General features: G+C 46.3%; 2 protein-coding genes across 2 annotated transcripts in view; one reads left to right on the top strand and one right to left on the bottom strand.

Annotated features, from left to right (window-relative positions):
* Positions 1-10,622: 10,622 nt before the first annotated feature.
* Positions 10,623-30,863, bottom strand: Adamts8 (ADAM metallopeptidase with thrombospondin type 1 motif 8). The gene is made up of 9 exons (XM_076924566.1): positions 29,596-30,863; positions 22,063-22,302; positions 20,829-20,964; positions 20,022-20,189; positions 18,791-19,095; positions 16,713-16,896; positions 14,288-14,460; positions 14,002-14,177; positions 10,623-11,844 (listed from the first exon to the last, which is right to left on the bottom strand). The coding sequence occupies exons 1-9, from the start codon at positions 30,358-30,360 to the stop codon at positions 11,274-11,276; spliced, it is 2,718 nt and encodes a 905-aa protein (XP_076780681.1). The 5' UTR covers positions 30,361-30,863; the 3' UTR covers positions 10,623-11,273.
* A 16,719-nt stretch (positions 30,864-47,582) lies between these two features.
* Adamts15 (ADAM metallopeptidase with thrombospondin type 1 motif 15) overlaps positions 47,583-60,948 on the top strand; it is a 23,599-nt gene continuing 10,233 nt past the window's right edge. The window contains exons 1-4 of the mRNA XM_076924565.1: positions 47,583-48,951; positions 58,938-59,070; positions 59,499-59,666; positions 59,895-60,178. Coding sequence (XP_076780680.1) covers positions 47,995-48,951; positions 58,938-59,070; positions 59,499-59,666; positions 59,895-60,178 — 1,542 coding nt within the window. The 5' untranslated portion in view covers positions 47,583-47,994. The remainder of the gene's footprint in view (positions 48,952-58,937; positions 59,071-59,498; positions 59,667-59,894; positions 60,179-60,948) is intronic.

The following is a 60,948-nucleotide window of genomic DNA, read 5'->3' as shown; positions in this document are numbered from 1 at the left end:
ATTAATTAGTCATACTCATAAGGGCATCAAGCTGTTTCTAACTGATATTATAAATAAAAAGTAACATCTAATGGTCCTTATAACTTATGTTTATTTTTCAAGCTTCCACTCTCCTAGTGGGGAGGACAGTGGTAGAGTTCTATATTTCTGCTAAGCCCAGCACTAAAATTAAAGTGCTACACACGGTTGGGTTGGATGTTGTGTATAGTTCCTACTTCCCTGCTTTAAGCTCTAGACAGACCACAATACCAGCCCCCACCTGGAGATTATTGGCTGTGCAGATGAAACACACAAACACACACACACATACACACACACACACACAATTTTAACTGTCTTATTAGCTCAATTTCAGGGTGCTTCTAATCTCCCACTGCTAGCGTGTCCTTCCCAATACTCTTAGAACCTTTTAATCTGCCCTTAGCTTAGTGTCTTGGTTACCTTCTTCTTGTTCAACATCCCCAAACTGCCTTCAGCTTAGTTGTGCTTCTAATCTCCTGGAAAAGTGGCCTATGGCTGCTTTGCCCAAGAACTCACATGTCTGGTCACCTATCCTCCCTCTGAAGCATGAATGGCAAAATTCCCTTTTCTCTTCCTGAGTCTCTTAGCCTTCCTGCAGGGACCCAGAAGTTCCGCCTCTTTCCTTCCACCCAGCAATTAGCCTCTGGCATCTTTATTGATTGATCAAGAGCCAACTGGGGAACAGGACCTTAGTATCAGAACCAACCCCTACAGTTGTACATGTGAAGCATCTTTTGTTTGTACTGTCTTTTTTCTTTTACTAAAAACCTTATTAACACATATTAATTGTGAGCATCATTAATAATGAATCTCATTATATCATTTCCATACATGTATATAATAATCATTATTAATGATTACCTTCCTCTTCCTCCTGTCACAATAGGCTGTGATACACAGCATTTATGTTACAGATCCTGCTGTTCACTGGGTTAAGTAACTCTACGCGTTGTTTCTCTTCCACTTCTTACATGCATGGTTTTGTTGTAGCTGAAATGCTGTTCCAACAAGTCACCTACATGAATTTTATATATTAATTCTATAATTTGCCACACATGTTCACATCCCATCTTTTTATTTATTTATTAAACATTTTAATAAATAATGTCAATGGGGGTATTAACTGGGTGAAGAAAGTAGGGTCCACAGAAGCTGAGTTTGCAGGTTGCCCAAAGTCATTCACTTGATTATGGCAGAGATAAAACTTGAAAACAGCCAACTTATCTTGTCTTCTTTCTTTCCTCTCTGTTTCTCTCTGTCATATCTGTGAAATCAAACTCTTGCTTTTGCTTTTGGAATATGGTAGGAGACAGGAACTCTAGCAAATTCTTCCCAAGATTTGTTTCAATCAATTACAATGAAGTATTCAAACAAAAGGAATTATGGATCAATTTATTAATTGATTACATCTATCTGCTAGGACAGTGCACAATACCATTTGTCTGGAGTAGAGGAACAGGCTGGAAACCTCTGACTGGAAGCTTGTATCTAATGAGGAAGTCAGGATGTGGGCCTGCAATTAGGGAACAAGGACAGAAGGAAAGAACATACACATGTGGAGGATACACATTGTGCATGCTTACCCATCCATCACTTGTAAAATTTGGAAAGGGCCTTTGCACTAGTTCATGCCAGGTCATACGATGCTCTACCCAGCAGATGGGGCAATTCTCAAAGGCAGGCAGAGGGCTCACAACTGATGGTGTCAAGGCAGAGTGTTAGGCTCTGTGCTCATCTCAGAATGACCTCATCTCTCAAAGACCCAAGCCCAGCTCAGTGTGTGACTCTTCACTCCCTAAGGATGGGGTTTCTCTCCAGCAGCTTCCAAGCTACTAGAGTACAGGCTCCTGGCAGGTTTGCCACTTGGGTTTACTGCACATGCTCAGAGCACTGTTCCTGTTGCTTATGCTGCTAAAGAAAACAGAGGGTAAATACCTGTAGAAGAAAGCTGCACTGTTTTAGGGGGTACTGCCAAGAGATCCTGAAGTGCAGAGGTAGTGGCTGGGGTGATTGTGGGCTCTACAACTGAATTGGAGACTTTAGAAGGGAGCAGGAGCTGCTGAGGAACTCTGAGAAAAGGTGACAGACCTCACACCATTTTGTTTATTTGCTAATTTATTGGATTTGTTAGGGTTTAAAGTTGTTTTAATTTTGTGAGTATGAGTGTTTTGCCTGCATGTGTATCTGTATACTACATTCATCCCAAGATCATGTCAAGCCTGCTTTCTAAGGAGGCCAGAAGAGAGTATCTGATATGCCTGGGACTGGAGTTACAGACAACTGAGCCACCACGTGGGAAATTGAGCCTGGGTCTTCTGCAAGGGCATCCAGTGCTCTTAACTGATGAGCCATCTCTCCAGCCCCCTTGTTCCTTATCTGTAGTTCATATACTTGTTCTCTGAATGACGATAATATATGTGAAGAACAGAAATAGCATTCATAGACTTACTTGTTGGAAAAGTCTTACTTGAAGGGGAAGAAACCAGGACTTTGTTCACATCTGAAAAGAAAAAAAAAAAAAAAAACTCTTATAGGGATTGGAGAAATGACTCAGTGGTTAAGAGCATTAATCTGCTCTTCCAGGGGTTCTGGGTTCAATCCCCAGTAACCACATGGTGGATCACAAGCATCTGTAATGCTATCTGATTCCATCTTCTCATGTGCACAAAGACAGAACACTCATACAGGAACTACATGAATAAACAAATCTTTTTTTTAAGTCACTGAGGTTGGTCATATGGACCAGGGTTAGGTAGCCATGCTGGGCCAAAGGATCTATAGTTTCCAAGAAGGTGACAGTGTTGAGAGATACAGAGGTATCTGTACTTGAGGGTCAGTGGACTGGGTGGCTAAGAAAGGAGAGGGAAACAGAAGAGAGCCCATAGGTGTAAGAGCTTGGAGGAAGAGTGTAGAGTCTGAGGGAAAAGATGGAGACATGCCTAGTTATGGCTGAAGGGTAGTGAATACAGCAGGTCTGACTGCTGTTCTCCACATCACTGGTTGCAAGACTGTCCTTAGGCCAATGTCTGGGAACTTGGCTTTCAGAATGGCTCCCAAATAGTTAACTGATAAGGTGGTTAGACTAAGGCAAGCAATATGAAAGTTTTGATAGTAGTAAGCAGAAGGAGCCAACATGAATGTTCAGCCTCAATTAAGCCCCATATCATCAAGTGTCTAATGGACTTCCTAACAGAAATATCACCCCTGTGCTGCTGGGTTTTTGAGGCCAGGGGAGAGTGAATGAATCCCACCCTTCACAGAAGGGAGCTCACATAGACAGGCCACATATGGATTTCCCCAGATTCTGCTTGTGTGTGAACTGCCATATCATCCAGCAGGGCATCTTTACTGAACCTCTACAACAAACCTTAGTCAGAGTTCAATTGCAGATTGGGTCTTGATTCCTGGAGAATCTAAGAGCTGGTGTGTTCTTAGGAGGTCCTTGGCTCAAAACTTTAGGATTTACATTTACAAATGAATCAGAACACAGAAGAAACCAAAACCCAGAGGAAATGACATCAGCCAGGATGGGTGAGGTAGAACCCCTAAGATTCTACAGCCAAGGGCTAAACAAAAGAAGACAACATACACAAGAGGACCAGAACTCAAGCATCGACTGAGGAATGTCTGCTGGAATCAGCACAAGGTCATTAATGACCTTGGCCAGACAGTTCCTGTGGGCAGCTATAGGGAGAACTAGCTTGTTAGGGGTTATGAGAGAGAAGCTGTCCTCTCAAGTGTGTGAGGGGCAGAGACACTTGAGGGAAGTGTACACATATTTTGAAAGATGGGAGAAAAAAAATGACAGTCTTGGAGCAAGATCTAGTAATTCGAATGATGTGAGATGGTACCATGTGGCTCGCAGAGCATGTGGTTCAGCATCAATAGCAGGAAGGAATCCAATGTCTTAGGGTATCAGGAAAGCAATGTGCTCGAAGAGTATTTAGCCCACCCAGAGGAGGATGACAGTGACCTTTAATTTGGGACTTGCTAATGAGCAGAAGATCATGGAGTGTAGGAAAGCAACATTTTAGAAGAGGGAAAACCATATGTGGATGTCTGGAAGGAGAGACAGTCTGTGCTTCTGAAGGGTGTGAGGAGCACAGGGCAGTAGGAAGAGATGGTTTCAAAATGACAGGAGTGAGTGGACTCAGCCCTGCAGACATTCTAGAACGTGGAATGATCGGGAGGGGGAGATGGGTAGGATGGGCTCAGGACCTTGAGGAGGTGGAAAGCTCCTCAAGGTGGGTATCTCCAAGGGATACGTTTTGACAGGAGAAACATATCCTTCCATGTAACAAGAACAGACTCCCCCCACCCCCCCAAAAAAGAGTTTTAGGATGACAAGATTGTGCACACCTTTAATTCCAGCACTTGGGAGATAGAGGCAGGCAAGTCCCTTTGAATGCAAGGCCAGCCTGGTTCACAGTGTGAGTTCTAGGACAGCCAGGGCCACATTATGAGACAAATATCCTTTTATGTTTTTCCCCTCACAGTGATTTTCTAAACACGAAGATCAGATCCTTTCAGTTTTCCGTTGTAACCCTTCAATGACTTTCCAATACACTAAGGATACAAGTCCAACTTCTTTTTTGTTGTTGTTGGTTTTTTTTTTTGTTTGTTTGTTTGTTTTTTGTTTTTCGAGACAGGGTTTCTCTTGTGTAGCCCTGGATGTCCTGGAACTCACTCTGTAGACCAGGCTGGCCACGAACTCAGAAATCCGCCTGCCTCTGCCTCCCAAGTGCTGGGATTAAAGGACTGCGCCACCACCACCCAACACAAGTCCAACTTCTTGACAGTTCCCATGGGACATGTCGCCAGCTTGCTACCAAACTCGGGTCTCATCACTCTTCCTCTGGTGACAGTTTCTCTTGTCAGCTTCTTCCCTAAGCTTTTCTCATCTAAGAGCTCCATGCATGGTGTTTGAAGCCTAAGAGCCTCTCTTAACCTGCTTATGATTGGTCTCCCCTCAAATTATCACTGTGAGGGGATGGGGGAGCGGTTTTGTTTGTTTGTTTGTTTTTTAAAGGGTGGTTTCAGCTATAGGTGCAGCTTCAGGATTAGTGTAAGAGATTGATGGAGTTCTATAACTTCTGTTTTCTGTGGATGAGGGTCCATTTTTTTTTCTACCATGAATGAGGGTATGAAATATTCCCTCAAACTGGCGTAACTGTATGCTAGGAAAACAGAAGGGGACTCTTAGAAGTAAGACTCAAAGTGGAGAAGGAGATGTTCTTTCAGCATTACAACACACTGGGGATAGGCTGGTAGAAATTCAAGACTGGCACTGAGGAAACTCAGTTGTCTTTATGTGTGCTGTGTTGGTTTTGTTCCATTGTGGGCCTTCCCCTTCCTTCCTCCATTGCTGGGATCTGAAGAGTCATCTCCACTCAACAGTGAGACGTTTTCATGGCTTGCAGATCATGGGCAACCAAGACATAGATCAAGTGGTGGGAAGCAGAGAGCTTGGTTGATGACAGGTACAAAGGCTGAGTCATGAGGAAGCGTGTGAGAACTGATTTGTGTCCCTCACAAGAGCTGAATCATTAACTGATAAAGTAGTAGAGTTAATTATTCTATCTTCATTATTTATACAAACTGACATAAATTGTAATATGCTTCTCTGGTCCAGAATAATGTAAAATCGTAATGTTCTTCTAGATTTGTCTCTGCTGGATCTGTTGACTGTGGCTGTTTCTTCCCTGTCTACTGTGATAAGAGATACACCGTTGGGTTCTGCTGAGTTCTAGAGTCTAATGCTTCTTATCACAGTGAAATGTGGCAGCATCATGAACTTGAGAATGGTGGAGAAACTACAAAATCATTTCCCTGGAGACCTAGAGCTGGAGCTGTCTGCCTGGGACATTGGAACAGTTTACAGTGGACACCATAGTTTTATAGTGGCACATAGTGCTCTGTCGTGTAATTTTACTAGTTGTGTGCATTCTACTTGATTCTGTAATGAATATGAGTATTGAGTTGAATGAGTCCAGAGTGGGCCTCTGCAGTGGAGGAAAAGGAAAAGTCATGAAGTAGGTGTCTTGAGAGAGGAGCCTGTGCCTTGGAAAGCTTTAGGGTTCCAGTCAGATTTTTATGCCCATGTTGGCCCTTGATGATCTGGAGTAGGTATAAATCTCATCATGGTTGTGCATATATCTGTGGCAGGCCTCTTGCACATTAGAAGAATGTATGTAAGGGAAGTTGGCAACCTCAGGAAGAGCTGGATCCACCAACCTGAGGCTGAGGTATTGGGAAGAAAGTCAGTGGGGCAAGGATGTTGAGATGTTTGTTCAACGACCTTAAGGTTCTCAAACATGGAGTTTAAATGGCCCAGGAAAAGATGTAGCAACATGGGAATAAAGGCAGATGAAGAAAGTACATACATGGGGGTGGTCAAGGACCTGGGAACCATAAGGATGAAGGATGTGTGGTGGGGCTAGTGAAAGATCTGGAAAGATGGCAAGTTGTGGTCAGGGAGCAGGATATTTGGATTTATGACTTCAGAAGTGGAGAAACTCTGAGTAATCCACAAGTCAGGAAGTGGTTGTGGGAGGGGCACTGTTGACCATTGTCATCGCTGGGACCCAGTCTTTGATCTGACACTGACAAGGCTCTTCTCTCCTTTTAGCCGCTGATGTACTTCTTCCCTTCCCAGCTCTGCCTTTCTCTTCTTTCTGGTATGGCAAGAGGAACTCAATAGCATCTCTTCTTATTTCCGGGGAAATTTATTCCACATGTGTCTGATTCACTTGGGTTTACAGAAACTTGAAAACTCTAATGTCCAAATATCCTTTCAACTCTTTTTTTTCTCCTTCCCTTTCTTAGAAACAGGAAGTTGTGTTTGGCTGAGGACAACTCTTTCAGTGCTCCTGAGACTTACAAGATGTTTGGAATGAGGAACAGTGAGGTCTGGGGAAGGCTTCTTTACTTTCTCCTTTGCTGGGGCAATTGTACATCACCTGCCAGGGGAGAGAAGGGGGAACACTAGAATGTTCTGATTGCTTCTCTGAGCCAAGGCTAGAAGGAAAGTGTGTTCTGAACGAGGTAGGTGTCTTTCTCCCTCTCTGCCTTAGCTTGGAGTTTCAGAACATGTTTGCATACATGTGTTGGCATTTTCTCTCTCTCTTCCCAGCAATTTCTGAGAGGAGCCCCTTTCTCTCTTCTGTGGTGTTTCTGGGCTAGTCTGTAACCTTAAGAAAGGATGGCTACTTCTTTAGTGGAATGTCAGAGAATCTTTCCATTTGGAGAGCAAACCAGGGAAACATGTAGTCCGGAAATGCAGACAGGTGCCTGGGAAGAGTCCTAATCTTTCTGAGGTAGAATAGGAGTCTCAGCTCACTCATAGTTTCCTGTTAGTTCCTTCAGTGTGTTAGATAATATTGTTTAGACTATTATCTCTCACTCTTCTCCAGCCTCCAGTTTTCTCCTTCTCCATTTTTTCCTGTGCTGGGGAATCAAAACCCAGGGTTTCACTAACATCAGCCATTCATTCAACCACAGAGCTACACTCCCAGACCTTCTACAATATTTTCTCATGCTAAGCACATACATAGTGTTTGCTCCTTTAATGGTTGCCCACATCAAGCCAGAAGAAATGTCAGCTTCCATGGGTGACTTCTCTTTTATGTTTCATGCACAGAGATTTCCTCATAAAGTCATGTTGTCCTCCTGCCATAGGCCACCAAAGCACAGTGAATCGCAGTTCTTCTTCAGCAATTGCTGAAGGGAGGGTTGTTTCCTACAAATCTGCCTTTTGTCCACTCATTCTGAATGATCTTGAGGTGGCTAAGGATCTGAATGATGATGATGAAACTTGGGATGTGGATTGCTGGCAGGGGTGTACCCCTTTTCACTTTGGGAACTCCCTTCCCAAACTTTCAGTCTCTGGTCAGGTATTTGGGAATAACAGGCACAGAAGAAACCCCAAAGAAGAATTCACTTAATCTTTTATTTTTATGACAGGTTCTCATCATGTAGCCTAGACTAGCATTGAATTTAAGATCCTCTAGTCTTCGCTTCCTGAGTGTTGGGGCTGCATAGTTAGTTGTGCCACCATGACTGATTTTGGATTTACTTAAGGATGAAAAATTGGGAAAGAAAGAAAACAAACAAACAAACTAAAAAATCTAGATGCTAATGTACTACCTTTGGAATACTTTGGCCAGGTGCTTGGAGTGTCCAGATTAATGGCTGAGTTACCTGCTGAGTCAGGGCCTTAGGGCCTCCAGTGAGAAAGCACGGGTACCACTTTCCAGGAGCAAGGGGTAGAAAACACAACGGCTCAGCAGAGGAAATACAGTCTTTCCCTCTATGAGCTAAAGGGGTAGCTGTGGTTGGCTAGGGCCTCAACGGTGTGGTCTCCCTCTGTAGCTCCGTTTGCTGAGTGCTGAGCTGCAGCTGTTGAATTTCCAGACACAAACAAGTATGTATTCTGTGAGCCATGCTGAGCCCACACAGCAAGGGAGAGCCAAGTCGGATTCCATTCTGCTTTGCACATAAGCAGCTCTGCTGCCAGCTGAACTCCAGGGCAAAAGCTGTGTCTGGTAATGATACAGGCAGGCGGATGGCACAGCTGGCCTGACATGGGCAGTTAGTGAGGACACACTTGTCTTTGATTATTTGGGGGACAGTGAGAAACTGAAGGGCATAAAGACTTGCAGAAACACACATCAGTCTTAGCAAACCGGGGCACACCAAAGGGGGAAAGTCCCTGCGTTTATCACTCAGCAACAACATGCCTGTGTGTACATGCTTGTTTATATTTGGGTAAGCCATGCCTCCTACTCACTAAAAAACTAGACAGACATGAAAAGGGCACCAAGTAGACGAGTAGATGTCAACTGTGTAGAGACCATTTGAGAAGGATAATAGTGGCTGCAATGCTACTGACTTTATCTTGTGCCCCAAGGGTCTAAGTTCTTATTTATACTGGGACTCCATTTAGCATTGTGTCTGTCCCTGTGTCTTGAGAGAAACTTGGAAGCAAGGAAAAAGGTTAATGAAAACCAGGAAGATGTAAATTGAGGTATTTCCTTCCTTCCTTCCTTCCTTCCTTCCTTCCTTCCTTCCTTCCTTCCTTTACATGTATATGTTTTGTGGTTGGTGTATGTTTATTTATGCATGTAGAAGTCAGAGGTTGGTATCAGCTGCCTTTCTTGATTGCCGTCCAGTTTTTGTTTGTTTGTTTGTTTTGTTTTTTTTTTTTTTTTGTTTTGTTTTTATGAGACAGGGTTTCTCTGTGTAGCCCCGGCTGTCCTGGAACTCACTCTGTAGACCAGGCTGGCCTCGAACTCAGAAATCCGCCTGCCTCTGCCTCCCAAGTGCTGGGATTAAAGGCGTGCGCCACCACTGCCCGACAACCCTCCAATTTCTTTATTGAGGCAAGATGTCTTGCTGAACCCTGAAACTCTATGACGGTTACTCTAGCTAGTCAGTCTGCCTATAGCTCCCTGTCGCGCCTCTTGAGCTTTGGAATTACAGGTGGGCCCAGGCCACTTGGCTTTTTGCATGGGTACAGGAGATTTGGACTCCTGGCCGCACACTTGTACACCAAGCACTTTATTCATGGAACCATCTCCTCAGCTTCCAGGACTTTTTTTTTTTTTTTTTTTTAATGTCCATTCCATCTCATCCATTTGTGACCGAGGACTGAATCCTTATATGGAAGACTGAGTCAGGGAACTCTTCTGAATCTTGAGAGAGATGAGGTAGGAAGACAGGATTTTAGAGGCTCTCGGGGAGTTCCCAGTGGGTAATAGTAGGGACTGTTCCAGGTTAATAGTGCTCATTGGGAAGCTGGAGTATAGGGGTTTCAAGATAAGGATAAAATGTGGTGGGGGTCAGGTGTTGAGCAGGAAGGGATGTCTTTGGAGTGATGGTCCCTAGGCCAAGGGTGTGGAATTCTGGAATCTTAAAAGGCTCTTTTTTTTTTTCCTTTTTGTTTTGCTTAAATTAGGCAGGTCAGCACATAAATTAGGCAGTTTGCTGAGTAGAGCGATACTATTTCTCCAGAATAACAAGTCCCTACCTCCAAAACAAACAATCAGGTATGATGGTACATAGCTGCAATTTCAGCACTTGGGAGGTGGAGATAGGAGGATCAGAAGTTCAAGACCACCCTTGGCTACATGGAGAGTTTGAGGTTAGCCTAGACTACATGAGACCCTCTCTCAAAATCAGAAAACATAATGAACATCAATGAAAAAAATAGGGATCCCAGACCACTAAACACTGTAACCTACAAGTTGGAATTTTCTCAAATTCGGGGTTCTTGGAATGCAGTCTCTAAAACCTCAGCCTTCATATCACCTGGTGGTTGTTGGGAATGTAGATCCATGGTCTGCTCACCCATCATGTAGGACTGAGGCCCTGTACAAGGCACTGGGGTTTGAGAACCACACTGATGTACATCACACAGATGAACAGCTGCTTGCATGAGCTGGATTTAGCAGGCCTTTTAGAACCTAAGGCATCACCTTTTTACTGAAAGCTGAAGATACCCAGGGAAGATAGCAGCTGCCTTGTGTGTACTCTAGGTAAACTATGTTTAATGTTTGTCTTGGATGCTGGGTCTCTGCCTCTTCCAAAAGAAGTAATGAACCAGACTAGACAATTTCATTGGCGAAAGATCACACTTTAGTTCAGAGACATACTTGCATAAATACTTGAAATGGGTCCGCCCCAGCAGGTGGCAGCCTGAGACAAGTGGCTTTCTATAACCCTTTGATGGACACTGCCGCCCTTTTAGACAACAGATTTTAATACTGAAAGCAGCCACGGTCATTTCTGAAGATCACTCAGATAAATATGGAGCTTGCTTTGGCATTCACTACAAACACCTGGTTTTAGACCTCTTATATACCGATTTTCCCCCCGCTGTGAGGTAGATTGATTATTGGGAAAACCAAATAGAAAATAATTTCTTCTTTCTCATTTAGCTTTGCTAGTCCTTTGCGAAGAGGCTGGCTCTGAAATCTCCCATTTGGATCAGTAAGTGCACTTTTACCTTTTAACCTATCCCGTCTTCTTGGTCATAAGCAAGGTCCAGTCCACTAGACAGTCAACTTTACAATCTGTTACCCTTATACCCTCTTCTCTCTTCCTTATGAATTAGGCAGTACCCAAAGGGTTGTAGTAATAGAAGGCCTGGAATGGCCATGCCATCTTGATGTGTAGTATCACCTCAGAGGGGACCTTTGTCTGTTACGCCAGTAGCCCAAATCCATAAGCCTAAGACATTTCCACCAAGGGGATCAGAGGGGACATGGCTGGCTTCCACAGGGCTTGGCATCCTCAGGTTTCAGAGCCTCATCACAAGTGTCAGAGGCCTGACCTGAGGGGGCCCTGCATTCCACAGTCCGTCGCTGCCAGTTACCTCCACATGTGCTAGGACATTCAGACCAGTCCCCCAGCACCCACTCTGCATAGGGCAGTGACTGAATGATGTTGGTGGTTGCTCTTTCCTTGCTGTTCTGCATGTTGAAGTCCATGTCATTGGGGACAAAGAAGGTATATCTGACTTTTGGAGGGAAGACCTCACCAGACACAGTCAGGAGCTGTACTGTAAGAGGCTCAGGTAGGGCCTGGAAGCTCTGCAGCCGTTCCAGGGTAGCCATGGAACCACTGTACTTTAGGATGGTCCCCTTCATCAAGATGTCTTGCTCTATGGCAGAGATGGCCAGGTTGCCATTGAGCAGGTACTGCCCATTGGCTGTCTTCAGTGCCAGGTAGCTGCCGTCGTTCCGGACCCCTGGGTGACTCCGTTGTTTCACATCAATATTTGTGGCACCAGCTGGGATGGTGACAATGTCATTGTAGCCATAACTATGATAGAGACAGAAAAACTTGTTAGTTTTTCTAAAAACTTGGTGGCTTCCCAGCCTGGAAACTGAAATGGATCCCCCAGGCAAAACAGACAAAAACAACTAGCAAATAAGTGATTGCCTCAAAATTCAAAATAAATTTGATGCCAAGGCAGATAGAATTGTCATGGGCATTGGGCTTTCTATGGGTTTCTGCTTCATCTGGTAATCTACTGTAGCAATTGAGGCAGTTAGATGTATTGATCTTTACAGAAACACAGGAGAGCCTAGGAGAAAAGGGCAGGGAACATGGCCCCTCCTTGGCTTGAATCATAATACCTTTGCTACTTTGCAGTGGTAAAAGTGGGTGTGGCTTCCTCCAGACCTCGAGCTCAAACTTTTGTGGAAAAATATGAGCTCTTTCCTCATGCCAGAACCTAGCCAGGATAGAGGACTGATACTGTCTCTTTGAGTCAACCTGCATCTAGTATTGATTATTATGGACTTGGGACGAATGGGAGATAAAGCTTGCTTCTTTGAAGCCACTTCTTGTGTCCAAACACCAGGAGCATCATGGTTTTTAGTGATGGGATGGTAATGGGGGAAATGCTTCAAGTACATTATAAACACAGGGCTTTATGTAGGATGTCAAAACCTAGTTTCTTGTTCTCCTATGGGAATCTGGGTTACACAGAATTGGAATAAACTATTAAGAAAGGCCTTCAGGTGGCTTCTTTGCTATTCTTTCTGTGTGTCTAGTCTAAGGTTAGGGGAATTATCCAAGGCCATATGTCTAGGACCTACTAGGAAGTAGCTAAGGAACCCATGATCAGAATAGCTTATGCCTTTTTCCCCTACTTATTTGAGCTTAACTTTGAAAAACGCTCCCATTTTTTCTGGTTCTATTTTTTTGAGATATGTAGTAGGTAACATATATAAAGAAGGTAAAAGAGGGGGGAGAGAATGAAGGAGAGAGAAAGGAAGGGAGAGAGAGAAGGGATATAGGGAAGGACCGAGCAAGCTTCACTAGGTACAGAGCTAGTCAGTAAAGAAACAAAAACTCTGAGGTGCTGGATCTGGCTAGAAGGCTTGGATGCTAGAAAGCTATATGAATGCACTTGAGACTAGAGAGACCAAGAAAATACTTGGCCTTAACCTTACTCTCCAGGAGGTGCAAGGGACAGTAGAGAACAAACAATTACCTGGTACTTAAAGAACCTGGCCTGCCGTCCAGAAATGTCCTAGGTTTAATCTCCAGCATAGTAGTAAGAAGGAAAAAAGAAGAAAGAGGAGGAGGAGGAAGAGAAGAAGAAGAAGAAGAAGAAGAAGAAGGAGAAGGAGAAGGAGCAGGAGCAGGAGCAGGAGCAGGAGCAGGAGCAGGAGCAGGAGCAGGAGCAGGAGCAGGAGCAGGAGCAGGAGCAGGAGCAGGAGCAGGAGCAGGAGCAGAAGCAGAAGCAGAAGCAGAAGAAGAAGAAGAAGAAGAAGAAGAAGAAGAAGAAGAAGAAATCCAAGTTTTCTTTCTTTCTATCACTAACTCTCAGTGTGACCTTAGAAGAGTCAGTTAATCTTTTCCTGTTTCAATCCCTCAATTCTAAGGTAGTCAGTAACAGTTTTGTCCTTGCACTTTGAAGTAACTCATGTGGAGTGCTCTAACACGTGTGGGGTGCTTGGGTGTGAGATTCTCTCTGAGCCCTTAGATTCACAAGGCTGCTGCTGAGCCACTGGTTTGCATCCTCTTCGCTGATGGAGATCTAGTCACGGAAAGACAGGGCTAACTGGCCTTAGGGTTAGCTGTCCCCTCCATAACAGGCTCATGGGAAATGTTTTGTGGCTGAGTCCTGTGTTACTCAGTGTTGCTCTCCTGTTAATTGACTCAGAGCTAACATATTCCCATCCATGTGGCCTCCAGCTTTAATAAAACAATGGCTGCCCCACCCCATTCTCTTCATAGCCAGATCCTATTCTGAGTGTTCCATACCTCCCACCTTAGTAAATCCTGATAACTACAGAGAAGAGGTGATCACTGACATTCTGTGCAGAAATGGAGTCTTGAAGTCTTTATAAGACCTCCCACCCATCTATACAACTATTAACTAGCAGCTGCTATTTAAGCTTGAGGCCATCAGTGTCCAAAGCCCTTTATGTTCCTCTGCCTGAGGACAACCTCTAGGAGACTCACCTGAATGGGGTGAAAGAACCGGAGACTTTCCTACAGGCAGTGCCTTTCCCCCCACACACCCCACATTTGTCCAGCTTCTTAGGTGAGTTCACCACATGGTCACAGCCAGCCTTAACACATTGCCCCCGGACGCAGATGGACAGAGTATCCGGTCCACATAGAGTGCCATCGATCACCTGGGAGAGGAAGGTAAGAGGGGGCATGTAGCACACAAAAGTCATCTGTAGGTGGGGGAGGCAACACATGCCTGTTCGCCCATCCCTGTCAGAATCCAGGGGATTCTTACCTTAGCTTCAAACACTTTGAACTCACTCCTCCCACGGGCTCTGCAAAACAGCTTGCATCGGTCTCGGGGGGACACTCCTGAATATTTGGGGACCCACTGCAGGAAGTTCCCATCCAGGTCAGTGTGGTTGTAGGCATTATATTTCTCACATTGCTGCTCCCTGAAGCTTTTTCCTGAGAAGAGTAAGGAACAGCACGGAGTAACATACCTGCTGAAGGACTCTGGTAGAGAAAGATCCACATCTGGGCCTCCTTTCTCTCTAGGCTTTGGGCTCAACCCAAGGACACAGGCACAAGGCCAGTGTTTCTAGACATACCTGGATGGGGGAGGTAGGCATGACCTTTTCTCAAAGGTCCATGAAAAGGAGCCATCCAGCCTCACAATGGGATTTCTGGTACAAATATCCCTTCTCTGAGGATATATGATTGATACAGAGTTATATTTTCGGGACTCTGTTGTTTATACTTTATGCTGATTTCCCTAGTAACAATGGACATGTGGCAAAGGCCTACTGGCACTTCTAGCCCTGGTTTTGCCTCTGCAACTCACTTTCTGTAATTTTGAATATCTATGGGAGAGCTCCATCTGTAGGTACTACAATTACCCACCCCCCACCTCCACCCCCACCAGAATTATCTTATTCTTTCGATAACTGGTTTGGTATTCATTATAATGAGACTGGTACCCCAGCATCCTGGACATTCAAGCATCTCTCTGTGCTATTTCTAATCTTCCATGACATCATCTGCTAAATTCAGGAAAAATTGTCATTTCAGATGATTGCATATAACTTTCATAATCCCAAGCCCAGGCCCCATGCCATCCCTTGGGGACCCAGTATTGAGCTTCCAGTGAGCCTCTCCAGTGCTCATACATGAAGGTCTACGTGCACAGCCTTCATTCAGACCAATCCATCCTTCAGATGTGAGTGTTTTCCTTGCACAATCCTGAATGAAGCCTGCTCTTCCTGCCATGCGTCTCTACCCTCGCTGTGCATCTGAATGGCCCATGGAGACGTCTAAACACAGATGCACAGTGCTGAGCTTGTGAGCTCATACTGCTGAAGGGGTTCTGGCTATACCTGGAGAAGTGTTAGGGTGACCTGATGAGATAGTTGTCATGGACAACCCACACATGCTGTTTCAGGCTTTAAGGACCTTTGTGGTCTGGCTTTGACATGCTGCCACTTCTGTTTGGCTCCTCCCGAGTGATTGATAGGGTTTGTCATACCTGCCTCATCCTGGCATATAACTTCCGGTCTCACCAGCACATCATCATCTAGCCCTTCCGTGGCTTAAACTCTCTGAGATTCCTTCCCTGATTCCCCATACGCTCAGGGTTGCTACTTTACAGAGTGAGCCATGATTACTGTGCAAGAGAGCTCATCATTAAGCTCTGTCATCAAGCAAAGTCTTTGAGGACAGAGACCATGCCATGTGCATTTATACCTTCTGTATCTATTATAGTTACGGACACAGAGGCACTGATGGGTACTTGATAGAAATGGCTGATCTCAGTGCATGCGAAGTTATAACGTCACCTATCATTCCTGTCTACCTTGAAAACTCTCATTAGCACCAGAGAGAAATTTCTGTTCTCTCTGGTGCTAATTCTCCCTGTTTAGCAAAACTGCAGAGCCTACAGATTTCCCTTAGACACTCAGCCCAATGCCAGAGCATCTATCTTGGCAGCTGTGAGAATTTCTCCTAAAGCTTCCCTTGCCTTTTTGTGCTGCCAACGCTTCCTGGAGCTGCCCAAACTGGCACTGGAGGAGATGGTGGCCAAAAAATTTTTTCTGATTCCCTTTCCTAAGTTGGCTACTCTCCGCTTTTCCACTTTGAGTTCTTGTGTATGCTTTCTAGCATGACCTAGGGGGTAGGAGTAGGCAAGGGGAGGCAGAGATGGTGCTCCTTCTGGGGAAGGCTCTGTCAGGTAGTTGCTATGGCTCCAAGGGAAGATGGGCAGCTCTTCTCAGAAGGAATGTACTCAGGAATCAATCACACCCAGAAACCCTCCCTCCTGCCTGGGCTGAATGCTGGCTGGAGAGACCTTGGAGGTTTGGCTCTGACATTTGCTTTGCAAAAGGCTGCCATCTGCATAGAGAAGGGTTCAGTTGCTTCTGAGAGGATTATTACCCTACACTGAATCCTGCTTCAAAGGTCCCTCTCAGATTTGGTTGGGAGTGACATGCTTTGTCACTCAACAGCTCAGAAGACCAAGACAAGAATAATGCCTTCTTTGATATCACCATACTCTCCTTAAAGTAAGAACAGTCCTGGGTGTCTGAGGACTGTTCCCAAGATTGACATCTTGTAGAGTCCATGAATATCTGGATGAGGGCTCAGCTCTGTACCTGGGGAGACACCCTCTCCTCCTCTTGAGACCCATTGCACCTATATCATCACCTATTCTGGAAGGTAATTACCATTTGGTAGGCATTCCTCTGTGTTGCACGATTGGTACTTGACTCTTTCACCCAGGCAAAATCTTCCTCCATTCTGAGGTGCTGGATTATCACACTCACGCTTCGAAAACTGTATCCCTCCACCACAGGTACGAGAACATTGTCCCCAAGGTCCCCAGGGACCCCAGTCTCCATCTACCACAGCCTGTAACACACAATACCACCGAATCAGGAACAAAGGGGAGCAGGTTTCAGTCCTATATGCCACCTGGTGGCTTGGGCCTGACTTCCTCATCTGAATGTATGGAGTTCTGTAAATGGTTTTAATTGCTTGGTTAATAATAGCATTGCTTGCTTGGGTGTGGCTTTGTGACCATAGAGGCTGTGTTAGGTTTGTTTGCTGTGACTTCGTAGTGTATATAAACAACACCTTACCATACCCAGGTGCCCAACACAATAGCTGCTGAATGAGTACGAGAGACTCTTCTATGGGTAAGTTTGGGTCTGGTGCAGTGGGTTTCCATTGGTGCCCATGCTGTCCTCAATGAGAGGAGTCTGAAGTCAATGTAGCTGCCTCATACTCATATGTCACGAATAGTGGATCAAGACAATGATTCTTGGAAATAACCAACAGTGCACAACACCCTCAAAGCCTTTCCCAGTTCCAGTGTCACAAGTGCCAAGGCTGAGAACCCTTGGTCTAAAGAAATGGCTGCTGAGAGGTTTTGCCTCAATTCTATCAGCTACTGGTTCCAGTGGTAGGCCAGTGCTGGGCAACACACAGAATCATTTCCAAGTTTACAACTGACTTACAAGAACAAAGCCTTTCCTTTGACAGCTCCGCCAAGGGTTCTAAATTATTATTTTTTCCGTTATTACAGCAACATTTTGCTCATATAAAAATGAAAGCAGAAGACTGTAAAAATAAATATGGGAGAAAGAACCCTGAGCTTTAGAAATGCACCACTGTCCAGAAAAAAAAAAGCCACTCCTGTGATTGTCACAGTATCCTGTCATTTTTCTGCTCCAAACATAAAATCCTACAGCAGCAATGCATTCATTTGACAGAGGCATGATACTGCAGACAAAGAGTAGTTTCCAATCCTGCCCTTTTTGCTTTAAGGATAGATGATCCTGTGACTGTTTTATGTCACTCTCAAAGTTCTGCCTCTGAGGTAGGTGGTTGGACTCTTCTCTTCTTTCAACACCATGAGAGGAGAATGAATGGGGAGACCTGGAGGTGGCTGACCTGGAATCCATAAACACTGCACCAGCCCAGGCTTTGGGTGAGAATGTGTGGCTTCCACACAGCCCAGGGAGGCTCCCAAATCAGCACAAGAGCATGCCACCAAGGACAGCCCTTGGAACGTGCTCGGGCCACCGTGGCGATTCAGTGCTGGGCAGGACCCAAACTCTGAAACTCATCGGATGGTATTTCATCACAGAGGCTCCATGACTTGCAGTAGAAGAAATGTGATCAGCCTTGCTGTTTGGATGTATTAAGAGCAGGGAAAAGAAGTGAACCACTTAAAACCCTCACTGGCATTGCCTTGGGGTTTCACGCAAGTTTCCTCTGTATTGGGCCAAGGTTTCTCTTTCTGGACATAGGCCACTCAGATCCCTTCTCCCTTCCTCTCAGAGTGGGACATTCTTACCATTACACTTACTCTCTGATTTCTACTAAGGAACTCAGCTCAAACATGGCGGGTTATGGATACTCAGCCCTTATGCAATGTTCCTACTCCATGTCACCCTCTATTTATAGTGGGTTCCTCTGGGCTCTCACTTGCTGAGTGCCCACCTTCTGGTCTTCATGCCTTCACCCATCTGCATGAGCCCTTCAAAACAGCTACAAAACAGCACCAAGGAGGAGATGCGGAGCTTCGAGGAGCAAGACAGTATCCCATTGACCATGAGCAAGCCTCAAAGCTTCCCACATGTGGGGGATAATTAGTTTGTTTTGTTGAAAGATGACTGATTTTTCTGATAAGTAACACTTGTAGGTTGGCATGAAGCAGCTTCTGACTCTCACATGTAGAGCCTTTGCCTCCCCGTCCTGCTTTCCTCTCCTCCCTTTATCTCCTCTCCATTTTCCTCACCTTGGGATTCTCCACTTCCTCCTTGAGCACACAGCTACCATCCAGGCACAGGTGCCCAGGGCCACAGGGTGTACCATCAGCCCAGAGCAGGCTGCCATTCTTTGTGTGGCAAATGGGCTCGTCACTATCCCGATGACGGCACCAGAGCTGGACACAGATGTCTTCCACAGAGGTGTTGGGGCAGTGTCGGAAATCAGGCCCAAAGATCTGTTTGCATTGCTGGTCCAGTTCATAGAGGGTGCTGTGGCCTGGGAGGCCTGTGGGGAGGGGCAGAACCGAGGTGGGAGCATCCAGGAGACAATCTCCTGAGAATAAAAGAAACAGATGAGTCAGGACAAGGGCAAGGCTTTGCTCTCAGCTCTGCATAGTCTCCTGTACTGAGCTTCTACACTTAACTCCAATTCTGAGTGATGTATGTTAGTGTCTAGGCATCCCAGTTTCTTCATCCCTGATGTAAACATCACCAACATTCAACCATGTACATAGAGCTTGTTTAATTCTGGGCAACTGTGGCAAACGTTTCTGTAGGACAAGTTTTCTTTTGCTGTCCAGAACATGTCGAATACATTTCCTGTGACTTTCAGTATGCATCTCGTGACTGCCAGCCTCTTGCACTTTAAAACCACATCTCATGTAAAGTTTAAGAACCCCTGACACGCAAAGTAAGCCTTACTTGTACAATCTGCTGTTTTGCATTGGCTATATCCCTGCCTCCTTCAGAAGAATCTAGAATACTTGCTTCACTGCTTTGTTCAACAGTCTAAACTTCTTTAACTGGGCACCCTTGCCCTAGATCCTGGCTCTCATATGAGCAGCCCACAGTCTTTTTTTGTCATTTCTGAGCTGCCATTCAGTCTATCACTCCAGCCCAGAACATTCTCTGCTCTGCTCTTTCAAACTACAAACAGTCTTCCATTCCTCTACGTTCTGCTTAAACTCATCACCTCTGGACAGCCTTCTCAGACTAATTCCTTCTGCGTTGGAATGAATAATTCTAAGTTAGCCCAGAGCTCAGGCTATGGGAAGATCGGGGCAAGGAAGAACATTCTGGGAGAATGCTTGGCATGCCTTTCTAGAATGACATGCCTCTGAAGTCTTCCCCCACCCTATGGGCTTTGTGAGAAAGTACAGCTGCAGGGAGTCCCCAGGCCACAGCAGGTGCCAACAGCCATGAAAGAGGCTCTATAGCAGATGGGTAGGGAAAAGCCGAGGGGATCTGAGGAGGGCTTACCGTGACCATCATCCAGGAGCTCTGTGAGGTAGACAGCACTGCAGGGAGACCAGGGCAGCGTCTTGTTCACGTGGATGAAAAATGGCGCCATCATGTGGTACTTGCCCATGGGCCCAAACAATCTCACGCAGGGCTTAGAATCATCATGGGGCATACTGAGAACATGCCCTGGTTGGGGGGTGAGGGGAGCAGAGAGCTGTGGTCCATTCCAGTTGTCCATACCTCCAGGTGCCCTGTCCTGCCCATATATTCCCTACATGGCCAGCATTGTTGATGATCTCAGAGGTCTGTTTCTGTTACCACCTCCCATTGGCATGGCTACAGGGACTCCCTGAACACATTTATTTTGGTTCTTATTCTTAGTGTCCTACTTCCAAGAAATCTTTTCAGATTTCAGAAGACCATTGAGATCCCCTTTAGTTTTTGACCAAAGAGGATCTCACATTCCCTTGTACTGTTGGTTGTCTAACATGGCCCTCTCTTCATAATCCATCTCCCCATGAAGCCTGACTACTTAGCTTCCTTAGATCACCATGGTAACTGTCCAGTTATCATGGTAACTTCTCCCATATTTTGGCATTCTCTGGGTAATGCTGCTGATGGCCCAGGGCACCCATTTAGCACTGTGGTTTTATGCTCAGAGTAGGAATGGAGTTAGTAATATTAAGTACAACATCTGTATACATAGAACTACTCTGTCAATGGCTACACGTGAGATGCCTTCTTCTCAGAAGCCAGGCAGCTTCGGACTTGACAGAGGTAGCTTGTGCTGACGTCTGAAGCAAGCTCTGGTATGACAAGTCTTACCTAGCTCATGGGCCAGGGTGTAGGCTGCCTGCAGACCCTCATCCTTGATCACTGAGCAGCTCTTGTTGGGGTCACAGATGGTGCCAACATCTGCCATTCCCAGGGTGTCACACTGTTCTCCTTTCCCGCAGAAGTTCTGTTCAGTGAGGAAAGCATGCTAGGTTATTCGGATAGGCACAGAGACCAGAGGTAAGTGCCCAATGTCCCACTCAGCCTTCTGAGAGGTAACACCTGATGATATAAGCATTACTGAGCCTTCTAGTGTGTGTGTGTGTGTGTGTGTGTGTGTGTGTGTGTGTGTAAATGGGATAATCAGTAGAGTCAGCACCTAGGCATTCCACCTAGATATCCCATCTCCTTGGCTTTTCTGTCTTGGTTGTGATGGTTCACCTGCCCTTGTTTTTCTAACGTGGAAAGGGGCCCAAGAAACATATCATTGTTAAGACAACACCAACATTAACACTAGCACCACATGTGCATGTATGTGTACACATGAGTACATACACGTACACACACACATACACACACACACACACACACACACACACACACACATGGGGCAGTGGTGGTGGGGGCAATGAGTGACAGTTGGCCTGCCTAGGACTTAAAAGGCCTGCTTTGGAAGTTAGATCTTCACAATTGCTCAGAAGCTAGCCCTGCAGTAAGACTTCTCAGGCTTAACTGCAGGCACTACGACTGTACGGCCTCTTGGTGCTTCTTTTACCTCAATCTCCAAATGGATATAACACCACTTCATTTCCACTCATGGCTCCTGTGAGGACTGGTGACCTGGGCCTGACACACTCAACTGTACCCACTAGCCTTCAGGAAAGATGTTTAAGTCACCACAACCACCCTCCTATGTGAAAACACCAAGGATCCCTAGGTGACCATTCCTATGGCTAACCAGGCTGAAGACAGAACCCCTTTCCTGTTTCCGTTTCCAGACGTCTCCCAGGGCTGCTTGAGCCTGCTGCCTCTCGGTATGACCTCAGCAGACAGCTGGTCACAAACGTTTGGAAAAGTGCCCTTAGTAGATTCTTCTCCCCTCGCAGAGGCCTCACACGTGTCCTCATGACCCTCTTCTCCTCATTCCAGCAAGAGGCCTCCAAAGTCCAGCTGGGGCCAGCAGGGAGACAGCTCACATGTTTGGGCAGGCCTCAAAGCCCTCCCTTTGATCTGCCCATGCCATCTTCCAAAAGCCTTCCCAGCCTTTCAGAACCAGCCCACACACCTGTCTGGTGAACAAGATGGCAGTGTCATAATGCTCTGGGTGGCGGTCGCTGGGCTTGTTGAAGCGCCGCTGCCAGCTGCAGAAGTTGCGCAGTGTGAGCCCCCCGTTGTCCGATACCTCTGGGCCCCATCCTTCCTCTTCCACTATTAGCACTTTTACCACCACAAGGTTGATGGAGTTCCTGATGCTCGGGTGCTTGTAGATTCGGGCTGCCATTGACATCACTGTGAGGATGTGGTTCTACCAGGAGGGGGGAAAAGTGGGAGAATGCCAATCACTTTCATGGTCTTGGCTGCCCTCTCCTACCACCTCATTAGGAGATGCTTATCTTACACATGTCAGGCTCCGGACTGAGTTTTATAGACATGCCGTATCCCAAGAAGATTAGCAAAACATTCGAGGACTTGGTGTTATTTCCTCAGAGAAAAAGACCAAGCTTCAGTGGCTGGCACAAGATTATAAAGCTAATGAACAGTCATCTGAACCCAGTCCTGTTTGATCACAAAACTTATGCATTGCACATCTAGACCAGCTCATGAGTGATCCACTTCCTAGTAATTAATTAAAATTCAACACATGGTTCTTCCATTACACCAACAACATTTCAAATGCACCAACATTTGTACATGGAACACGGCTGCTGCATTGGAACTGCAAATAAAGTTTTCTCTTGGGTTGGATGGCTTATTCTGACTGCTCAGGACACCAACTGGTTCCTCGCCAAGCATCCTCATCTTCTCTGGCTTCACTCCAGAAGCAACAGTCTGAAGACTTACAGTCAGTGGAATTTCCCTCTTAGAATCTGTCTGAGCATTTTCCTGATGTTCATCAGGAAAATTCTACTTCTTAGCATGGGAACTTTAACTCTGAAAACTTTGCTCTAATAATCACCATTAGTAACAGCTACTCTGCAGTAGTCATTGGCCACAGTTGACACATCACCTCATTAACTTCTCATAGCAACTATAGGTCAGGCATTGCCATTCTGCTTATGAATGAAAGAGTCATTCAAGTTCAATAAGTTCTTGAAGATCACACTATTCTTAAAGCCAGGATGCTAGCTAGGGTGTGTGTCTCTGAGGTTCACATTCCTTCTTAGAGTTCAGTCTCCTGATTTCTTCATGAACAGTCCCCACCCCCATCCCCTCCCAGTATTTATTCACTTCTACTTGGAACTTGAGAGAAGACAGAGGGCCTAATGGGACTCACATGCAGAGGGTCCCACCTGCTTGCAGTTCCCCTAGGCCAACTGAAAGGCCTATGGTCTTACATCGTTAGTTGGCCTCTGGCCTGTCCTTGAGCTGCCAACTGCATTTTTGCTGGATTCCAAGGCTTTGAGGGGAGGCCAGATGAGAGCTTATTGTCCTGCTTTGGGGACCTCGTGGATTATTTCTCAGAGGCAGAGACAGCGGGTGACAAGCTGGCATGCCTTGAGCCCATGGTGTGGCCAGCTGAGCAGTTGCTTGCATGCTTTGCCTTTTTTGCTTTCTGGAGCATCACTGCCCTCAGCCTCTCTCTCTCTCTCTCTCTCTCTCTCTCTCTCTCTCTCTCTCTCTCTCTCTCTTTCTCTCTCTCTTCCTGTGGTCTAAAAGGTGGGAGTAGAAGGGGAGGAAAGGCTATGGAGGGGGACATTCCATTGAGGAAAGCCTTGTGTGGGAGTTCCAGATGCATTCCATTATTTGTGCATGGGACCTGTCCATTCATCCTGAAGGCGGTAGGCCAGATGTTCATTACTCCTACAAATGGCTTGGCAGGTTTCTGAGCTCAGGTGACTCAGCATGCCATGCACTCCAGCTTGTTTAGGCTGATGTAAAACATCTTATCAGCAAAGCTGCAACTTGGCATTTGTTCCCTGAGTTGGATGGCTGAAGAGAAATATGCAACCACATCATTATGCAATCAAGGGTGAGTCCTGAGGAATGGTAGCTTGAAAGACAAACTTCTGGCCAGATCGTCCCTGCTTCTTGAGGGGGGACAGACATTCTCCTGGTCTGTCTAGTGAGGCTAGGATCTGACTGGACTAACCCCTGGGGATCTCTTCTGAAGAAATCTGCAACTATCCTTCCAGGATTTTTTTCCTTTTGAGTCCCAGTTCTGTGGTTTGAAAACTAGGGAAGGTGGGGTCTTTTCAAAACAGTCTGGGGCCAAGATGCTGGCTTCTAGGTGTTCAAGAAGGTGGTTTAAAATGAGGAATTGGAGATTTGGGGGACCAAGAACAGTCTGTATACTCAAGCTGACCAGGCCAGACCTGACTTAGGCAGAGTGACGGATAATGCCCTAGTCCCTCAGGGAAAAGGCGATGGGTTATGTGGAGAGAGGACAGCATAGGCAACTCAGGGGATCCTTTTCTCCAGATACTGAGCTGCAGTCAGGCTGAGAAGCCCAGGGAGTCACTACCTCCAGGCAACAGCTGACTATGAAGACAGCTTAAGTTCTTTCCTGTCACCGGCTATCTCAGAAGATAATCTGCATAGGGGAGGACCACAAAAATTCTGTGGTCCAATGCTCCTTTCAGAAGCTCCAGTTCCTGTCTCACTGAGAAGCTGGGCATCTCCACTATTTCCCATGGCCAGCTCCATCATTTAAATACAGTGGCAGGAGCTTTGCATCATGGTTCATCCCGTAGCTTTCCGGGGACAAGGATTGCTAAGCTTGGGATAACTATGTCACCTGGGGTTTGTATGCTTCTGATTCCCCATCTGTTCTCTAGGTCCTGAAGGATGGACCTGACTTACTAATACAGGGAGTAGGCCCAGGTGCCAGTCAAGGAAAAGGTCAAATGGCTTGCTTGACCCGCCACCTGGTGTCTATTTATACCTCTCTGCTTACCACACAAGTGCAAACTGTGAGCTAAAGAGTGGAAATGAGATTCTTCCCCTATTGACTGAGGTCCCTGTTGTTTCTCAGGAACCTCTAGAACTATGCTAGAGTGGCAGGACCCCATGGTCACCATAGTCAAGGTGAGCTTTGGCAACATGCACTAGCAGTGGTTCCTCATCCTGGCTACAGTGTCACCTGTAATTTGTAGTACTTTGCTTATCTGCTTCCACACAGTTGGTACTAAGTTCTGTGTGGCATGCCTGGGGACATCAGAAGAGTGGCAATGTATGTTCACATGTGATATCCTTAGTCCTCCTTCCTGATATGACTCTAGAGCCTAGGATAGCTCTGTAAGGAGAAAAGGGAGAAGCAAGGGGAGAGGGAAGAGTGAGACTCACATAGCCATCCCTCATCACACCTTGTTCCCCAAACAGCAAAAGGTGTGGTTGCAAAAGCTACCCTTCTTCAGAACTGCCAGAAGCCAACTACACACACTCAGAGCTAGAGCAGTCTGCAAAGATGGTCTCTCTGCCATGTGGGTCAGCAAAGTTGAAAAGCAGTAGCCAGCATTCCAGTGATGTGTAGCCACACCATTATGCCTGCTCTGTCAAATGCTTTCAATCACCAAAGGCAACTCTAGGAATAGCCATGCCTTGCCAAGCACCAACTATCTACCAGGCCCTGGCTCAGATGTGTTTCATGTTTTGTTACATTCTCAGGACAGTCTTAGGACTTGGGTAAGACTGCTCCCATTTCCCTGGTGAAGAAATCAAGGTACCGAGCGATGGATACTTGCCTTGAACCTCTCAGTTACATCTGTTTTCCTTCTAAGGCTATGTTCCCTGCCACTACACTGCTATCAATCTTGATTGCTACCAGGAAAACCAAACCCAAAGTCTGCAAGCAAATAAGCAAGCCCTGCATGAGCAACACACACCCAAACATTTGGGTATTTGGAAATTTTCTTTGGGAAATAGTATCTTTGGCCATTCTGACTGCAGCAAGGGATGGAAAGGACCCATTGTTTGGAAGGCGGGCTGAACATAATTAACGTAACATGTCTTTTTTCCCATGAAAACTGGCATAAATACAGAGCTGATGAAGCCTAGGCCCGTGTGTCACCCAAACCAGCACACTATTGATATCAAAAGATGACACTGTTTGTTTTTATGCTACCAGGCAGAGACTCCTCTGGGCAAACCAGGGTAGAGGATAACTATAGAACTAGGGCTTGTGGGGAACATTTACCACAGAAGGTAGAGGGACATGAGATGACCGTGATAGCCTTTCCCTAGAATCAGCTCCCAGGACCTTGCATCTGGGAATGCTTTGGTGTGCTTTGGGGAGGAAGAACCGCTCCTAGACTCTCCCTGCTGAGAAATAGGGTTACAAGGTCTGTTTACTGCTGGAACTCTGTTCTTCTCCAAGTCCACCCAGGGGACCCTTAGTAGCATCTAAGATATAGACAAAGTTAGTGGACTCTCCTGAAGTGATCCCTCTTTCCAGAAAGTCCCCCTTTTCCCAACTCTGACAGAAATCACAGCTGTTCAGGCTCCAGTATCTCACAGCTACTGAAACGGAACATCTGGTTAAAACCCAGGTTATGCTGACTTCTGCTTGAGGTCCAGGTGTGCTGCTCACACAAGGTGACTCTCTGTGAAAAGCACCACCAAGTTCTGGTACTTTAAGACCTGGCTTGTTCAAAGTCACCTCCTTCATACAGAGGCCATTCCTTAACATGTAACCTGCAAGGAGGCTCTGAGAATCCATTCAGACAGATTGAAGTCACTTTGGGGTGTGTTTGGGTAATGGGAGGAGGTTGATGGTTATGATAAGAGTCCCTGATCTTTTAAGGAACTTGGACAAGCTACTGTGCTCTATTCTAACATCTGTGAGACTACCTTATGATGAACCCTTAACTCTGAAGCCAGATAAGAAGGTGGGAGGCAGGGGCCCCTCTTGTGAAGGGATTAAGTGAACTCACTTCCAGAATTCTGGTAAATGTCATTGTCACTTAAGCAATGACACCAGTCGGGATCATAGCCAATTCTTCCTTGAGGCTTTGAAGGCAATGGTGGTTTCTTTTCAGAATGGGAGCTTGGCACTTTGATGGGGCATCTTCAGTCTGCTGGATTTAAAGAGGCCATACAATAATGTGGACACTTGGGAGAGTGTGACTAGAACTACACATCTTCCTCATGAGAAGATTCAGTATTATGGTACAGTGACAAAGAACGCTAGACATAGTAGTTTCAGGAAGTCTGAGGGTGTGTGGCAAATCTAGCTTGCCACACTTACCAGTGTGACCTTAGGAAACTCTCAAGTCCTTTTTGAGCTGTATATTCTTCTTCCTCTGCTTCTCTCACAAGCCTCCCCCCCCCCCCCCGCCCTGAGGTCATGCATATTAAACCATTCTGTAAGTGGAGTATGCTCAGAGAGCAGCCGAACCTTCCAGAAACTGGGCTCATGGTGACACAGTCTCACAGATGCTCAGACCAGACTATATTACCTTGTCTAAGTACCTTGTTGTTCCTTAGAGAGTCAGGGGCTCTTATCATCACCATCAACCGCCCATTACCCAAAGGCACCCTAAAGTGACTTCAATCTGTCTGAATGGATTCTCAGAGCCTCCTTGCAGGTTACATGTTAAGGAATGGCCTCTGTATGAAGGAGGTGACTTTGAACAAGCCAGGTCTTAAAGTACCAGAACTTGGTGGTGCTTTTCACAGAGAGTCACCTTGTGTGAGCAGCACACCTGGACCTCAAGCAGAAGTCAGCATAACCTGGGTTTTAACCAGATGTTCCGTTTCAGTAGCTGTGGGATACTGGAGCCTGGACAGCTGTGAATTTTGGAGATGCCAAGTACCCCCATGAAAAAAAATGTTTAACAGCTCACTGTTTAAATGAGGAGTTGAGAGAGCTGCTAGGGAGGATATTTTGGCTCTGCATTCTGAAAAACTGAGTCGTCTCGAAATTTCTCCATGTTCTTGTTGGTCTTTCTGCATTTTGGATTTCAAGCAGATGCCAGGGACCGGTCTAATTTGGGGATGGTTGTAATGTTTAGCTTTGGGTTTGTTCCTGGAGAAGCCTAGAGTTAAGATGTAGTGGTCTTGGTGAATTGGGAAGCCCTCTCTTCACCCTTCTCTACTTCTCTAATACATACTGGGGGAAAGGAGTCAGAAGAAGTGGTTGGTACCTCCTCTTAGGGCAGGCAGAGAATCAAATATGACATCAGCACAGATCAAACCTCAAGGGGCTGATGGCCCAGAGCTGTCTTGCAGTGTTTTGAGCAGAGCCAATACCATAAGACCATGCAGAGAGCCTGTCCCAGGTTTAATTGGTCTGTGCAGTAGATAGAACAGTGATCATGTGGACTGGACGCCTTACTCACAATCCTTCCTGTCCTCCCCACCCCCCACCCCCAAGTGGCTTTCAAGGGAACTTTGTCATCAAGCACCTCTTCATCACAGGAGGTAGGAAAGACCAGATGACAAACAGAGGGTGTACTGTCTCCGTGTCTGGCCATTCTACAAAGGGAACACCCAGTGCCCCTGGCACCCAAAATAGATTCAGGCACAGGCTGAATCTAGCTAGTATAGGGACCCTGATCAAGGACACCATCACTGCCAAAGGGTTGACTGGGCTGCTGCACTACTGGGATCCCTGACTGAAGAAACTATGATCTCTGGACTGGTCAGTTTCCTCTAGTTGAGATAACATTTATGGTTCCATATATTCCAGAAAATGGGACTCTTACCCCCTCTGCTTCTGGTAAGATCTTAGCCCTATCTTGGGAGGGAGGGATTGGGAGCACTTCTTGCTGAGTCAGCACCAACAGCATGTAGTAAGGAATGCCCAGCTACTAGCAATAATGTCTTGGACTTTTTTTTTTTTTTTTTTTTTTTTGTGCCTAGGTCAGTTGAAAGCTGATTCTGGGCCGAGGGTGGCTGGGTGGACCAAACTTCAGCCCTAGTTCCTTTGAATACAGTAACTGAAAAAGTTCATCTTTCAGCCCTGCTCCCTCCCCTTTCTCAGAGAAACTTCAGTTTTCTGGGCTGAGCCCCCAGGCAGAAATTCTGTTCTCCTTCCTTCTTGAGCTGGATGCTGGCATTGCCAAGTTCTGCCGGGGCTGAGCGCCAGGTTGGCAAGGTAGCCCGTGCCCCTTGATCAGAACCAGCTGGGCGTACAGAAGTTGGACAGCTTCTTCCCAGGTCTAGTTCTCTCTAACGACTTTTACTTACAGGAACCTCAGTTCTGAACCCAAAGACAGTCCCAGCCACCTTGTCCCAGCCCAGTTTCCTCTCCTAGGGAGTCCCGGATAGTAGAGAGTTGCGGGAAGCGGGACTGGGAAGGACGGACTCTTTCAAAAACACAGGTTTTTGTTTGTTTGTTTGTTTGTTTGTTTGTTTTTGTTTTTTAAAATCTCTTTTTGGGAGAAGCAGGTGCCTGGGAACTAAGGGAGACTCAGGAAGAGCCAGAGCCAGCGCCTCTACTGTAAACTGTAAGGGATTTAGAGACTGGGAAGTAGGAAGCCGGGATGGCAGAAGTTAATGGAGTTACTGCTGTTTCTCAGAAAGAAGAAAGTCCCCTTTGGGGTTGGGCTTGGGAGCCCGAGGGATTTTTCCCACCCCCAGTGGGAAGGGAAGAATTGAAAACCATCGGGGAGCAATGGACTGTTAAAGACAGGGTCTGCGGAAGGCTCTCGAGTCCTACCTGCAGGTCGGTCCCATAGAAGGCAGCCATGGACGCATCAGCCACCAGAAGTGTTTCCACGAAACGAGCCTCGGACACAAACCTCTTGCTCCTAGTTTTGGATCCGAAGGGTGGTGGCACTTCTCGGGAGTTTTCTGTCTCTTTGCGCAACCCCTCTTTGTCCTTATCCCTGTCCTCTTCGTTGTCACTTCTCTCCCGTCCCTGCCCATCACGCATCTCCACCTCCCACTCCAGTCCTTGAGGGAGGGGGAAGACCTCGGCGGCAGCGAACCCGGGGTCCTCCTGGCGCTGTCCCGGCCCCCATCGCTGCAGGCGATGCGGCTGGTCCAGGGAGTCCCCAGCGCCCTGTGGCTGGATGGTGAACTCCTCGCCTGCCAGCAAGAACGAGCCGCTCAGCCCGCGACACAGGCTCATCGCCGCCAGCGACTCCCGCTCTCCATTCACTGTGCCAGAGAAGAAGCAGCCGCGCAGCCCCGGCTCTCCCCCGGCCGCTGCGATCGAGCCCCCGAGACGCTCGATCTTGAACTCCGGCGCCAGGAAGCTGGCGTCGGGCTCCAGGCGCAGCACGAAGCCCTGGCCGAAGGCGGACAGGTGGAAGGCGAGCTCGCTTGCGCTGCCGGGCAACCGCGTGGGCACCACTAGCTCCGAGGCCTGCGCCTTGGTTCCCGGCCCCGCCGGGGCGCCGCTGACGAGTGGCGGCAGAGGCAGCTGCAATAGCAGCAGCAGGAGGGGCGGCCACCGGGTGGCGGTGGGGTCGCGGAGCATGGGGGCAGAGGGCTGCAGAGCGCAGGAGACAGAAGAAGATCGCCGCGCGCGGGCAGGTGCTGGTGGCCCGAGGCGGCAGGGCCGCTCTGTCCAGGAAAAATGATCAATCGGATGGGGAGGCCGACTCGGCCAGCGGCAGCAGCCTCGGCGGTCCCCTGGCGGCCCCTCTGGATCGCGCAGCCCCGCTCCTCCTGCGCCCGCCAGCCAACCTAGCAGAACTCGAGCAGCTGGCGCCCCGGGCCGCGAGCGCGCGTCCTCCGCGGCGTCCTGTGTAGTCGCCTCCTTCCTCGGGAAGCACCGAGTGGGCTGCCGAGCCCTTCGTATTTATACTTCCTTCCCGGCTTTGACATAAGAGGTTTATTTTTGATCGCTCACTATTCCCGTTTCCCCTCCCCTGGGGTCAGAGACAGAAACAGAAAAGAAGGAGAGGAGGGGAAAAAAAGGGATGAAATATAAAACCAATCAAGAGTCAGTGAGCCCCTCCCGATAGTTAAGGAGTTAAGTGTCAACTACAGCTTTTTTCCCCTTTCTACGTGACTACGTGAAGACCCACGCCAATTCCTGTAATGCTGGACAGTCCCTGAAGGCAAGTTCTAGATGGGAGAGACATTAGCTTCTTGTGCTAGAGCCAGGTGCTGGGGACAGACACATTCTGTCTGTCTCAGCGACAGTATTCAGATGCCTGTACAAACCTGGCAGTATTAAAAGAAGTTTGTGGAGAAGGTTACAAAGCCTTTAATGGAACGCCATACTGAAACCACACTGTCCATTAAGAACCACTGCAGAACTTTAGAAATGCCACCGGTCAAGGCTAGCAAGGATGTTTAATTGCTTGCTTCTGAGCATGGTAAGGCAACCAGAGGCTAGCACCAGAAAGGCAAAAACGGATTTAATACCACTAAATTCCCGTTTCCTATGGGAGGAAGTACTTTGCCAGTCTGTCTTCTCTGATGCACAGTTCTGCCAGTTTCCTTGGTGACACCAGGAAAGGTGGTCAGGTCCCTTTTACTGCATTGCCCACAGCTCCAATACATGTAAATATGTGGGAAGTTAGTCCACTCTGCCAGACACCACACCTTCTTGTAGAAGAGAGTGGGATCCAGGGAGAGTGATGACTCTAGTATTCAGGGTGCAGGTCTAGATTGGATCCAGAATCATGTTCTTTCAGTACCAGTGCAAGTCCTAGCCCCCTGCCCTGCGTCCTTTCTGAGTAGCCAGAACCCCCAACTACGCAGCAGCTTTTTGCTTATGTGGAGGGTGCCTCCAGTAGAGTTGTCCTTACTTCCGTTTAGCTGACCCAATCCATTTACCTACAAAGAGGAGGCTCTTAAAGTGACTTGTGTCACTACAGAACCTAGGGAAAGAGCCTTCCAGGTTCAGAATCTCCTTTCTTTCCTGTACAGAGAATTGGAAGTTTGGATGAAGCATTCCTAGAGGCAGGGGAATGGAAAGCATCACCGTTTTTTACCAAAAATGAACAAGATGCTCATCCCTCAACAGTTTAATATCCCTGGGACAGTGTGACCTGTATGGTTAAATGAGCAATACTTTTTGCCTCAGGGCTGTGGTGACATTTCAATTACTGGTCTTAGCCATTAAGTCCCTTGCTCATTATTTTCCAGTGTGGAACTCCTTTGTTTTTTTCAGGCTGGCCTCTAACAATTTCTTCTTCTTTTTCCTTCTCCTTCCTCCTCCTCCCCCCTCCTCCCTCCTCCTCCTCCTCCTCCTCCTCCTCCTCCTCCTCCTCCTCCTCCTCCTCCTCCTCCTCCTCCTTCTTCTTCTAATTTAGGTATTTATATGAGTACACTGTAGCTATCTTCAGATACACCAGAAGAGGGCATCAGATGGTTGTGAGCCACTATGTGGTTGCTGGGAACTGAACTCAGGACCTTTGGAAGAGCAGTCAGTGCTCTTAACCACTGAGACATCTCTCCAGCCCAAACTTCTTAGTTTCTTACCTTATAGCCTGCTGAGAGCTGAGGTCACAGGTATGTGCTGTGACCTCTAGCCTGGCTTTCAACTTCTTGTTTTCAATAGTAGTTAGGTCCTTCATGTGTGCATTCTTTCTCCTTTGTGACTATCCTATTGGAGTACCCAGCTTCTCCTTAGATGTTAGTTAGTGGCTATACCCAGGGTAGGGGAAACTAAATGTTGCTTGTGTTTTTATTTGGGAAGGCTCTGGAAACTGTGGCTGCTACTGTTGCAAAACAGAAAAAAACTGCTTTTGGAGACAGACACTGAACTGTGGACTTAATCTTTGCCCCATTTCATCAACAACTACAACTACAACCACACAACAATTGCTGTCTGGCAAACTATCCAGGGAGCCAGCCTGGCTTTTAGATAGAGATCCGCTGGGCTCATCCTTGTAACTTCCAGGGAAGTGACTGCCATTTGCAATGCAACCACAAGGTGTCACCCTTACCTTAGTTATGCTTAACCCAAGCTTTGCAGGGATGATGGGTGACTTGCAGAGAAGACCCTGAGAAGTTTGGTGAGTGAAGTCTGTACAGCAAAACAAGCACCATTATGGAGCCGATTATGGAGTTCCTACATTACCATCTTGAGCCTCAAAAAAAAATATAATTGCCCAAGGCTTGGCAAACATGAACTAAGGCTGCTTTTGTATATTCCACAATTTAAATAAAAATGTTTTACATATTTTAAGTGGTAAATATAAAAAAAAAATCATTACTATTTCACAACCTTGGGAAGCCATAAAATTAAAACTTCAGTGTTTGTAAGAAAATTTATTGGCAACAGACATTCACAGGCCTTTCGGCTGCATTTGAGGCGTACAGGATATGGCTGAATGAGCTTAGAATATTTACTATCTGGCTTTTTCTGTAAAAAGGTTGTTGGCTGAATGTAAAACAGCGTTAGTTTGAATTTCTTAAATTTGAAGTGTGGGATGTAGATGCCACATATAGGATTCTTAGGAAATAAGAAGCTCAAAATAATTTTTTCTTGCTGTGAATATGAATGGGAAATTATTTAAAAAGTTAAGATACTTTTATTTTGCCTTTAAATCTATATTTAGCAGCTATTTATTATTTAATTAGCATTCAAATAATTAATTGCTTTTGTATCAGCTTATACTGTATATTGTACATTTTAAGTTGTTTTAGTTTTAGTTGTTTTCTTAAAGTATGTTTAGATTTATTTATTTTATAGGTATGAGTATTGGGTTCACATGTGTGCCCATGGAGGTCAGAAGAAGTCATCAGATCCCCTGGAACTGGAGTTACAGACAGTTGTGAGCTGTCATACGGGTGCTGGGAATCAAACCAAGGACCTCTGGAAGAGCAGCCAGTGCTTTTAACTGCTGATCTTTCTGTCCAGATTCTTTATTTTTCTCAGAAATATTCATTTATTTATGTGTGGGTTTGTGTCAATGTATATTCTACACATGCGCAGAGGCCAGAAGAGCCAGAAGAAGGCACTGGGTATCCCACCTTACCATTCTCTATCTATTCTTTTGAGGCAGGGTCTCCCTCCCTGATCCTAGGTTTTGCTTTTTCTTGGCTAGGCTGGAAGCCAGCAAAACCCAGAGATGTTCATGTCTCCATTTCCCTTGGAACTGGTTACAGGGCTTGCATGGGCGCTCATGAATGTGCAGCAAGCTCTCTCAACTGGTGCACTGCCTTTGCAGCTCTGAACTTTACGTTTTTAATTAATTCATGCTATTTCTGTTTGTCACTAGTAAGGTGATTACCCCATACATTTGTAGTGTGCACTAAATTCTGGTAATCTTTAGGTTTCCAGATTCTTTCAAAACTGGGAGAAACATTAGTGGTCAGCTAATCCACTTCCGCTTGCATTTTGAAGAAGAGGGCAAATGCAGGTTTCAGTGATTTACCCAAAGTTGTGTAAATTACGGTGGCTTTCCTGCCATAAATGCTATGGTACCTTCTACAGGGAGTTAGAGACTCCATTGCTCCAAAGATTCCTTTATAATTTGTGCTTTTCCATTAACACCGAATATCAACTGTGGCCGAGGCTTTGTCTTATATGCTCATTTTCATTGACTTGGTCTCATTTGCTCCTAAGTAGTGATAGCTGCCATCTTTTGAGTGCTTGCTAAACACTGACCTGAGGAGGGGATTACACAGGTGATGTGCATGCTTGGGGTGCTGATGTTAAGTGCTTACTTAGTGTTCCTTGGATAATAGTTGGCAAACACAGGATTCGTCACCAAAGTCATATCTGCAAACTGCTAATTAAATAGAACATTTGTGGGGAAGAACATCTTACACAGAGTTCATCCATTGTATTATAGAGATAGAAAGGAATGTTGGGATACAAAAGACCAATGTCCTTCTTTGGGAGGATGCTTAAAAGTCTCTTTTATTTCTGGAGCCTGGTCCTTCTGTCAAGGTTTTAAAGAAAGAAAGAACATGGCTTTTCTCAAAGTCCAGCCATAGCCCTTAAACATAAGCAAAGTTTATTCTTTCTAAACTTTTATGTGCCACCAGTATGTTCATTTTCTGTCATTTAAACTATCATGTGATGGCCAAGACTCTACCTATCAGCCACTAGAGAAAGGATTTCACAGTCTGTCTCTGTCCTGTTGTTGAACACACATCTCAGGCATGCCATAATCCATTTCCAGCCTCAATTTTGCATTGACTCACACTTTCTGTTTTCTTCCACACACATGCTTAGGTGTCCTTCAGTCACGTGTAAGAGAGGTTCCACATGTACCTCTATCTTCTCAGTACTTTCTTAGTCCCAAGTGAAACCTCTGGAATAGAATTCAGTATTTCCAAACCCATTTGTTCATGTTCTCAAGGCTACCCTAGCAAAGAACCAGTGATTCTGATTAATCCCTGTTCTCATCTGGCTTCTGTGGTATGCTCAGACAGTGTCTGCAAACGACCTTATGGTGATACTGATTTTTTCTTCCTAACAAGAGTTTGATTGATTTAGAGAAACAAAGGCAGCAATAACCCTGCTTGCATTTTCCTTGTATGCTAATGTGTGCACAAAGTTGCTTAAGAGATGATCCCTGCCTTCCAAGTCACATGCACACAAAAGGCTGTCCAGGGCTCCAGATAGAATGCATTCATGATTACAAGCTGTGATTACTATGTAATTGACTTGTAAGAGTTACTTGGATGTTTGAGTAGTATAGGCAATAACCATGGTCACATGGCTGCATGTGACCAGAAGGTGGTGCTGTTGGAACTTGGGATTTCTAGAAGTTGCTATCATGTCATGAAAGATTAGAAAGAGATCTGATTTTACAGATCAGAAAGCTGACTGTTCACCAGATTCCTGACAGCCATCCATTGAAGGAGGTGAGTTGCCCATTTATTTAATGGAACCCGTGTGCTTTTTTTCCTGCTAGCCTTTCTTCACCTCCATCTTTTGTCTTCATTAAGACCAGCGCCTCTCAACTCAAGGGAAGCAGAAAAAGCGGAGAAGTTTTCAGTGCATGAGACCACCTCAGTCTCAAGAATGCACTGGCTCCCGTGCACCTAATTAGTTACTAAGGCAAGCAATACATTTCCTTAAAGTGTCACTATTTATTGCAACCACCAGATGGGAGTCTTGTTACATTTACTTTTTGTAGCTGCTTTACCAGGGTCTAAAATCTCCTTAAACAATGGTCTCATCTCCATATAACCATTTCTTAAACACACACACACACACACACACACACACACACACACACATACACACACACACACTCCTGACTTTGTACTCATTTAGACTTGTTTTGAAAGGAGAGGGGAGATGAATGAAAGGAGATAGGCACTTCAGGATAGAGAATGATGTTTCAGACATGGCAAGGTGCTTATTCAAGATGATCAAGGGAACTGAGGTAAAAGATACTGAGTCATTTATGAATATATTTACTATAAGTTAGAATGTGAAGTGACATGGTGCAAGAAATGGTATATAAATCACCATCACCATCCCTACCACCACCACCACCACCACCACCACCATCACTATCACCATCATCATGACCACGACCACCACCATCACCACCACCACCACCACCACCACTACCATCACCACCACCACCACCACCACCACCATCATCTGTTGTCCCTTCTGGCCTGGGAGAATAATTGTAAAGCATCTGGAATAAATCTCACCACCTTTCCACCCAACTCTCAACCCCAGAGTTGCCTGGAGCTCTCATTTGACCTTCTGCTTTGAGGAACAGCAGAGAATAAGTAAGTCAGGAACACTTAGGCTTGATAGTAATAATTACTAAGAATGTTCAAGTTGCAAGAGAGCTGAGGAGAGAGACCCAAGGGAAATAAACAATGAGAGGCTTTCAGGCACTGTTAGTGCAGCATGGGAGAGTCCAGGGCCACAGGCCATGTTCTCAGCAGCTGGGCTGCCTATTGCTGCTTGCTTTTAGGCAGAACTCTGTAAGTTTAATAGTCAGTGGAAATGTTTAAGCAGTAACAAGAGACACATGTAAGAACGTTCAAAAAGATGACTTCTGAAGTGGATAGGAGATGATAGTGTTGGAATTTTCAAATGTTACTGAATAGTGGGTCATTCTTTTGATTCTGGGCAAGAAAATCTAGGTTTTGTTATTTGTTGTGTCTTGAGACATCATGCTTCTTGAAAATTCTTCATCTGCCCACCAGTCTTCCTTATGTTACAGGGTTTATATCTTCCCCACGTGTTCTTCCAGGCAGCCAAGTCGGTTTGGGTCTCATGCTGCTTATTGTCACTAAAGAATTTTGAAGAAAGGCATAGACATTATAGGGAGATAAGACCTAAGGGATCCCCTTCCTGACAGATATGGGATGAGACTTAAGACAAAGTCATCTGACCAGAGTCACATGGTTGATGGGAGATTAGGGCTGGTCCTTGAGTTCTCTTTTCTTTATCTTTTTTTTTTTTTTTTTTCTTGAGACAGGGTTTCTCTGCATAGCCCTGGATGTCTTGGAACTCACTCTGCAGACCAGGCTGGCCTCGAACTCAGAAATCTGCCTGCCTCTGTCTCTCAAGTGCCGGGATTAAAGGCGTGTGCCACCACTGCCCGGCAGGCCTTGAGTTCTCAATGCAGGTTGTCTCCATGTCACATCTGTGCATAGTGTGACCAAGAACCCATATCTGTTCATTGACAGGGCTGCCAGTAGAACCTGGCTCATCAGAGTGCAGGGACTATACTGATGTATTTCAGGGCTCTTCTTATGCACCTTCATTCTGACCCCTTCCTTTTATGATTGTCTTCTTTTAAAACTGAGAATATTTCCAATTTCTAATTTTTTTGTGTGTATGTGTGTGCATGCCTGCATGCATTTCTGTGCATGCAGGTTCTTGTAGAGGCCATAGGATGTTGGATCCCCTGGAGAGTTAGTTACAGGTAGCTGTGAGTCTTTTAATATGGTGCTGGTAAATGAACCCAGGTCTTCTACAAGAACAGTAAGTGTTGTTAACTGCAGAGCCATCTATCTCTCCAGCCCTTTATGTTTGCATTCATTAAACGAATCTTCCATCACAGAATAATTCGAAGTCTTCTGATTTTAGTCATAATTACTGACTACAAAGGAGTGCCGTAGTTTATATGAACTCACTGAGAACATTAAGCTGTCTTTTGTTTGTCTTAAAGGTGATTGGGAAAGGAGCCAGGCCTGAGGACACAGAAAGAGAATGGGGTTTACAGCTTCAAGAAGTAAAGAAGGAAGGAGGAGGGAGGGCCAGATATGGCTTCTTGAATAATCAGTACAAAGATTTAAATAATATTGAAGCTTCAAATGTTTAAGGCTTTTCTTGGACTATTGCATTATGTGTGTGTATAGTTCTCATTTACTCTCAACCCGCCTACCCATCCATTTACACACACACCCACATACACCCACATACACACACACAACCTTCCTACAGACTCATCTAAACACATACACATGCATGTACACCTACCTATCCATTTACACACACACACACACACACACACACACACACACACATACACAGACACACACACACAACCTTCCTACACACTCATCTACACACATACACATGCATGCACAACTTACCTACCTATCCATTTACACACACACACACACACACACACACACACACACACACACACACACTTGAGTGGTGATAGGAAACAAGTCTCACCTTTCTGTCTTTCTTTCTTACTTTTCTCTTGCTTGACCCTTGGCTTCTACTTCGTTCTCCTCTCTTCTCCTCGACTTTATTCACGTTTTCTTCTTTCTACATTTTGTTCCTTTCTGTCTTTCCTCTACCAGCTGCTTCCCACCTGTATCTTCACTTTTAATCATTTCATAAATCTACTGTGCGCCAAAACTGGGTCTACACATCAAGACAAAGAAATGCGAGGAGGTATTCCTGATGTTCTGATTGTTTCATCAAGACGGCCCCTGGTCTTTCTCGAAACAGTCAAGTAACAGTCATATGATACTACAGGTGCAAGAGTGAAATTGTATGAAAAAGCCCAGTGCAGAGAATGAGAGCTGAGTGAACAGGGCCAGTGGATGGACAAAATCATTAAATTATTTGAGCCCAGAAATAGCTGTGTTTTGATGGGAAGAGGGGCAGGTGGTGAAAGATTCCATCTGTGTGTTTTTTCTTTTCTTCTCAACTTTAATGAATGAATGGTTTATTAGGCACTAGAAGGAGAAAATTCTTTTAGAAATGCGCAGCTGCATGCATGTACACGCTCTTTCAGACACAGACATTAAAGTACTAGGTGGGTCTAATAAAAGGAGGGATTAACTGCATGTATTGTAGCAAGCCCGTAATCCCAGCATTAGGGAGGCAGAGGCAGGAGGGCTACAAGTTTGAGGTTAAGCTGTACTATGTGGGAAGATCCTGATTAAAACAACCAAGGGCTGGCAATGCTGCTCTGTGGTAGAGCACTTGCCTGTCAGGCCCAAGGCTCTGAGCTAAATCCTCAGCACTAGAAACAGAAAGCAGCTTCACAGGCTCCCAGTGCAAGAGACTGCTGAGGAACATTGCTGGAGAAGTCCGGGTGGGGGGTAGCCTGGGAAAAGATGCATTCCTGGGTCTGTGTACCGTGAACTCTCTTCTGGATGGCAAACTAGATGCACCAAGGGCTTTTAAGCAGGGAAATGACATGACTGCATTGCAGTAGTTGGAGATTAGCACAAAGACCTTCAACTGGCTAAGGTGCAGAGAATAGGAGACTGCTGAATTCTCAGCCCTAAATGAGACATCTCTATCACATCCCCTCCTTCCAAGGCTTAGTGATATTTGTGAAAGATGAGTAGGGAGACTATAAGGCCAGAGGTGGTGGGTGACTAAAGAAAAGTGTCCTCCAGACAGTAGAAGTAGATGCACATATGAACCTAATGCAATTATGACAATACATACAAGCCCCATGCGAACTCACGCCAGGACAAATCCCAGCAAGGAGAGGGAGATTGACATAGAGGTTTTGCATGCATGAACATCTGTACACAGTATGTGTGTCTGGTGCCTGTGGAGACCAGACCATCCTGACCATCCCCAGGAACTGGAGTTATAGGTGGTTGTGAGCTATCATGTGGATGCTGGAAATCAAATCTGGGCCCTCTTGAAGAGTAGCCTGTGCTCTTCATGGCTGACCCATTTCCTCAGTCCCAGTTTTCATCCAGTGTCTTTGAAGGGGAGAGAATCCACCCCTACAGGACTCATCCATATGGGGTTGTGGTTACTCAGGAGTAAATTTTATCTCCACTCTGGGCTTGTGCTTTCACCTCAGCCATGCATGAGGCTTGTTCCCATGGTTTGTTTGCTTTTCCACCTCTGGAGTGAAGTGGAGAGACGTGAAGCTGGGAGGAAGGCAACATGTACCCGTTAGGTTAGTACCAAAGAGAGAATGTGAAGAGATGAGCATCCTGCAGTACAGTTCACAAGGAGCTGCCAGGCAGAAGACTGGAGGGAAGAAACTGCAAGCCTCCCTATCACAACCCTATTGGTGTCAGGAAAATGCTGGAGGGAGCATGGTCATCAGGGAGGCTCAGCTGCCACTCTATGTGCCTTGCTTCTGCTGGTCTTCATTAGTGAGAATCATGCATCTCAGAGTTGTGTACAGCCTGTGCCTTGACAGCAACTTTTCCTAGGAGGGCCTTTCTTTCTCCTCCCCCATAAAGACTATCCTTTCTGGGTCCTGTCTGAGGTTCTACAACCAGAACTTGGCTTTGAGAGACAATTTGATTATTTTAAGGTGTAAATAAATACATACATCAACGGGAGCCATTTTCTTGCTGTTACGACTTTAACAACAGTGTGAAAAAAGCTGGCAACATGGTTTTGGGAAAAGACAGTGAAGATTCAGGAGAAGAGTGAGAGAGCCACAGAAAGCATAGTGGTGAGGGGGAGAGGGTAGGCCAGTGAACGTGTGCATAGAGAGAGGCAGGCAGGCTCTGCAGAGACAGTAGGGAGATGGGGGGCAAGGAAGTGTTTGCCACCTCTGGGTTTGCTCAGGCTACATGCCTCACTCTCTAATTTTACCTACGTGAAGTGAGCAAGAATCCACAACTCATCCTAGTTCTTCTCGGTGGAAAAAGTAAACTTCAAACTCCTGAAGTGAGAACTGTATCATACTTTCTAATTATGCAACCCAAATGGTGCTACTCACTCTGCCGATCCAATGTGTCTGTGCTTGTGATAATAAGAATATTGTCTCCAAGGAATAGAATAAGGAACTCAAAACTCCAGGAGACTGGAGCATGTAGCTAGTGCCTCCAAATGAAGCAGCATCAAACAGGGTTGCCTGGGCCCTGGCTTGCGGACCTCTGGTTGAGCTGTGATCTGCCTGCTCTGTGCTCTTTCTCTACCATGGAAAGGACTGCTCATTGTGCTTATGCCTTGCATGAACCTTTATGATTTTTCAAATGTCTAATTAATTTATCTTCTGTAGCAGAAGAGATTTTTTTCTACTTTTTGGGCATGGACAGGGCTGGCTAGCCTTTTAGAAGTCAAAGAATGGGCTTTGAGGAGCTACACGGTCCCAAAGCTATGGGCATTATCTATGTGTGTGCTTGGGTGTCCTTTCAGGAGGAGGCTTCTTACTGTTTATGATGCTTTCTGAGATTCTCAATTCATTAAGAATCTTCGTGCTGGAGCTCTGGTGATTCATGCTAATTTCCAGTCAGTTGAGTCCTCTTGGTCCAGTGCAGAGAGGGAAATTAAAATAAATACCATGGAAAATACTCTCTTGGACTCCAACTTGAACCCATTCTATTCTGAGAGTTCACTATAGATTTTTGTAGAAGCTCCAAAGAAGGAAGACTAAGCCACTTTAGACTTTTGTGTTAATTGTTGACCCAGGCAACTCACTGGAGTCTTAGGAATTCCATGTAAGCTAACTTGTATGTGTTTAAAGAGTGTGTGCCTGGAAGGTAGAGGAAGATCTGCCCATGGACAGATACTGAAGGTAGTGAACATGGAAACATGAGGGCTGAGAAATCCCTGTGCAGAACTTAATGTAAAATAAGTGCCTTGGTCCTAATTCTGCTACTCCTTAACAAGGAGATTTGTGTCAGTCATTCAAATCCTATGAGTCTTACTTATTTTTTGCTTAAATTCTTTGCTATTTAAAACACTTATTATTATTTATTATTAGTGGATGTGTTCATATGGGATGTGTGCATGTGACATGTGCGTATGAGAGAGAGAGAACGCATGTTTGTGTGTGTATCAGTGCGTGTGTGCTCTCTGGTATGCCTGTGGAGGTCAAAGGTTCTATTGTGGATAGAGGTTGGAGAAAAGAGTATAGTGGATGAGCAGAGGAGACAGGAGCTTGTTTGGCAGGATAATTGGATTGCTTTTGAAGTCTCTAGGTAGGAGTTGAGAACTTATATTTCAGTTCATCTCCACTGATGGCATTCAGGCAGCTGAAAGCCAAAGGTGTGGTTTTGTAGCGAACAGACAAGAAGGCCAGAATAATTGACATTGGGGTGTGTACATACAAAGCTATAAAATAAATGACTGAGTTGGGGAACCTGAGCTACGGGGGTTGTGGCTGGTATTTAAGACTATATGAGTGGAATTTAGGTCAGCAGAAGGACACAGTCTGGAATTTACTTGCTGAGTTTGCGTAAGCCAATGCAAGACCCTTTGATCTGATCTAGCATTCAAAGGAACTAGTATGACAAGTGTCAGAGGAACATCTACCTAAGCTCTTAAACCTAGAGAAAAGAACAGGAGTGGATGGCTCAGAGAGAAAATAGAGTTAAACATTTCCTTGAGCAATGAAGAATGGACCCAGGCCCAGAGCTATAATTCATAGGGACTTAGATGAACTTCCACATCTGGAAGGAGAGTAGTGGAGAGCCCAAGCAGTAGTAGAAGCCAGTGGGAGGTCTCAGCTCCATAGTTTAACTTTCCCTCCGACCTCCAAGGTGCTCCTCAACAAGGCTGGGCCAATCTACATCCTGTTTATTTTGCTTTTTTTTTTTCTCTTGGTGTAGATTCCATGATGAGCAGATGATTACCTGGTGACATTTAGGGATCTTTGACAAAGAGTGATAAAGACATAAAGATACAAGGGATGAATTGATAAGTTCATAAATCCATTTTCACGTTGTGGTGTAAAGCATGGTTTAAATTCCAAATTGGTGAGCCAATGATTTATAGTCTTCAATCTGAGAAATCAAAATGCTTCCAATCATTTCCCAAAAATCTTGCTGAACCAGTACAGTGCTTGCTCCCCTAGTCTCCATGGTATGTTCCTTGGTTGATCTTGGTAGTTTAGGAAGGACTCCCAGGGTGCCCCAGGCCAATACAGTCACCTTTGATATTCATGTTGGAAAATCACCAGCCTAGCCTCTGATGGAAGTAAAATATAACTCAATTGTGGCTGCATCTGGTCTCAGTGCTTTTTGTATGAACTGATCTCCCTTGAACCTCCTGAACGAACCAGGCCCAGCCATGCAGTCAACCCCTATGCTGGAGACCATCATGGAGACTAACATAGAAGGAAAAGGAGCCATGATTTTGATGAGTTTCCAGGGCATGATGGCCATATCCCTGTCTCAGGATATGGCTCAATGTAATTAAAAAAGGCCAAGAAAATAGAACCTTTTTGTGCGAGTTCAATGTGGGAGGGGATTCAGTCATCTATAGGTGGACATAGAGAGGAAGAGAATATTTTCTGCAGGAGAAATGACTTCCATAGAACTACTCACATGGTAAGAGCTACATGAAGCAGCCAAGCTGCTAGTTGATTAGGTTAGAAGAGCCATTTGGTGTTAAGGAAGTGTGAAGAGAGGTGAATTCCTGTGCTGGGGAAGGCAGCTGGATGACTGGTTGGCTTTATACCAATATACTCATTTGGACTTGTGACGTCTCAACCCTGAAATAAAGGTTCTGGGTGAGGTAATGAGGTAGTGGGCTCCACTTTGTGTCGGAGAGGAGGGGGGAGGGAGCATGGAGAATTGCAAAAGCAGTGTATTGGGGAGTCTACATCATGGGGCAGGTTTACTTCATCTTGTAGGTAAAATAACTTGTCAAATTTATAGGCATTGCTCATGAAGTTGAACATAGAGTAGGTTTAATCATTCAATCAGTATTTATGGAGAGTCTCATGGGCCCAGCACTATGCCTGGCTCTGAGGAATAGAACAGTGAGCAAGACACATGAGGTCACTCTCTCACTCTATCAGCAGTAAATAACAAAGTAAACATCCAGGACCACAGGGATGGCTCAGTGGATAGAGGTGTCTGCACCAGCTTGATGATTGAGACCCAGCCTTAGACCCCACAAGGTGGCAGGAGAGAACAGATTCCTGATGAGTGTTTGGTGACCTCCACATGTCTGCCTTGCAGTCACACATACAAACACACATGTGTACACTCACAAATAAAGGTAATAAAAAAATTGTTTCTAAAAATTGAGATGAATGCTAGGATCTAAACAAAGTATGCCACCATAACTGCCACATTGTGACACTCAGGTTGGGTGGCTTGGAGACAGCTCTGGGAGAAGCTGCTTGTCGTCTGAGATTTCAAGAGTGTTAAAGACCAGACTGAGATGTTTGTTTACAAGTGACAACTCCTAATCCCTTTCTGGTGGGGGTGTTACTTTTTACCTCCCAAGGATAATTGTATCATAGAGGACCGAGAGAAGCAAGAGGGTGGTACCTGTGGGGTCCTAGCATGGGAACTGGGCAACTGAAGCCACAAGGGAGTCCCTTTCAGAGCTGGGGAAGATATTTCCATAAACTATCTTCCCTTGTCTGTTGGGACTATGGAAAACTTCAGCAGGCTATGATGCTAACTATAGGGCTTAGTAAAGCTTGGTAGCAGCAATGATGATGATGGTGGTGGTGATGATGATGATGGTGATTGTAGGCAACATCTCTGGTACTAGTAGATGATATATTAAGACACAATCTTTACACATTCTAAACACTGTTGCACCCTTTAAAAGTATTAGTTATTTAATCTTCACAACTATTGAAGCCAAGGTATTATCCTCGACCCCTCCCTCATTTTAACAACGGAGAAAGTGAAGCATAGGAAAATATTTCAGTGTACCCAAGAATGTGCTGGTATGTGGTGAAAGCTTTGTGATTCTGCTCTCTCTCTCTCTCTCTCTCTCTCTCTCTCTCTCTCTTATTATACATGTAAAAAGTTCCATTGATTTCATATCTATCTATCTATCTATCTATCTATCTATCTATCTATCTATCTATCTATCTATGTTTCATTACACAGATCCTGTGCCTTTATCTGTGTGACACTGCTGTCTGATGGCCTCAGTCATAAATATCTGATATAGAAGTGTCTTTAAAGGTCAGAGTTTTTCAATGAGGTCCTCTGGCAGAAGATCCCTTACTTAAATTGATCCTTGCTCACTTGACAGACAAGGAAATCCAGATTCTGAGAATCCGATCAGTAATAAAAGCACCGGGGTTCTGAGTTCTCCTAACTTCTACTGGCCTGTGCTTTCCATCCCCATATCTCTCTGTCTCGACTTTCTCACTAGAAACCCCTGGCAGAAGTGACTGAATAGAATTGTCTTCCCAACACTAAAGAAGGTAATGCACATAAAACTTTTGGTGCAGTGCTTAGCCCATAGTAAGTGTGCAACACATGTCAGCATCTTTGAATAATTCCACATGGTTAGGCTCCACGCTCAGCTATGAGCTCTTTGGGCTGTGACTGGGGAAAGGAGATGTGAAGTTCTGGGGATGGGGAGGCGTTTTTCTCTCCTTGGCCTTGCCATGTTGATTGACAGGCAGCAAGACCGTGTTCAAACCCATCATTGTGAAAGTAAGATGTGGTTGGAAGTCTTGTAACCCACCGTCAAAACTGTCGGGTGTAGGATAGGAGCTGCTCTCTCTAAATTGCTCTTTAATTATAGGTCTTCTTTGACCACTCAGACACTAGGCTTTTGTAAAGGGCAACTTCCTTTTACACACGTTCTTCTTCGCATATAGCTACTTTCCCTTTCATTTACAGAGTATAAACACCCATCTCTTACTCATTCACTATAATGAGTCTCAGCTCCTTTGTCTCAGTTAAGGAGGAGCCTCAGTAGAATTATGGGCAGGTGTCAGTCTTCCTGTTGCAAGGCCCTGGAGGGCTCCTCTAAGGTTCTTTATGGAGGGAAGATAACAGGCTCTTCAGGGGTGGACCTGACCCAGCTTTCTCTTTCCTTTGATAATGGAACCTGTTTCCTTGAGCACCTACGTCTCAGTACAACTCCCCAACCTTTTCTCAGCATCTTCTTTATCCTTAAAAAAATGGTCACACTCCCTTCTACTGTTCTCCTCCCAATGCAGCCCAGAGCAATTTGTTTCTTCAAAGATTTTTCTGGTTTTCAAGAAAGACTAGGCAGGAAAGCCTCTATTTTCTATTGGGTTTCTTTTTTGTTGGAGGGGAAAAAAAGGAAATTCTGCATAGATTTATTTATTTTATTGTAAGTACACGACTGCTTTGTCTGCATGTGTGTCTGGGCATGCCTGTGCTTAAAGATCAGATCTCCATGTGCTGGAGTTATGGATTGCTGTGAGCCATTATGGGTGCCGGGAACAGAACCTGGGTTCTCTGCAAGAACAAGCTGTAAAGGGCTCTAAACCACTGAGCTATATCTCCAGTTCCATATTCTGCAGAGATACTAGAATCTTGAGGTCTAGTGCCACGTACAGGTGCCAAGCCTTCTCTCCAACCTGCACGGGAACTTTACAGCATGATTGTGCATTCTCAGCAGATCCACACTCACATTCCCACTCCAGTGCCTTGCCCTATACTTGGGTAAGGATCAAAATACATACAGAGGGTGATGCATGGTCTACTTTTTCTAATGTCCACCAGTCCCTTAGCTCTCCCTGCTAGAAGACAACCAGCGTTTGCTTGTCTATTTCCTTCAGACACTAGGACACTAATAAGTGTTTATTAAGGGCTTGCCTCCTCTCTCCAAGCCCTGATAACTAGCATTTGCTGTACCTTCACCAGGACCTATTTTGAAAGTCAACTGCTATGTGGCTGTAAGGGGAGATGGAGATACTAAGTGGAAGGCCATTTGCATTCCCATCTTCCTCTGCTCTTCTCTGGGAGCTCTGGGGCTGGGGGGGGAGGGGGGAGGGGGGGAGAAGGGGAGGGGAAGGTTGAAGGTCTCAGTGGCTCAAGACCACTTAATTATCAGGAGATAATTAAGAAGAGATGGAGTTTTGAGAGTTTATCATCTTTGTTTTAAAATACAGTTTATTTAATTATAAGCTTATATAATTTAGCTTTAAATAATGGCCGCATTTAACATCTGCCAGGCAGAATTCCTGAAAACCTGGCAGTCTGTCTGAGCCCATCCAGCACAGTGTTGACCTCAGAGGGCAGCCCGTGTGGGCCTGGGTGGCTCTGGGTTCAAGAAGGGCTGGCTGTGTTTCTTGGAGGTTGTTCTCCTAACATTAGGACGTTTAAAGGGCCCTCTTCGGTTTGAGGTCTTTTTTGGAGACTTGATGGTTAAGAAGCAGCGTGGGGGCTGTTGGAACTGGAGGAAAGAGATAGGTCTAGAAAAGGAGGTCGATGCTGTTCCTCACTCCCGGGCCCAGCTGCCTTGGGAAGGCTAAGACTCAGGGAGCTCACCACCAAGTAACTGATGCATCTCCGCACTGGGTTACCTAGGGCAAAAAACGTGAATAGGCTCCAGCATTCGTTTCTTAGGTCAGCCCACGCCTCCTGCCTCAGCACAACGCCACTCCCTCCCCGCCAAGTGGCTCTTGCTCAGGAGGCGGGACCGAGTTCCAGTGGCCCCTGGAGGCTCCAGACAGCGAGCTCTGGGAGGGGAGTGAGGGGAGGGGCGCTGACTGGGCAGTCCAAAGAGGAGGGGGCCTTTAATAGGCTCGCCCAGCGCCTAGTTTGCTGCACCGCGAGCGGCTGCGGTTCGCGAAGCAGTCCGCCACCTCGCGTCACTTCTTCACCGCAAATTTTCGCCTGTGCACTTGACAGCGATCGTACTAAAGCTCCCAGAGCGCGCTTTGCTCAGGGAGGAACAGGTAGGAGGCGCGGGCTGCCCTGTGCACGCTCGCTGCTCTGGGAGGAGTCTCCCGGACTTGGTTGGCTGTCCTTTCTGGGAACTGCCCATTGTCCCGGGCGTTGGTGTGTGGGCTACAAGGGGACAGTGCTTGCCGTGGGAGCCGGGCTTAGTCCTATCCCAGAGCGCGTCTGTGCGCGGCCCGGCGCCATGCTTCTCCTGGGCATCTCAATCCTGGCTCTCGCCTGGCGACCTGCTGGCAGCTCCGAGCCAGAGTGGGAGGTGGTCGTTCCAATCCGACGGGACCCAGACATCAATGGCCGCCACTACTACAGGAGGGGTACGGAGGACTCCGGGGATCAGGGTCTCATTTTTCAGATCACAGCTTTTCAGCAGGACTTTTATCTACACCTGACGCCGGATGCCCAGTTCCTGGCTCCCGCCTTTGCTACTGAGTATCTAGGTGTCCCCCTGCAGAGGCTCACTGGCAGCTCTCTAGACCTACGACGCTGCTTCTATTCCGGGTATGTGAACGCGGAGCCAGACTCCTTTGCTGCTGTGAGCCTATGTGGGGGTCTCCGCGGAGCCTTTGGCTACCGAGGTGCGGAGTATGTCATTAGCCCTCTGCCCAACATCAGCGCGCCAGAAGCGCAGCGTCACAGCCAGGGCGCACACCTTCTACAGCGCCGGGGTGCTCCTGGAGGGCCTTCCGGAGACCCCACTTCTCGCTGCGGGGTGGCCTCAGGCTGGAATCCCGCCATCCTGAGGGCTCTGGACCCTTATAAGCCACGGCGGACGGGCTTTGGGGAGAGTCACAACCGGCGCAGGTCTGGGCGCGCCAAGCGCTTCGTGTCTGTACCACGGTACGTGGAGACACTGGTGGTGGCGGACGAGTCAATGGTCAAGTTTCACGGCGCGGATTTGGAACATTATCTGCTGACGCTGCTGGCCACGGCGGCGCGACTCTACCGCCACCCCAGCATCCTCAACCCTATCAACATCGTTGTGGTCAAGGTGTTACTCTTAGGAGATCGTGACACTGGGCCCAAGGTCACAGGCAACGCGGCCCTGACTCTACGCAACTTCTGTGCCTGGCAGAAAAAGCTGAACAAAGTGAGTGACAAGCATCCTGAGTACTGGGACACAGCCATCCTCTTCACCAGACAGGTGAGTTGATCTATCACTTCTTTGGATTCAACCCCATTTTTAAGGGTCATTGAATTTAGATCTCCAAAGCCCCTTTGTGCCACCCAGTGCCACCTTTAAATTGGTTTCTTTCAAATTCTAGCGTTGGAAGTTCTAAACAGAGTCCTCTCCTACACTCAGCAGAGCTCCACCTCATGTGCTTCTGGGGAGGTTGGAGGAGATCCTGCTTTTTCCGAAGGTGTTGTCCAATGTGGCCAATCAGCGCCTTCCGCATCAGGCGCCGAGGGGCTGGAACCTGGGTAGTTGCCTCCCCTGAGCTGCAGTTTGTCTTCAAGGCCGATAGGAGGCGCTATGAGGATGGTGTTGTAGATGGTGGGAATGGGAACTCCTTCCCCTCTCTGTGGGTGGCTAAGTTTTCTCTGACATCTCCTAGCAGGCTAACTTTTGCTGGATGAAGTCCTGGAAGGTGATTCAAGATCAGTGCCTGCTGCATTTCTAGTGGGCAACATGTCATCCTTTCTCTGGCTTGGGTCTGGGAATCCTGGATTGAGACGGAGGGGATCATTGCAACAGTTTGTGAGTTGCTAGGAAAGGCTAGACTTAAGTATAGGTTCCACCACTGCTTCTCCCTGCATCTTTTTCTGTTGGGCCTTGTCCATATGATTCCTAGCGTGCAGTTTAGGAAGGCCACCTGTTTGGAACTGGAACCATTTCGCTTGGAGCTTCACTTAGAATGAATGGAGCTGGCGAAACTGCCTTTCAGTTTTCTCTGATCCTTGTTAGTAGATGGGGATCCGATCGACTAGCTGTATCCTAAGAGCAGGTAAGAGTGCTCATGCTCTCGTCTGAAGACCCTCCCTCGAGGGCAGGACTTCTGCTCTGCCTTTGCTGTGCAAGGTGGTGTGAGGTGTGTGAGCCTAGTCAAGAGCATTGGAACATTCCAGCTGTGGGATTGGAAAGATACTAAGATGGGACTAGAGAGACAGACCCAGATGTGGGAAGAGAGCCCTGCCTTCCTCGAGTCTTTTCCAGATCTTCTATCTCAAGAAGCTATCAACCTGTGAACATTAGATCCCTAAGTGTTGACCTAAAAGTTGGGCGCTGTGAAGATCTGGATTCCTGAAATTCTTTAGACACTGGAGAAGAAGAGTCATCCAATGCCCTGCTTTCTCTGATTTTTGGGAGCTGTGATTTGAATCCCTGCAGCGTCCTTGTTTTGTTTTATTATCATAACCACAGCATTCTGGCCACCGCACAGGGTTCTTTGTTACCTCCATGGCTCTCACTCTCCGTGTTTCTAAATGGCCACTTAGAGTTGGTCTGGCGCCCACGAGCTGGAGCCGGAGTCTTCCACAGTAACCCATTTGGCACAGCTAGTTCTTTCCTGCGCTGGAACTTCCTCCTTTCCCAGCCTCTTCTCCTCCCACCACCTGGTTTCTCTAGGGAGGTCTTTGGCCTGAGCCTTGTTTCCTTGTGCTCATTCTTCCAACTGAGGTCTATTGAGCGGCTGCAACCCCAGCCCTCGAAGCCCTGCTTGAGTCACCGGGAAACTGCAGAAGAGGCTTCAGCTTCTGCACCCAGACCAGCTCTGTAGTCAGATTGCTGGGAGAAAAAGCAAAGGCCAAGAACAGGATATCTTAATGGGTAAAGCAGCTGCTGTCCCATCTGCTACCTGAGATGCCCCTGTGGAGGTCACTCCCTGGCTCTAGAGTAACAGAGCTCAGTCCAGTTAAGGCTGACTTTTGGAACCCACCCTGAGAAGAAGATCCCGGGCTGGAAAAGTAGGCCACGCCATCAGAAGAGATGGCCTTTTTGAAGAAGCAATCAAACAGCATGGCAGCTTCTGTCTCTCAGGGGTGGCCCCCAGTGGGCCATGTCATCTGTGCATAATGGGTAAAAGCTGCATGACCACTTGGTTCAGGAGCGGTGATGTGCAGATGTGAGTGTGAGAAGCTGTTTTTCTCTTAGGTATTTAGAGGGTATAACTAGAGAGCAGGGAGTCTGTGTTGGCAGGCCAGTCATTAAGGTTCCAGTGTCATGCTTGGATAAACAGCTCCTCCCCCACCTCCTCTCCAGCACAGATTTTGGGGCCTGCTGTACTCTCAGAGTCCTAGGAACATTTCATTCCTGAGGCACAGGCCCTCCTCCCCCAAATCTCCCCTGGGGGAAGGTACAGTATTGGATGAGAACACGGGGCAAACAGCTGTTCTTTCTAGAACAAGACAAATGTGGTCTCCAGGAACCTTAGCTGTCCGGAAGAGAGAATACATTGATCATACTGCAAGTGTTTTGACAATTGGAAGAGTTTCTGTAAGGATTCAGAATAAGCTCGTGGACAAAGAGAGCACATCTGATTTTGCAAAGCAGCCAGCTTCCAGGCTCATAACAGCAGAGTGAGGTCAGCCCAGGAACAGATCGAGGCGCTGCTGAGAATAAGAGCCAGAGTCGGTCTCATTTATTTCTATGAAGAGTGCAACGTCTCTGGTTTCTCATTGCACGGGGCTGCAGATGCCAGGTACTTACTGCTGTGACTCCTTAAAGGCCCGGATTTGCTGAGTCTTCCCTGTTCTTAGGCCCAGTGCCTCTGCTGCTTCAGTAACCCTTTGTGGTACAAATGGCTTTTGTCCATTCACTCATTCATCCTCTTGAGCATCTAAGACTTCCAGGTACTGTTCTGGCTGGAGCTGTTCATACTAATAATGTGTGGCCCAAGCCCTGGTAGGAATTGTCAGTGTGGCAAAGAGCTGTCAATCACAGCATAGTATGTTAAGTGCTTTCCTGTGGGGAGCTGTGTGTGTGTGTGTGTGTGTGTGTGTGTGTGTGTGTGTGTGGTGTGTGTGTGTGTGTGTTCTCTTTCCAGGACCTGAGGCTGCTCTCTAAGAAAATAGATAAAGAAAGGGTCCCTGACCTGGGGAGCACTGGGTGGGGAGAGAAATCTGTTTCTGTGTTATAAATGACCTTCTCTCTTTGCTCCATCTGCTTCACTGTTTGTGACATTTCCTCTTTTGACATGACTTCATTTTCCTTTTTATGACTTGGACTTTATGTCTTCCTCCTGCTTTCACTCATTTTATTTCTCTTTGCTCCATGTCATTTCACGGCATTCTTCCTCCGTTCTTTAACTTTCTCTTTCTTCTTCTTTTGGGATTATTCAGGCGGACTCAACTGTCTTATGGTCTTCATTCACACTCCCAACTTTCCCCGTTCATAACCCTAAAGACTGTCACTGATTTTGTGGTTTTGGTTTTGAATGGTACCATATTTTGTAGGGAGTATAGTGTGTGTGTGTGTGTGTGTGTGTGTGTGTGTGTGTGTGAGTGTGAGTGCACACACATGCAAATGAGTGTATCTGCTCCTAGAGGTCAGATATGTAAGATCCCCCTAGAGCTGGAGTTGTAGGTGGTTTTGAGCTGCATGACTTGGGAGCTGGGAACTGAACTCAGACCCTCTGCAAGAGCAGCATGTGCTCTTAACTGTTAAGCCATTTTCCCAGACCCTGTGTGCTGGGCATGGAGTGGGATGTTTTCTATATTGTGTGGAGCAGAATATTTGAGGAAACAGAGGCCAATGTTTGGTATGAATCAAGTACTTGTAGCGAGTAGTGCATTCAGTGTTCAAATTAAAAGCTAGGAATTGTAAAATGATGATTCATGTTTTATAGTCACCCCCCAACATGGTAAGAAGTAATCGTTATTGTATCCAGTTCTGCTCTGAAGTCAGACTTTGGAAGCTATCAGGAGAGAGGGGCCCCTCTTTACTTTCTATATCCCCATACCTTTCATATTCTTACTTTATATATTCTTACTACACAGCTCAGGTTGGCCTGAAACTCCTCATCCTCCTGCCTCAGCTGCTAGAGTGATGGCTTCCTTTCACCCACTCCTATTACCAAAAACATTATTTATTTCATGTGCATTTAAGTGTTTTGCCATGTGTGTGTATGAGCATCAGATGTGCTCTTGGTATCTTCCTAAGTCAGAAGGTTTTGGATCCTGTAGAACTGGAGTTCTGGATGGTTGTGAGCCACCATGTGGGTCCTGGGAACTGAATCTAGGTCATCTACAAGAGCAGAAAGTGCTCTTAATGACTGAGCCATCTCTCCGACTCCACTCCTTCTTTTTAACCACTGGGTTAATAAACAAAAGCAATTTCTCCTACCTTAGATATTGATCTCTACCTTCCTTTGAACTTCACTGTGGTTGTTTTCTTCCCTCCACACCTCAATGCTTTTCCCACCTTGTCTTGATTCCTTGACTTGCACACATGGTAGAACGGAAAGGCCATTGGCTTGGAGTTGAGCAGAGCAGAGTTTGAATCTCAGCAATTGGACTTCCTATCAATAATGGACTGTGAGCCAGCTATTTAAACTCCACTTTCTTCATCTTTAGAAGGCATGACACTCCACTTGTGGGGGCTATTTTGAAGTTTAGCTGCTTTATCACCTAGCATATCCATCTGATAGTAGTAGCTATCATTTTTATTACCTTAGCAGTTGCTTTTGCTGTGTTTCTTGTTCTTCAATAAGTTCACACAGATTACCTTGCCAAAATGTAAATTTGGGATAGTCTTGATTTAAAGCATTCTGTGTCATTGCTCTTGCAAGTATATCATACTTGCCTGATTAATATTCTTGTGTTTGTGTGGGGACTATGGGTGCCAGTACTTGCCAATCCTTATAAGGCAGGCATCACATCATATCTTTGTAGCCCCGCACGGCCATGTATCTGGTGGTTCATCAAGTGCATGGAGGGTTCAGGGGAAAATGTGGGCTGCCTGAAGCTATTGGGTACTTTGCCTCTGCCTGGGGACCATTAATCCAACTTTCAGGCTGTCAGCCTTCAGTGTTGATTTCTTCTGGCATTTCTTCTTGGCTCTCTGCCACCAGGCTTTGCCCTAGCGAAAGGTAGGGCCCCATCAAGGAGCATGTTAATCCACTCTGGAGTCAGTAGACAGGGTGCACAGCCGGGACAGGGTCAGTGTGTCTATGCAGGTGTGAGGCAAGGAGCCAGCAGCTTGCTCAACCAGCATGGCCTACATCAGATGCTGCTGTTAGCATTTTATCTAGCCAGTTCCCTCTCCCTGGGCCTCTCCTTACCTCTGGTCACTTGCACTGTCTTAACCTGCTGGCCTAGGGTGGATAATCGTTCCTTCTTGAGTATCTTCTACACCTTCTTCTTGGAGTAGATGCACTCCAGAAGCATAAGGAATCCTGGCTAGAGCTCAGCCCATGGGCTATACTCTCCACCTTTCCACTCTACTCTGCCTAACTAGGGGATCTTTGCAACCCTGGGATAATTACTTACTTTCTGTGGGTCTCTTCTGTAAAACAGGGCTTAGTAATGGCATCTCTTTCAAAAGGGGGATTCAATGAGTAGTCTAGGTAGAACTCATGCCGCAGCAGCATCTGGGACCCCATGGCAGCTCAGTGATGGCTAGCTGTCATCATAGAGGTGGTCCAGGTGTCCTCTCTTGAAGTCCTAGTTTCTAGAGAGGTCCAGCCTTCCTGCAAGTGTTGGTTTCTGTTCTTCCTCAGTGAGGCAATTTCTGTCCTTAGGACTATTCTAGTCTCTTGCAGTAATTCCATTTTCTACATCTGGAAGGATTTACATGATAATCACACCACATTTGTTAATAGTATCAGCCCACCTTCCGGGCTTTGCTCTATACCCCTTTTAACTTAATTGTATAAGCTCTGAATTGATAGACTGCACTTCTGGAAAAGCAAATCCATAATTAGAAATTGTAAACAAATAGATTTTGTGATGAACCAAAAACAAATGATATTACATGGCATGGGTTGGGGTGGGAAATGAGTCAGGGGCCCTGTTAATGCTTTCCGTTGGTGATCATGCAATCCTTCCTAGAAAGATACAATTTGGAGCAAAGAACACGGTTGTGTTGACCCCACTGTCAAAAGTTATGAATTCAAGATCCTAAGCTTCACTTGATAGATAGTACATGGCCTTAGGTATGTTATCTCAGCTCATCAGCAAAGTGAGAGGCTGATTCTGAAGTCCTATGACCATTTTGGATGCTAGAATATGGTTCTCATGATGCACCCTGACTCCCGAACTTGGTTCCACAAGAACACATAGATTTGTTTTTCTGCCAAACTAAAAAAGTGATGTGCTTGATTTTTGTCGTTTCCCTTCCCTTCTCCCCCGTGCTGCTGGGAAACAGCATCTTAGTATGTGCATGTGCAACAGAAGGGGTAAGGAAGAGTGTAAGGAGGGTAGTGAGTGGGGAATTTTGGCAGCAATTGTGTGTGGGGAGCAACTATGGTAAACAGGGATCTGGCCACCACAAAGTGCCAGCCTTCCTTAAAGCAACAAACCTAACCAGGAAGAGTCAGAAAAGGAGTACACAGGCAAGGATTGATTTCTTGGCTGAGATGATTCTTGTATCCTCTGGGAAAAGCGACTGTAACTGCAAGAGAAATGGCAAATTTCCAGATAGAGTGAATCAGGTAAGGACTGGGCTGAAAGATGCCTCCGTCTTCTGGGTATAAAGAAATAGGACAGTCTTTATATTTTAGAGTTGGTGCCTGAGCTAAGGAGGTTAAAGCAATTCAAGTGACTCCGAGTTCATTCAAGAAGGGTGGAGACATTCTGTGCCATAAATGAGGTACAACTGGGCCCTGAGCAAATGCCTGTGGGCGTTCAAAGCTCTACATCTCAGATTCTTCATTTGCTTTCTTTAATTGGGTGAAGGGGACAGAACCTCTGCCCTAGCAGCATGTCTTTCCACCCCAAAGATGCTGGTGACTGGGGGACCTCTGCACCCTGCTACACCCTTCCCCACAGGTCTTTGCTGGCTCTCCTTGTTCTTTTTGTTTAATCCATGAAGCTGAGGCTGGCTTCTGGACAGAAAGAACAGGTTGCTCCTGGCCAGGAAGGACCTACAGTTGCTTGTGTGTAGGAGGGAGGATCCACTCCCTATAAAGGAAAGATGTCTTGTTGCGGGGACCTCCCAGCTGCAAAGGCTGCTACAGGGGAGTTAGAATCTCACGGTCAGTGCTGGCTCCACTCTGATCACTTCTGAGGGGCAGGGTGGGAACAGGCAGCGTAGTGACAGTTGAAGCAGAGGAGCCTGTGTTTCTCTGTGAGTTACACTGCTCAGCATGGAGGCTCCTTATGTTTCTAAAAGTGGGCTGTGTGCTCTGTGTTCTTGTCATAAGCATCAGTGCCAGAAGGGGCTGAGCACTTAGACTGGAGAAGGAAGGAGAGGCTTAAGTCACTGGGTAGTTTAAGGTCTAGTTGAGAACTGGCTTTCCTTAGGGCAGCAAACTGAGGCATTGAGGGAAGGAGGGACTTGGCCAAAGACACACAGCCACTTAGCACTGGGACCCAGTTCTCTAGGTTCTTATTCCTGGGCCTACCCACTTCTCTAGCCTGTCTAAGTGTGTGTGTGTGTGGTGGCCTGCGAGCCACAGAACGTGCTTGTCCTATAGACTTTGGGCTTCAATCATAGGGGTGACATCTCCAGGTCACCACCTCCAACAACTTGGACCCTTTGATTTGATATCTAGGGACATATGGTGCTTTGTCCTAACCCTTGTTCTATTACAATGTATTTCTTTCACATTTTCTCTCCTGTCCCAAGCTTGTCTATGATATTTTGACAGTAGTTGTTTCTTAGGTTTTCAGGCCTCTGGGGAAGGGGGAGGGGCTTTCTAGAACATGAAGCCTTTGAAAGGGAAAGGTATAAGGGAAGGAAAGGAAAGGAAAGGAAAGGAAAGGAAAGGAAAGGAAGGGAAAGGGAATTTGAAATCTCTAGTGAAGTTCCTGGAAGTGAAAGAGGTACATCACTCGCACAGGCAGTAAAGCAAAGGTTGGACATTCATAGTGCCTGTCACTGACTCTGACCTCTTGGGTTCAGGCTGGTCACCCTCATGGTTTTCTCTGGCCAGAAAAACTGTTAACTCATTAGGAGGTGTGACTATCACCTGCCTGTGGGAAGCCAAGTTTGACTGCTCGGGTGGTAAACTTCTGAGTGCCTTGGATTAAACTTTGCTGATTCTCTCTGTACTATGACCCATGCCTCTGGCCCCACTAACCCTGTTGCTTCCCACACCCCTCCAGGACAGCATATGTATATACACACAGACACAGACACAGACACAGACACAGACACAGACACAGACACACACACACACACGAACTCACACACAAACACACATAGACACACACACAAACACACATGGACACACACAAACACTCATGGACACACACAAACACATATAGACACACACACAAACACACATGGACACACACAAACACATATAGACACACACACAAATACACATGGACACACACAAACACACATAGACACACACAAACACACACATGGGCACACACACAAACACATGGGCACACACAAAAGAGATACACACACAGACACACACATAGAGTCACAGATACAAACACACACTCACACACACAGACACACATGTACACACAAATACAGTCATAGAGACATACACACATAGAGACACATACAGACACACACCCACACTCTGACACACACCCACACTCTGACACACACCCACATACACACACACATAGAGACACACACAAACCCACACTCACACACACACACACACACACACAGACACACACCCACACTCACACATACAGACATACACACACACACACACACACACACACACACACACACGAAGGGAACAAAATTCAGTAGAGATCTGCATGCATGCTCACCTTGACCCCCTAGATTTCACAGGAGAACATGACATCTTATTCTCACGTATTGCTGAGCCACTGGCTGTGGCATCCAAATCCCCAGTCATACAGAGCCTCAGATCATGACTCTTCAGTGTGACGTGAAACTCCTCAAGCATCGGCTTCTTTGTCTGTGGGAGGGGATAACTAGCTGTTGCTTTAGTGGACTGCAGTGAGGATCAGATGGAGTCATGCATGTGAAATGCACGCATGGTGTCAGCACTTAGTGAACCATGGCCATGATTAATTATGCGCCTTAGTTTCCACCATTTGCAAATAGATAAGGAAATATATCTGCCTCCCAAGACTCTTGTGAGGACCCAATCTCCGTATGTTTTAAGGACAATCACATAAAGAAGAGTTTGTTGGTGTGATTGATTTAACAGCCATCTTCTCAGGGGAACAAATTGTGCGTGGGTGTTTTATCCCATTTCCAGCTTCTTAGTTCTCAAGGTTACTAGACGCATCCGTGGCCTATAACGCCGAATGAGCTCCTTGAGATTTCCATCTGTGGAGCCCCATTTTTCTCTCTAGCATCCTCTGGAAATACTTCCTAATACAGTGTGCTGTTGGGAGGCCTGCCTTCTGCAGCATCAGGCTTCTCGATAAAAAGGAGGGACCCTTCCACTTAAGTGATGATCTCTATCTTTTATCCCTCGCAACCCTTGAGCCCATGTTCCCCTTGAGCTTTGGTAGCTCATTAAACTGTGTACACAGTGGCTCAGGTCCACCTCTTTCTGCTTCCTGTCAGCTCAAGGAAGCCAAGTCCGTGGCGGGGGTAGATCTTTTGGCTGGCCAGCCTATGGCTGGGAATCTGAACTTAATTCATAGTTGTCCAAAAGTCAGTCACTCTACAAAAATAGAGACTGCCCAGAGCTGCCTGTGAATAGGGAATGTGGTTGCTTTTTTATCCTAGCATGCCTCAGGGAGCCATGATCAGAACCTCACCCTGCTGTAGGAGTTACTGTTTTTCTGACCTTCTCTATATAAAGATGTGGCCCTTGTAGTTTAATTTTGTACCTCCTAATTTTCTCCCACAGGACTTCCCTGGGTAGGGCACACTCTTCTTTGTGAGCCATACAGATTTCTTCTTGGGGCTACCTCCTTTGGTCTGGGTTGATTCCACAAATAGTTCCACAAGCCTTTAGCATGAAAGCTCTGGCTGAGCTCGCAACTGCAAATGCCCCTAGGATGCCCTTCCTTTTCCTCAGCCCCCTTCTGTTACAATCTCTAACCTTAGTCTTGATTTTTGTCTCTTCCATCTGGCAGGACCTATGTGGTGCTACCACCTGCGACACCTTGGGCATGGCTGATGTGGGCACCATGTGTGATCCCAAGAGAAGCTGCTCTGTCATTGAGGACGATGGGCTTCCGTCAGCCTTCACCACTGCCCATGAGCTGGGTAAGGGTTGGAGGGAGGGAAGCTTACCTCTGTGATTGATTTGGATTTGTGCTGGGTGCTTTGGTGGGAGAGGAAGCATTTACTATTGCTACCTTTCTTCTGGAGATGTCGGAATCATTTCTTGGGACCAGCAGCTGCCTTGGTATGGGCTTTCATTCTTTTCTAATTGCTGTAGCCCAGTTGACACTTGGATACTTCGGGAAGAATACGTTAAAGACAAGGTGACATGCTCCTGTCTTTACCTAGCTCACAGCCTGATAGAAGAGACTGGAGTCATAAGCACAGGGTCTACAAAACAGACGATGCTGATAACCAGCTTGAAAACCATCACAAGGCTTTCTTGCTTCTCCCATTGCCTCCTGCAGCCCCTCCTGCCCGTTCTCAGATCTTTGCTCCTGCCTCCTGATTCATTTTGCTCCATCCCACAGGCCATGTGTTCAACATGCCTCACGACAACGTGAAGGTGTGTGAGGAGGTGTTTGGGAAGCTCAGAGCCAACCACATGATGTCTCCAACACTCATCCAGATTGACCGTGCCAACCCCTGGTCAGCCTGCAGTGCTGCCATCATTACTGACTTCCTGGACAGCGGGCATGGTAAGCCAGGTGGCAGAGAGGAGCAGGGATGAGTGGGAAAGGCTTGGTGGTAATGTTTACTACCCCTTTAGATGTCCTCTGTGCCTGAAAGGTGACAAGGACTTGGGTTCTGACTCAGATCTATTTTAGTTATCGCTTGCTTCACTTTCTCCCTACCATTTACATTATAAGCCAGCCATGCCTCACCTTTTCCAGCTTGTCCCAACAAATCTCCTTGGATCTATGCAGGTGACTGCCTCCTGGACCAGCCCAGCAAGCCCATCACCCTGCCTGAGGACCTGCCAGGCACAAGCTACAGTTTGAGCCAGCAGTGTGAGCTGGCCTTTGGGGTGGGCTCTAAGCCCTGCCCATATATGCAGTACTGTACAAAGCTGTGGTGCACTGGCAAGGCCAAGGGGCAGATGGTGTGCCAGACCCGCCACTTCCCCTGGGCAGATGGTACCAGCTGTGGTGAAGGCAAGTTCTGCCTCAAGGGAGCCTGCGTGGAGAGACATAACCCAAACAAGTACCGGGTGAGCTCTTGTGTCAGGGAATGCTGGGAGAGGGATGGGCCTGTCCTCCCTCCACTGCCTTGGTTTTGAGGAAAGTTGCTGGTCACACTATGACTGTGCCACATTGTATTGCAATGCCCCCTTTCTGTCTGTGATCTCTCTCTCTCTCTCTCTCTCTCTCTCTCTCTCTCTCTCTCTCCCTCCCTCCTCTTTCTTATGTGTGTGATGTATGTGCGGGGTGTATGCTTATGTGTGATATATGTATGTGTTAATGTGTATGTGTGTGATATGCATGCTTGTATGCATGTGTATGAATATGTATGTGTATGATATGCATGCGTGTATGAATATGTGTGATATATTTGTGTGTGATGTATGCTTGTATGTGTGTGATACATGCATGTGTGTAATTTATGTGTGTGTGTGACTGTCCAACTGCATTTGCCTGAGATTCATGTCAGGTTGTTTTCCTCAACTGAGTTTTCACTTTATTTTTTTGAGACAGGGTCTCTCACTGAATCTAGCACTTTCTAATGAGCCTATGGGTTACACCTATTTCTGTTCTGTAGCTCTGAGGTCATAGGCACCTACTACCACCAAACTTATTTGGGTGCTGGAGTCTGGGTCTAGGTCCTATTCTTGCATAGCAAACTCTTTATCCACTGAACCCCCATGCCATCCCCAGTCCCCTATTTTCTTTTTGATACTAAGTAAGACTGGAGAAACACTGTAGCGGGCCAGATAATGTCATGAGGATTTGCATACATGAGATGAAGCTTTGGGCAGGACTG

The sequence above is a fragment of the Arvicanthis niloticus genome, chromosome 26 (genome assembly GCF_011762505.2).
Source record: "Arvicanthis niloticus isolate mArvNil1 chromosome 26, mArvNil1.pat.X, whole genome shotgun sequence".
In the NCBI taxonomy this organism is placed as follows: domain Eukaryota; kingdom Metazoa; phylum Chordata; class Mammalia; order Rodentia; family Muridae; genus Arvicanthis; species Arvicanthis niloticus.
This window is presented reverse-complemented; position numbering and strand designations above follow the sequence as displayed.

Coding starts and splice junctions, on each gene's coding strand:
- Adamts8 (XM_076924566.1), bottom strand. CDS start 30,360: ATGCTCCGCGACCCCACCGCCACCCGGTGGCCGCCCCTCCTGCTGCTG. Junction 22,303..29,595: donor TCTATGGGACCGACCTGCAG/GTAGGACTCGAG, acceptor CCCTCCTGGTAG/AACCACATCCTCACAGTGAT. Junction 20,190..20,828: donor CACCCTGGCCCATGAGCTAG/GTAAGACTTGTC, acceptor CCCCCCAACCAG/GGCATGTTCTCAGTATGCCC.